We start from the raw sequence: 72,089 nt of genomic DNA, 5'->3' as shown, positions 1-72,089 counted from the left end.
AAACAAGTATTTAGTCAGCCACCAATTGTGCAAGTTCCCCGATTTGTGCAAGTTCTCTTCTCATCATAGGTACACTTCAACTATGACAGACAAAATGAGAAAAAAAAATCCAGAAAAATCGCATTGTAGGATTTTTAATGAATTTATTTGCAAAATATGGTGGAAAATAAGTATTTGGTCACCTACAAACAAGCAAGATTTCTGGCTCTCACAGACCTGTAACTTCTTCTATAAGAGGCTCCTAGAGGACCCAGGCTCTGAGGGGTGGCCAGTCCTATTCTGGCTGTGCCGGTTGGAGATACGAGTACACGACAATTAAGGCCAGATTGTTCTTCAAGATGTTCAAACGTTTATAGATGACCAGCAGGGTCAAATAATAATCACAGTGGTAGAGGGTGGTCAGTACCTCAGGAGTAAATGTCAGTTGGCTTTTCATAGCCGAGCATTCAGAGGTCGAGACAGTAGATGCGGTAGAGAGAGAGTCGAAAACAGCAAGTTCGGGACAGGGTAGCACGTCCGGTGAAACAGGTCAAGGTTCTATAGCCCGCAGTCAGAACAGTTGAAACTGGAGTACCAGCACGACCAGGTGGACTGGGGGTAGCCAGGCCAGATAGTCCTGAGGCATGATCCTAGGTTTTAGGTCCTCCGGGAGGAGAGGGAGAGAATTCGAGGGAGCATACTTACATTCACACAGGACACCAGATAAGACAGGAGAATTACACCAGATATAACAGACTGACCCTAGCCCTCCGGGGACTGAGCTTAATCTGTGTCTGGGAAACTGGCCTTTAAGCAAACTAGTTTAACAATCTCATCTATCAAACCCCATCCAGAGGGCACGTTCACTGAAACCACACTGGTCAATCAGTCACTTATCATTAGAACCGCAGGGCCTTGAGGGACCTGCCCTTCAAGCTGCCATTCTGACTGGTGTAATTAATATATTTAATATATGCTATTGCAAAATATTCATTTGTGTTCATGAAGGTGTCAAGTAACAGAATTTATTTTAGTTAAAAAAAGAATAATAAAATAGCATTTTCATTCGTTTGTAACTGTAGGCTATAGGTGAAAACAAACTGGTCAATGAATTTTATTTGGACTTTTGTTCCAACTAGGAAACAGAAACCATATATCTTAGAACACTAAAATGTTATTTGTATTTTAAAATAGTGTACAAAACAGCAAAACACACGGTCAAGTGTTGAAAACAGTAGCCTAAACATCGTTTTAAGCGCCAAGTGTGCTTGATAAATAGTGAAAATCAGCACAAAAGCAACAATGGCATCATATTTAAAATGAGTGTCGATATGACAGCAGTCAAATATTGTCAGCTTGTGCTTACGATGTCTGCATGGGACTACGCTGTCTGCATGGGACTGCGCTGTCTGCATGGGACTGCGCTGTCTGCATGGGACTGCGCTGTCTGCATGGGACTGCGCTGTCTGCATGGGACTGCGCTGTCTGCATGGGACTGCGCTGTCTGCATGGGACTGCGCTGTCTGCATGGGACTGCGCTGTCTGCATGGGACTGCGCTGTCTGCATGGGACTGCGCTGTCTGCATGGGACTGCGCTGTCTGCATGGGACTACGCTGTCTGCATGGGACTACGCTGTCTGCATGGGACTACGCTGTCTGCATGGGACTACGCTGTCTGCATGGGACTACGCTGTCTGCATGGGACTACGCTGTCTGCATGGGACTACGCTGTCTGCATGGGACTACGCTGTCTGCATGGGACTACGCTGTCTGCATGGGACTACAATGTCTGCATGGGACTACAATGTCTGCATGGGACTACAATGTCTGCATGGGACTACAATGTCTGCATGGGACTACAATGTCTGCATGGGACTACAATGTCTGCATGGGACTACAATGTCTGCATGGGACTACGATGTCTGCATGGGACTACGATGTCTGCATGGGACGGATTTCTTCATCCCGCTCCTAACCGCTCCTGCAGTTTTTCATACCACACTACCAACTCCCACCCGCTACTGGAAGAGCTGGTCCCAAACCAAACCGCAGTCCTGCAGTGTTATTTTAGACGAATGTGATACAGCTCACTTGTCAGCTATGGTCCCAGCAATTTTGCGCCCTATAGGCAATATCAAATGTGCTAAAATAACTTGAGAAATAGGTGGCCCATTTTACATTAGGCTTTCTGTATTAGTGGACTATATCAGCCGATATACTAGATGTAGTTTGGGAAGCAGAGTTGGAGTCTTGCCCTTTCTCTTTATAGCCTACGTTTTAAGAGTGTGAAGATTTTCATTATTTATATTTTTTCTCCCCAATTTCATGGTATCCAATTGGTAGTAGTTACAGTCTTGTCTCATCGCTGCAACTCCCGTACGGACTCGTCCTCCGAAACACAACCCAACCAAGCCGCACTGCTTCTTGACACAATGCCCATCCATCCCGGAAGCCAGCAGGAAGAAACACTGTCCACCTGGCAACCTGGTCAGCATGCACTGCGCCCAGCCCCCCACAGGAGTCGCTAGTGCGCGATGAGACAAGGATACCGGCCAAGCCCTCCCTAACCCGGACGACACTGGGCCAATTGTGTCGCAGCCGGCTTGGACTCGGACCCAGAATCTCTGGTGGCACCCGGGAGGCCCATAGGAGTGCGACGATTTTCTGCCAGAGCAATATGGATGATCAATAATTATATCTAGGCAATGTAGTGAACTATAGCCTAATCATATTAAGGAAGTACATTTCCTTGGAAAGAACTGCCCTGTGCTTCTCCGCCCATACTTAGGCTATAGCCTACTCTATTTATTTGAGGCCACACAAGCTCCTGATCTCGAAGGTATGGAATCTGAACTAGAAGCGGCAAGAAAGATGACTGCTACACTTGCCACGTTTTGCAAAAGGACATAGCCTGACTTTTTAGGATGACGATTTGCAGGCAGAGACTAACAAAGGGGTAATCAGTACTTAATGAAACGGGTGCCACGCCCGCTCACCCTAGTAGCCAGCCTATGCACCCGTCGTTCGACTCACGTTATTCCATTATCAATATTTATTTAGGCACTGTAGTAAACTACAGTCTAATCATATTTCAATTAATGTCATATTGAAGTTAACTGCCACGTGATTCTCCATCCAGGTAGGCAGCCTCCTCTATTTCAACACCTACCAGGCACACAACTCGCACACCCAACTTGGAGAGAAGTAGGCTCCTGAAGTTGCCCGAGTGTGTGAATAATGCGACAAAAAAAGTGCTATTAAACCCTTTACAAAGATCTGTGAAGTTCATATGGATTTTTACAAATGATCTTTATAAGACAGGGTCCTGAAAAAGGGACGTTTCTTTTTTTGCTGAGTTTAAATACGAAAAAAGGCCAGTTCAAACCACCATTGGGAATTGTGTTCCCTCAGGACAAAATGCAAAACTTGTGTTGCTTTCAAGACATTAGAATGAACCCTTCTCTCAGAGGGCCCTGGCTCCTATACCATCCCTGTCACGATGCCCTGAACGAAGCTGTGGAGACTGATACTGCACCGAGGAGGCAGCAACAGATTGGTATGGCTTAGCATGGTACATTTCTCAGTCTGACTGCAGGCTGCCTAGCGAACTGCGTGGAGCCGTGGCAGCTATCTAGTCGGCACCATTCCCTGAAGGACACGTGTGCATAATAGACGGAGCCTACTCATGGAAGGAACGGGACAGCATGGTGTCCCCTCAGCTACCTTTGCATGTGGAGGTTTGTCCATCTTGACTGAGTGATTGGTGTATGGGGCAGAGACTCTCTGGCTACTGTTAGCTACGGTTTAAGGGAGGGGTTGGGGAGTTGTGTTTAGGACCACATCATCACTCAGAGGCCTGTTCGCTTTGGTTGCCAACCCAGAAAGCAGTGGGCTCCTGATGAAGTGGTACGCACACAGGTGGAGACTGAGAAACTAGAGAGAGCATGACGCTGGCCCTCTCACTCATCCCGTATCCATACAGTCTGAGCCACGGGCTGTCGATTGGACAACGAATGGAAAACAAACTGAATCGATAGCCTGTGCTGGCTAATTATAGGGGTTGGTGGGGTGGATGAACAACATCAGTCTCACACTGGCACCACTGAGGGTCTGATCTGTATAGCTGCAAGGAAAGGCCACAGGACAGGGCAGCAACCGCAGTCTGGTAAAGAGCCATCCAAGGGCACCATAGTAAGGTCTACTACAGTTCCAAGCGGATCTCAGGAAATAGATAGAAAAGTATATTTGTATATATGACATTACCAGTTGGCACAGGTCCTAATATTGGGTTAGGGTTACTCTGCCACACAACATTGGGGGAAAAGTTCTAATGTCCAAGTTAAATAAAAGTCCAGAAAGACACACCTCATTTTGTGGCCTTTAACTCTTTTGTGGGCCAGCAGGTGTGTTTTAGCGTCTGCTCATTCCAGTTTCATCAGAGCAGAATAATAAAATGGGCCTTGAGGAGGAAATGTGGGTACTGTGTGCACTAGGCCCTCCAACCATCCAATGGGTCAATGGCCCCACTTCACTTCACTTCCCTTTCCCCACTACAGCCCAAACCCCAGCCCCTTCTCCTTGGAAAGGTGTTGCTCCTCTTCCTATGTTGGCAGGGCCAACCCTCATCTTTCACCAGCCACCCATTTGGATTTCTCCTCCGAGGCGATTATTAGCAGCCTCTGAAATTCAAGTCCACCGAGGGTTCCTCTAACAGCCACCGCTTTACCCCCCTACCTCCCATCATGCAGTGGGACACAAGGACTGAGACCTTTAAGGGGGTAGGGACTCTGCACCTCAGCTCAAACTAATGCAGAGTCCTTTGTGAAGTTAGTAACACACTCTGAAATGAAGCTAGTTATATCACCAAGACACGTGCTGTGGTGTGTAGCACCCACTATGACAAGGTGTCAAGAACTCATAGGGAATCAGATTAATTAGCTATAATTGTGCGTTTCACAACAAAAATAGTTTCAATGGCTACTCGATGAAGGGAAGTCCCATACACTCACAGGGCACCTCCATCAATATAGACACAAGACTGATTTTATAATACCTAATGAATATAGGGCATAAAAAGTGTTTTACTAATGCTTTTCACTGCATACAGCTTTCAAAGTGAGAATATTATTATTAATTGATATCCCCGACATCCACAACCAGAGAATGCACTAATGTGGAAATAACTTTGGAGAAGGATGTGCACGTTTCAATAGGGAGACAATGGGTTTTTCTTTTACCTTTTGAAGACTGGTAGGATTCAGTTGTGTCTTGTCAATGATTTTAATGGCAACCTGTCAAGAAAGAGTAAAGGAAAACAATTAATCCTGTAGCAACCACTCCTAAAGACTCAAGAATTGGCAAGCCTGTAAACGGGCCACCCAATGTAAACGTGTTTCTCAGAATGCACAGTTGCAATTTTAGAGTGTGTAAAGCATTGCCTCTAGGAGAACTGTGAGGGCTGGTGGGGGTCGCAACACAATTTGCTTCAGTTCCTCTAGTTTGTTGCTTAATTAAGTTTAGTTTACAGCATTTAAAGCACAGTGTATCTAGTTCAATTTCCCTATTACTCTCAGGCCATTAACTTGCATTTTGTTTGTTTCACCGATGAACAAAATGCAATTACATTGACTATTGTTATGATTAGTGCAGTGCGTTGCCCCTGGACTATTCAGGTGCAGGAAGGGTGAGGCGACTGGTATTAGCAAAGCCCACAAACGAACTTTGTGAAAATAACTTCCTCCATAAAGTACAAACAATTCTACTTTACTGTATTATTTTCTAGACATACAAATTAGATAATGCACTATCAATAATGACAGGTGCCTCGGGAGTCTGATGGGGTCTCACCTCTCTGCCCGTGAGGATGTGGCGTGCCAGCTTGACCTTGGCGAAGTTTCCCTTGCCGATGGTCTTGAGCAGCCGATAGTTTCCGACGTGCGGCTGCTCGTCGGCACACGAGGCGATAGAGTTCCGGCAGCGGGAGCCCGAGCGCCCGGGTCGCGTGGTCACCTCATTGCGCGCATCAGCGTGCGAGGTGTGCTGTGGACAGAAGATAAGTCTCTCAGAGGTCATTTGAAGTCACGTGTCAAAGGACATCGACTAGAGGGGGACATTGATCTTTGCGCAGACAGGCAGCAGCAAAGCAGCTTAGAACATGACACAATCAAAAGCCAAAAGCTAGAAAAGGTCAAATGTTCCTTGCCTAGAGGGCATCGGTCAGAGCAGAACTTCTCAGTAGGCATTCAAACAATCACTATGGGTAGAGCCGTGGTCTAGTGGTAACACTTCCCGGCACGTGTCACATCTGGGTCGTTTCATGTCATTTCAGCAAGCAATGACACCCACCATCTCAGATTGTTCTGACATAGATTCTGTAGTTCGAAACTGATAACATAATCATTCTGGAAACATTACTTTGTTTAAATATAATTTGATCTCTTGAGAAATTAATCTAATTGACGGCACCCAAATTGCCCAGTTTAATTGATAGGATTCATATACTACTTAATTATAGTACCTGACATCCGATTTGGACTAAACTTTATTCTAACAACGAACAAGACTTGAGGAATCCAAAGATGTGGTAAAAAGCCATCCACGGACCCTCCCTCACCCCCCACCAACAAGTATTTCATCATACATGTATGACACATAGGATGGAGCTGCGGCTCAGAGTACTGTTCCTTCTTCTTATGTAATGTATTCTTCGAAAAACAAATGAGTTAATGGAATTGTCACGCCATGGTCATTTCATGACATAACAGTTGAAAAGAACAGAGAACAGTCGAAGTTGGACCTGTTTGAACTGACCTTTGACAGAAAAGACAAAGGACTTTGCAGCAGCACGGTGTGTTCGCAGAGGGTCCAACGTTTGCGCTGCGTAGGGATGTTGTCCCCCCCCCCGGATTTAAAATGGTTGGGATTATGTACCATCTTACATCCTGATATTACCAGGTTCTGACCACTAGATGGTAAGGTTCTTGCTGTTAGGTGATCGTTTCTTTACTTGTTAAACTCGGAGCGGTTGTTTTGGGCCTGGTACCGGGTTCTGACCACTAGATGGTAAGGTTCTTGCTGTTAGGTGATCGTTTTTTTACTTGTTAAACTCGGAGCAGTTGTTTTGGGCCTGGTACCGGGTTTGCGGAGCTTACATATCCACTACGTCAATGTCGCTCAGACAATAGAAAGTGACATCCTTCAAAAGCTACAGAACTTATCTTTTTGGAAATTGCACTCAAATCCTACTGCTAGCGAAATCATGAGAATGCTCCCACCACCACACAGGTCATAAATCATGCACTATGGTGATATTTATAGAGTATACAATTTAGATGTTTTTTTTCTCCTGTTGACATATCATCATTGGAAAGGATTGCAAAGGATACAAACATACAGGCATTAGCACGAGTCGACATAAGGGTAAGAAAGTACTGTTGAGTAAATCATATCAGCACTACCTGGTAATGAGGGTAGAGTTTGCTAAATGTTTGAACATTGAAAAGTCATTAGTATTAAAGTATGAGCAAAGCAGTCGAGTGAGCATGTGGCTGCACGCACACAAACTTGACATTGAGAAACCTTCCCACGGTATAATACCTCACCTAGAGAAACCTTCCCACGGTATAATACCTCACCTAGAGAAACCTTCCCACGGTATAATACCTCACCTAGAGAAACCTTCCCACGGTATAATACCTCACCTAGAGAAACCTTTAGCCTCACTACTGATATTTTATTGTTGAGACTAGTCAGGTTCGAGGAAAAGGTGAACGGAGAAAAGTACAGTGAGATCCTTGACAAAAACCTGCTCCAGAGCACCCAGGACCTCTGACTGGGGAGAAGGTTCACCTTCCAACAGAACAACATCCCTAAGCACACAGCAAAGACAACACAGGAGTCTCTGACTGTCCTTGAGTGGCCCAGCAAGAGCCCGGACTTGAACCCGATCAAACATCTCGAGAGACCTGAAAAGAGCTGTCCAGCAACACTCCCCATCCAACCTAAATCAAATTAAATTGTATTAGTCACATGCGCCGAATACAACAGGTGTAGACCTTAGTGAAATGCTTACTTACGAGCCCCTAACCATGTACATGTAGGTATAGTTATTAAAGTGACTATGGAAAGACTATGGAAAGATAAGAGAGTAGCAGCAGTGTAAAGGAAGGGGGGCATTTACAAATAGTCTGGGTAGCCATTTGATTAGATGTTCAGGAGTCTTATGGGTTGGGGTAGAAGTGGTTGAAACGCCTCTTGGACCTAGACTTGGCGCTCTGGTACTGCTTGCCGTGCGGTAGCAGAGAGAGCAGTCTATGATCCAGAAGTCAGCCCTATTTGGTAAAAGACTAAGTCCATATTACGGCAAGAACAACTCAAACAAGCAGAGAAATTGACAGTCCATCATTACCTCAATACATGAAGGTCAGTCAATATGGAACATTTTCAAGAACTCTGCACATCAAGTGCAGTACCAAAAACAATCAAGCGCTATGATGAAACTGGCTCTTACGACGAGGACCGATACAGGAAAGGAAGACCCAGAGTTACCTCTGCTGCAGGGGATACGTTCATTAGAGTTACCAGCCTCAGAAATTGCAGCCCAAATAAATGTGTGACAGGGTTCAAGTAACAGACATCAACCTCAACTGTTCAGAGGAGACTGCGTGATGCAGGCCTTCATGGTCAAATTGCTGCAAAGAAACCACTACTAATGGACACCAATAAGAAGAGACTTGCTAGGGCCAAGAAACACAAGCAATTGACATTAGACCGGTGGAAATCTGTTCTTGGTCTGATAAGTTCAAATTTTACATTTTTGGTTCCAACTGCCGTGTCTTTGTGAGAAGCAGATTATCTCCACGTGTATGGTTCCCACTGTGAAGCATGGAGGAGGAGGAGGTGTGATGGTGATTTTCTGGTGACACTGTCAGTGATTTATTTAGAATTCAAGGCACACTTAACCAGCGTGGCTAACACAGCATTCTGCAGAGATACGACATAGACCCAACACACCTCCAGGCTATGTAAGGGCTATTTTACCAAGAAGGAGAGTGATGGAGTGATGCATGAGATGACCTGGCCTCAAGCCAATTGAGATGAGTTGGACCACAGAGTGAAGGAAAAGAGTGAAGGAAAAGCAGCCAACAAGTGCTCGGCATATGTGGGAACTCAAACACTGTTGGAAAAGCATTCCAGTTGAAGCTGGTTGAGAGAATGCCAAGAGTGTGCAAAGCTGTCTAAGCAAAGAGGGATTTGTTTAACACTTTTTTGCTTACTACATGATTCAATGTGTTATTTCATAGTTTTGACATCTTCAGTATTATTCTACAATGTAGAAAATAGTACAAATAAAGAAAAACCCTTGAATGGAGTAGGTGTCCAATCTTTTGACTGGTACCGTATGTAAATGTGATACCAGTTTTTTTTTATACATTTGCTAATCTGTTTTGCTTTGTCATTATGGGGGTCGTTATTGTGTGTACATTGACGAGGAAAAAAAACATGTTTTATCCATTTTAGAATAAGGCTGTAATGTAACAAAATGTGGAAGAAGTCAAGGGGTCAGAATACTTTCAATGCACTGTACATCATCTACAGCATAATTATTAACTTGACCATGCTTAAAGATATGCAATGTGTGATTTGTTACCCATCCACCAATTACTGCCCTTCAATATCAAATCAAATGTATTTGTCACATACACATGGTTAGCAGATGTTAATGCGAGTGTAGCGAAATGCTTGGGTTTCTAGTTCCGACAATGCAGTAATAACCAACAAGTAATCTAACTACCAATTCCTAAACTACTGTCTTATACACAGTGTAAGGGGATAAAGAATATGTACATATATGAATGAGTGATGGTACAGAGCAAGGCTTTCAAAAAGCTCCCTGGTTGTTGTAGTGGATTCTGTGCTTGAAATGTAATACTTGCCTGAGGGACCTTACAGATGTATGTATAGGGAACAGATGAAGGTGTACCCATTAAAATAAAATCATGTCAACCCCTATTTTTTCACGTAAAGTCCATATAACTTGTGATTTAAGCCAAATTTTGCAAGCTAGCATTATTATTATTTTTTAAATGATCTTCACTTAATCACTAGTTAAACTACACATGGTTGATGATATTACTAGGTTTACTAGCTTGTTCTGCGTTGCATGTAATCAATGCGGTGCCTGTTAATTTATCATCAAATCACAGCCTACTTCAACTTCGCTAAACGGGTGATGATTTAACCTCTCTTGGGTAGGGAGCAGTATTTTCACATCCGGATGAAAAGCGTGCCCAAAGTAAACTGCCTGTTACTCAGGCCCAGAAGCTAGATTATGCATACAATTGGTAGATATGGATGGAAACTCTAAAGTTTCTAAAACTGTTAAAATTATGTCTGTGAGTATAACAGAACTGATATGGCAGACGAAACACCGAGGACAAACCATCCCCCCAAAAATGTCAGCATATCACTGTTTTCAATGACTGTCAGTTTATTAAGGCTATCACTTTTATTGGCTTTCACAATGGCTATTAGTTTTATTAAGGTGAAATCCTCCCAGATTGCAGTTCCTATGGCTACCACTAGATGTCAGTGTTTAGAAAGAGTTGCAGGCTGTTTTTTTTTTAAATGAGCCAAAAATGGTATTTTTTCTAGGTGACTCCCATTTTGGCTGTAGTGTTTCCAAGCGAGTGAAGAGAGTGCGTTCTTTGGTATTCATCTCTGGTAAAGACGATAACAATTCTCTGTCTTAAATTTGATTGTTTATTTACGTATTAGGGTACCTAAGGTTTGATTATAAACGCTGTTTGACTTGTTTGGAAAAGTTTATTAGTAACGTTTGGTATTCATTTTGTATGCATTTTGATGGTGGGAAACTGGGTGGATTATTGACTGAAGCACAACAGCTAAACTGAGTTTACGGATATAAAAAGGACATTATCGAACAAAATGACAATTTGTGATGTATCTGGGACCTTTTGGAATGCCAACAGAAGAAGATCAAAGGTAAGGCATTTATTATATCGCTATTTCTGACTTTCGTGGCGCACCTGCCTGGTTGAAATATGTTTTTCATGCTTTTGTATGCAGGGTGCTGTCCTCAGATAATCGTAAACTTTTGAAATCTGCAGCTGGATTAACAAGAAGTTATGCTTTATTTTGATGTATTAGACTTGTGATTTTATGAAAGTTAAATATTTATAATTCGCTCTACAATTTAAAGCCTTTTTGAAATCTGACACCGCAGCTGGATTAACAAGAAGTTATGCTTTATTTTGATGTATTAGACTTGTGATTTTATGAAAGTTAAATATTTATAATTCTGTAGTTTGAATTTTCCACTGAAAGAATAAACTTTTTGTTTTCGAAATTAGAGTTTCCGTATTTGACCATATTAATGGCCAAATGCTCATATGTGTGTTTATTATACTATAATTAAGTACTTGATTTGATAGAGCAGTCTGACTGAGTGGTGGTAGGCAGCAGCAGGCTCGTAAGCATTCATTCAAACAGCACTTTACTGCGTTTGCCAGCAGCTCTTAGCAATGCTTGAAGCACAGTGCTGTTTATGACTTCAAGCCTGTCAACTCCCGAGATTAGGCTGGCAATACTAAAGTGCCTACAAGAACATCAAATAGTCAAAAGGTATATGAAATACAAATAGTATAGAGAGAAATAGTCCTATTATAAACTACAACCTAAAACTTCTTACCTGGGAATATTGAAGACTCATGTTAAACGGAACCACCAGCTTTCATATGTTCTCATGTTCTGAGCAAGGAACTTAAATATTAGCTTTTTTCATGGCACATATTGCACTTTTACTTTCTTTCAACACGGTTTTTGCATTATTTAAACCAATTTGAACACGTTTCATTATTTATTTGAGACTAAATTATTTTATTTATGTATTATATTAAGTTAAAATAAGTGTTCATTCAGTATTGTTGTAATTGTCATAATTACAAATACATACAGATATATACACAGTTGAAGCAGGAAGTTTACATACACCTTAGCCAAATACATTTAAACTCAGTTTTTCACAAATCCTGATATTTAATTCAACTATAAATTTCCTGTTTTAGGTCAGTTAGGATCATCACTTTTTACACCACTGTGGAATGTCAGAATAATAGTAGAGAGAATGATTTCAGCTTTTATTTCTTTCATCACATTCCCAGTGGGTCAGAAGTTTACATACACTCAATTAGTATTTGGTAGCATTGCCTTTAAATTATTTAAATTGGCTCAAACGTTTTGGGTAGCCTTCCCCAAGCTTCCCACATTAAATTGGATGGATTTTGGCCCATTCCTCCTGACAGATGGTGTAACTGAGTCAGGTTTGTAGGCCTCCTTGCTCACACACGCTTTTTCAGTTCTGCCCACAATTTCTTTGGGAATGAGGTCAGGGCTTTGGTCACGGCCACTCCAATACCTTGACTTTGTTGTCCTTAAGCCATTTTGCCACAACTTTGGAAGCATGCTTGGGGTCATTATCCATTTGAAATAATCTGTCTGCAAACAACTGTTGGAAAATGACTTGTGTCCTGCACAAAGTAGATGTCCTAAAAGACTTGCCAAAACTATAGTTTGTGGAGTGGTTGAAAAACGAGTTTTATTGACTCCAACCTAAAGTGTATGTAAACTTCCATCTTCAACTGTATATATATATATACATACATATATACATACACACACACATAAATAAAATAGCAGATTAATCGGTGTCAATCAACCTCTAGCTGTGACGCAGGTCCTCTTTGTCAAATTGGGCACTGCTGTCCTTTCCTGCCCATCATGTCAGATGGGCTAATCAAAACCAAGCAACTTTCTCAATCTCACCCCAATGGGGTCCTGCAGGGTAAAAAAATGTATACCCTCATATTTATGTAACTAAACATTGTATTAACATGTGGTTACATGGGAAATGTCATTATTTTGTTTGGTGACAGACTTACAATGAACAGGGGTCACCTTAAAGCATTAAGAAATATCTTGCTGCGTTTTGTAAATGCAGATCTAAAAATGCTTCATATTGTCATTTCTGCTCAGCATCAAACTAATGCTGTGCTTCGGTTGCTCTTCTCCACTGGGATGTGGAACGGGAATCCTATTAGCAGACAGCCTCTGACATGTAGCTACTTGTCTCTGGTAAAACGCAAGATGAACTTTAAAACGAAACATTTGGAAATGTAGCTGGCTACATTCTTTGTATAATAAACATTAGAAATATGATGGCCATGCATCGTTTTTGGCAACAAAAACTTATTTCATTGTAAGCTCACTTAGTTGTGTGGCTAGCCAGCCAAATAGCGTTGCACTTTGTTGTCACGTGATGAAAATGAAGCTATTTTCTGCTGAATGTGTTGCACCAGTGTATCTTCTGTGAAGAAAGACTATAGTTGTGTAACGGATGTGAAACGATAGCTTAGTTAGCGGTGGTGCGCACTAAATAGTGTTTCAATCGGTGACGTCACTTGCTCTGAGACCTTGAAGTAGTAGTCTATTGAAGCAAAACAATTGTAGACTTTCAATACGAAATGCAGCTCTGCTTTTTGAAAATGCAGATTTCTGAACTCTAACGTGACCCCTGATTAGTTTAAATTCATTGGTTTCAGTAGCTAGGTTTATACAAATATTGTAAAATCTGCATTTTTTTTTAAAAAGCAGGTAAAATAGTTTGCATGATGAAAATATTGCATTTTCAACTCTACAGAATGGCTGTGTCACAAAAATTGTTGCGATAAATGGCATACTTTCCCGATCTGGTTTTGGCACATGCGCTAGACAACAGTTCACTGATAAAGTGGACAGGGAATGTTATTTGATGTGTTTATGGATGATAAAAAAAATAATAATTCAATTATAGTCAAGCGCCGATCCTTATGTCACCAGCATCATTCATTCAAATGACACCCTCAATATTCATCACCGTGCACATAACTTATTTCATAGCGTATTGTGGTTATTACATCTGCCTATAAACTCTGCATACTTTTTCTTATGCATGAAATGGTTTTGGATGAAAACCGGTTTACTGTTGAATGAGAAATCATAAGATGACGCCAAAACGCTTCAGCCTCAGTCTACATTTAAAAGACACACACAAAGAGCGTCGTTGTAACATTGTGGCAACATTGACACACTGCTGGGATGTTACTGCTGTGAAAACAACCCCTTGGTCTGTGGTTTCTCCTTTTCAGTCACAACACGTTCTATTTGTCTATGACCAAGTGTTTCATAAGACAGTGTCTGTTCAAAAAACACAAACAAAACACTTCATGGAGGGGTAATATTTTTTGCTATTTTTTTAGTTCTGTGCCTACAACTACTGTGTTGAACCCGTTTTCCCCCTCCTCACAGATTAGGCCCATTTTAAATGCTAATGACACCAGCAACCAAGTAGCTTACCCTCTATCAGGGTTTCTGTCAGAAAAATATAGGAGATGTGAGAAATTTTGCCTGCGCAACTTGATTAGGGGGTCCACCCTACAGTGCATGTCATTTAGATTCTGGTCATTTATCTTAACAGAACATGTCATTTCATCCTCGACGTACATGTCTTTACCACACACTTTGAAGATGTTAGAATAACTGTCCACATTAATTTTTCCTCAGCCATCAAGACGAGCAACAAAAAGCTACATTGCTAGCCTATGCATAGGCGGAGAGTGAGTTTCAAGTTTGAGGAAACATTTTCACCATAAACCTTTATAGTAAAACATGCCATGTATCATCGCATTTGCAGACTTTAGTAAAATAGCCTACTATTTGTATTATGATGAGTAGATTGGATAATCATAATTTAAGCCAATAATATATCTCAATCACTGTTAGCAAAAACAAGATTGTTCTTATGCATGGCTGAGCGTGTATAGCGTAGAGGCCTGGGATATAGGCTATATCAGATACGTTTATTCATTCTTTGCACAGGAAAAAAAATGTCATAATTCTACTCCTTTATAGGAATGGGGACATGATCAGACTTTCTTTTGTAATACGTCAAATTACAGGTGGGCCTACTCTGTTGAGAATGACAAACAGATCAATGAAAACGACCTTGACCATGTAACAGGCCTAAGAGAAGGGGAGACACCACTGGAATATGACGGCCATCTAAACTGGAGGAGGAAAAACGAAACTGAAGTGGCACAACAATGATAAAGAATGAATATGACCGATGCTCTCCACTGGTGACAATAAGATAGACCTACTGTTTTTCGTTCCAATAAGTTGATCAGTTTGATAACTAAAAGACAGATGAGTATTTTCATTGTCTTCTCTTTACCGCCATTTGCTTTGCAAACCGTTTTTCCCACGATTGCATTTTTTAAATATATTGTGACATGCCTGGCTGGGCCTCTAAATATCACTGACAGTCGTAACTCAACAATAATCTATTTGGTATTTGCAGGGCATGCTTCATTTCCTTCCAACTGTAGGCAATGACATTTAAAACAACCCACTCTTCTCCCCCCTCGGGGAAGCTAAATGATCCTCTGTGGCCAAATCATGCTTTAGTAGACTTTTTATTATTTTATTTATTCCTGTAAAGACAAGAGTAGCCCAAATTAGGCTATATCATTTTGTCAATTTAATTCAATTTACTTAGCTTCCCCTAGCCTTATGGACGCGTCGCCTATGATGTCAAACACCCCCCCATAGAATAGGTTTCACTTTGTTATACTAATGGTCAGCTTGTTGAGAAAGAAATAACAGACAGACTCCGGAACAGTTGTTGGATGATAGATCCCAAACTCATGCAACCTGTAGGCCTGGGCTACATCGTTATTTTTTTAAAGCAATGAACCCGATGCAACAAATAAGAACGTTTAGCTTAAATATGTTGATCAAATATGAATTTAACATTATTAGCGCAACAATGCGCAGAGTGCAGTTGGCTATCAGACAATAAAAGAAAGTTGAAAACCAATAGAACATGAGCGAAATAGGCTACTGGTTTCAATGGCATATGAAAGGAAGTCTTTACAAAATCATTTCCTCTACGGATATGGTCAGATTTTGCCTAGGCTACATTGAAGCAAGGTAAAACATTCCTCACAATATGTAGTAAATTGTTCAAGTTTCAAACAATTAAGTAGCTATAGGTTTTCAAAATGCATACAGCCTCCAGCTCATTGCAAAGTGGTGTGTGATGCACTGATGAAACCTGCCTTACTTATGCATTTGAATTGTGAAGGGGAAGCGCACTTAAATTAGCCAGTAAAGAAATAAAAATAGCCTTTTTTTAAGTGGCCCACAAAAAATATTTAACACACGATTTAATTTAGAATTGTTGCAAGATGATTGGGCTTATCAAAGCGCTTTCTAACAGAGTTTCCCTTCGAGGCTCTGTTATCTGTGATACTTAACGAATAAATACACACACGCAGCAATTTAATTACACATAATTATACAAATTAACCCATATACACCGATAAGCATGACCGGTCAGATTGAATTCCTTCAACTTGTTTTTCCATCAATTAATAGGCTAAAAAGCATTATTTCGCAATGGATTCAATTGTATTTAATCGGTTTACAAAAAATATAAAAATACCGGCTAACAGAAATCCTGTCCTCTATATACCCAAGTTCTGACAGCTCTGAGCAAACTGGGACACGCTCAAAACTCAAACTGAAAGAACATTGATTCTCCTAACCTTTCAAAAGATCATACAAAAGGCAATTGTGAAATATAATCCCACAACGTGCAGTACAGTGAGACTGAGGAGGAGGCTGTATGCCACCGTGACAATTTGGCTCTATGGAATAGGCCCTAAGAATCAGAGCATCTTCATATCTAGGGCCATATAGCGATGTGAACTCCGTATTGGGATAGGTAGGCTACAGCATGTAGCCTGTGTGGTCCAACAGTTAATGCTGTGGACCCTGTCATGTACAGCCTAGGCTACCAGAGTTCAAATTACAACCCACTGCCCTCCGGATTCACTCGGTCTCCTAATTTTCCTATCTTAACAAAATAAATCCAACCCAGACAAAACAAATCATTTAAAAAGAGATAGTTACAGACGATCCTCTTTGATGGCATCAGAAGGCCCATCTGTGGTTTCTCATTCTGCTAAACCACTTGCAGTTTAATGCCTTTCAAAGTCATGCACACAGACAATGAATCAACGTTGTGCCCCAAAATAACAGACCAAGGTAGCAACCGTAGTGTCAAAGGCTTGGTCAGGGATGGAGTCGTTTGGTGTCAAGCAATGGCTCCATTGTGAAAGTCTCTCCCATGTATGGTGTCAAGGGTCGGATGTAGCCTAATTACAGTATGTGCTGTGTGAGCAAGGGGGCTCATTTTAAACACAGCACCGGTTGTTCAACTCAAACTTGAATGTGCCATCGGTATGGGTAGCCGAATACAGGTTTTCGAAATTGCAGGTCTCTCTTAATAGGACGCACAGACATGTCTGATTTGCGCACAGAATTCGAAAGTCTCCAAATACCTCAACCTTGGCTTACAGTAAAAACTATGAACCCTGATCAATTTAAAATAGCCCGATTGATACTTTTGCATATTCACTAACCTAAACGTTATCTTAACTGCCATCTTGACGAGATATTCTCGCTCACGCCAATTGTCATTAAAGATTTCCTTAAAATTCAAAGAGTTCGCCCAATTTGACTTTGTGACAAAACACACAAATGTAGTATGGATAATCATTGTAGCATCTAAATCGTTGTGAAATAGATTTCCCATAACCCAAAATATTGTATTTTCAGCTGGTTTACACAACAAAAAAAGTACAAGACACAATAACGAAATTTAAGAATGGGATGCATAGAAATAGCGCACATTGAACAGATCTACAGCTTCGTAGACTTGCTGACAATGATGACAGATCTATAACTCTATTTCTATGTAGATCTGGTCAGGTTACCCAAAAAAGTTTCACGTTGCAGCTTTAACTAAAATGGGTGACTTCTGGAAGAGAATAGATACTTACTATGGCGACACGGTGCCCTTTTACCGAGTGTGAGCCCTTCATCCTCGCTGTATGGCATCAGAGAGTGCTCGTCCGGTTTTGTGCTGGTGGCAGGTTATTGATCCAAATTGCGCTCAGTGATGCTCAGACAAGTGTGAACACATTGTGGGCACCTGTCGCTCAATTCAAACGTGTTGGGCAGACAGAGCCCAAACTACTTTATAGTTTTTTCAAATTGCCAGCGTCTTGAAGCTAAAATTGAGATCATGTATACGCTGCCAATGACCATACACAAAGTAACGGAGAGGAATATCAATACAGCGAATTTAGGAAAACTATGAATTTGAGGTAAGTGCATGGGGACCTCCACTATTATAGTGTATGGTCTATTTTATAGTGTATATCATCATCGCTTCATTTCCACCGCCATATATTCATGCGGTCCGGTGACCGCTCCATCATTGAAACAGAGTGCCTGGGTTGGCGGCCTAGAAACGGCATATTACCTGTAATGCTGCCTCGTGTATATATAACAACTCGATTGTGGTGGGGCAAGGTCCAATCTTTACATGACAAAGACGCCTGCTCTGTTATTAGTTGGCACGGTATTATGAGGTACAGTGCCTTCAGAAAGTATTCAGACCCCTGGACTTATTCCACATTTTGTTGTTACACATCATGGATTCAATTGATTTCTCACCCATCTACATGTAATACCCCATATTGACAAAGTGAAAACACGTTTAGAGGCCGTTTCCTCTGACACATTGGTGCGGCTGGCTTCTGGGTTAAGTGTGCGGGTGTTAAGTAGCGCGGTTTGGCGGGTCATGTTTCGGAGGACGCATGACTCGACCTTCGCCTCTCCTGAATCTGTTCGGGAATTCCAGCGATGAGGCAAGATCGAAATTGGGGAGGAAAAAGGGGTAAAATACAAACAAACATATTCCACTTTGACATTATGGGGTATTGTGTGTAGGCAAATGACAAAACAAATCTCAATTTTAAACATTTTCAATTCAGGCTGAAAAGCAGCAAAACGTGGAATAAGTCAAGGGGTGTGAATACTTTCTGAAGTCACTGTACCCCAGCATACCGTGCCAACCAATAAAAACAGAGGCATCTTTGTAATGTCACATTTGGACCTTGCCCCACCACAATAGAATGTATCGATAGGAGGCAGCATGACAGGTAATATATAGTATCTAGGCCGCCAACCCATGCTCTCTGTTGCAATGCCTTCAATGACGGAGCTGTCAGTGCCGGTCATCCGAGCGCATGACGTTGAGAATTAACAGACGAAACTGAACACGATCACCGGTTGAATCTCTAAACATTACGAATTGCAAGAAATTGGCCAGAAAATAGCCCAAAGGCTTTGCATTTATTGGTGTGTAAAAATACAGACACAAATATATAACACACTAGGGATGCACGATATATCGGTAAGCATATCGGAATGAAACGATATTAGCTAAAAAATGCCAACATTGGTCCGATGTCTAGTTTAAGGCGGATGTGCAAAACCAATGTCAAAGCTGATGTGCATACCTATATAAAAAGTAGGTAGATGACGTGTTTCTACACTGCATTCCTAACCTAGCCCACAATGTCTGCTGTGTGGATCGAGCAGTCAACAAGTCAAGCAGTCTTTTTGAAAGAGTAAGAACATTTCAGCGAGACAACTCAAAAAGGCTAAATCCAGTCATGCCAAGATAATGGAGTTCATTGCCCTTGACAATCAACCGTTCTGTCGTGGGTGATGTCTTTCGTGACTGGTCGAGCACCGGTACACATTACCAAGTAGGCGCTATTTTTCCAGATGCTGCCCTACCAGAGTTACACATTGTTGTTGAAACGAACATCCATGAGCTACTTGCTATGGGCGTAACTGCGATTAGCTTCACGACTGACATTGGGATCAGTGATGTCAGCCCCATGAGCATGACAAGTCTGATAGCACAGTGGGTCGCCAAGGATTTCATACTGAGGAAAGCAGTATTGCATGCTCATTACTGTGCTGGTTGTCATACCGCTGCTGCCATTTCAATGGGATTTGAGAACATGTTTGAAGCACGAACACTCTTAGCTCCATTCAAACAACTGACTAGAGAAATGAGCTCAACTGCATTTGCAGCAGACGTGATACCCTGTCATGGTAATGAAACGCCTGCTCAACAAAAATGCCAACACAGACTGTTGGGTTAACATGGAAATGTACTAGAGGCTGTGATCAAGCGATTCGGTGGCATTCTCTCTGAGCCTCTACGGTGTCTCCACCATGGTCGACGCTAGGTACAACGACCGCTACTTCAATGCAGACTAGAAACAGGGTTTACGTGAAATGTTACCGACACAGCTGGACAAGTTGGAAACGGACACAGTGACAGTGCGCACCGAGGAAGAAAGGCCACGGACAGACAGAGCTGAAACATCACTGCTTGACATGTATGATGAAATCCTGGTTGAGACTGAACAAATGAACAACGAAACAGCACAACAAGTAAGTGAAAGAAATAGGTTTTGATTACGTTTTACTGGTAATGGGGACTTTCGTAAATGACAACAAAATCACTTTTTGTCAGTGCGTTCCAACTATTTAACTGTACTAGAATGCTTAAAAGGCCATAAAAATGTTAAATATTGGTATTGGTTTTTTTGGCAAGGAAAATAATCAGTCAAAAATGTATTATCGGTGCAACCCTAATAAACTAAGCAAAAAAAAGAAACGTCCTCATTGTCAAATGAGTTTATTTTCAGCAAACTTAACAAGCGTAAATATTTGTATGAACATAAGATTTAATAACAGAAAAACTGAAGAAGTTCCACAGACATGTGACTAACAGAAATTGAATAATGTGTCCCTGAACAAAGGGGGGGGGGTGTAACAGTCAGTATCTGTTGTGGCCACCAGCTGCATTAAGTACTGCACTGCATCTCCTCCTCATGGACTGCACCAGATTTGCCAGTTCTTGCTGTGAGATGTTTCCCCACTCTTCCACCAAGGCACCTGCAAGTTCCTGGACATTTCTGGGGGGATTGGCCCTAGCCCTCACCCTCCGATCCAACAGGTCCCAGACGTGCTCAATGGGATTGAGATCCGGGCTCTTCGCTGGCCATGGCAGAACACTGACATTCCTGTCTTGCAGGAAATCACGCACAGAACGAGCAGTATGGCTGGTGGCATTGTCATGCTGGAGGGTCATGTCAGGATGAGCCTGCAGGAAGGGGACCACATAAGGGAGGAGGAGGTCTTCCCTCTAACGCACAGCGTTGAGATTGCCTGCAATGACAACAAGCTCAGTCCAATGATTCTGTGACACACTGCCATAGACCATGACGGACCCTCCATCTCCAAATCGATCCCGCTTCAGAGTACAGGCCTCAGTATAATGCTCATTCCTTCGACGATAAACGTGAATCCGACCATCAACCCTGGTGAGACAAAACCACCACTCGTCAGTGAAGAGTACTTTTTGCCAGTCCAGTCTGGTCCAGCAACGGTGGGTTTGTGCCCATAGGCAACGTTGTTGCCGGTGATGTCAAGTGAGGACCTGCCTTACAACAGGCCTACAAGCCCTCAGTCCAGCCTCTCTCAGCCTATTGTGGACAGTCTGAGCACTGATGGAGGAATTGTGCGTTCCTGGTGTAACTCGGGCAGTTGTTGTTGCCATCCTGTACCTGTCCCGCAGGTGTGATGTTCGGATGTACCGATCCTGTGCAGGTGTTGTTACACTTGGTCTGCCACTGTGAGGACGATCAGCTGTTCGTACTGTCTCCCAGTAGCTGTCTTAGGCGTTTCACAGTACGGACATTGCAATTTATTGCGCTGGCCACAGTATGGACATTGCAATTTATTGCTCTGGCCACATCTACAATCCACAGGCCTCCTTGCAGCATGCCTAAGGCATGTTCACCCAGATGAGCAGGGACCCTGGGCATCTTTCTTTTGGTGTTTTTCAGTCAGTAGAAAGGCCTCTTTAGTGTCCTAAGTTTTCATAACTATGACCTTAATTGCCTACAGTCTGTAAGCTGTTAGTGTCTTAACGACCGTTCCACAGGTGCATGTTCATTAATTGTTAATGGTTCACTGAACAAACATGGGAAACCGTGTTTAACCTCTTGGTGACAAGGGGGCAGTATTGAGTAGCTTGGATTAATAAGGTGCCCAGAGTAAACTGCCCGCTACTCTGTCCCAGATGCTAATATATGCATATTATTAGTAGTATTGGATAGAAAACACTGAAGTTTCTAAAACTGTTTGAATGAGGTATGTGAATATAACATAACTCATATGGCAGGTGAAAACCTGAGACAAATGAGGTTTGTAGTTTCATTTAACCAGTTATGCATTAGGGGGCGCTATTAAAAATGTTGGATGAAAAACGTTCCCGTTTTAAACCAGATATTTTGTCACGAAAAGATGCTCGACTATGCATATAACAGCTTTGGAAAGAAAACACTGACGTTTCCAAAACTGCAAAGATATTGTCTGTGAGTGCCACAGAACTGATGTTACAGGCAAAACCCAGATAAAAATCCAACCAGGAAGTGCCGCATTTTTTGAAACCGCCACATGCCAATGACTCCTTATATGGCTGTGAATGAGCTACAAATGAGCTTACGCTTTCCACGTATTCCCCAAGGTGTCTACAGCATTGTGACGTCTTTTTAGGGAGACTAGTCAGGTTCAAGGGAAAGATGAGCGGAACAAAGTACAGATATTCCCTTCAAGAAGACCTGCTCCAGAGCGCTCAGGATCTCAGACTGGGTCAAAGGTTCACTTTCCAACAGGACAATGACCCTAAGTACACAGCCAAGACAACCAGGAGTGGCTTCGGGACAAAGTCTCTGAATATCCTTGAGCGGCCAAGCCAGAGCCTGGACATGAACCAGATCGAACATCTCTGGAGAGACTTGAAAATAGCTGTGCAGCAAAGCTCCCCATCCAAACTGACAGCGCTTGAGAGGATCTGCAGAGAAGAATGGGAGAAACTCCCCAAATACAGGTGTGCCAAGCTTGAAGCATCATACCATAGATTCAAAGCTGTAAAGGTGATTCAAAGTACTGAGTGAAAGGTCTGAATACTTAAGCACGTGTTATCAGTTTATTTGTAATAAATCTAAACCTGTTTTTGCTTTATGGGGTATTGTGTGTTTTTTTATGTACGTTTATTTAACTAGGCAAGTCAGTTAAGATTTTTTTATTTTGCAATGACGTCCTGGCCAAATCCTAACCCGGATGACGCCGGGCCTATTGTGTGCCGCCCTATGAGACTCACAATCACGGCCGGCTGTGATACAGCCCGGGATCGAACCAGGTTTTGAAGTGAAGCCTCTAGCACTGACATTCAGGGTGTAGATTGATGGAGGGGGAAACGGTTTAATCCATTTTAGAATAAGGCTGTAACATAACAAAATGTGGAAAAAGTCAAGGGGTCTGAATACTTTCCCAAAGGCACTGTATGTATTTCTCTGTAAGCACACATACATATTCATGTGCATCTTGCATAAACTGCGTGCCAAGTAGTCTTACTTACAGAGCTTTCTGTCCTGACTAATTACCAGTCTGGAAAATGTGTCACGGTCCGAAATCAATTATGTAGTAATAGGCCTAATGTGAATGTAAAGTTTGGGCCACATATAGTCTACGCGCTCTGCGTCCGTCTGACATTCGGATACAAAGCTTAGTTATGCACTATTGTGGATGGTTACTTTGTATCACAGTTTGGGTACAAGGCCATTTTAAACCAATAGCCTAACATAATTCTTAAAAGTTGACCAACACCGATTTGAGAGCTGAAAATGGTAAAGAACTAACCGTTATTCAACTGAACAAATACTTACATTTTCAGTGTCACGTTCATTGACAGTAGGTAGTGGCGTTCTGGTTGACATTTGAATAATTCCTTGATCCCCGAAGTGGTTCTGCGTCTGCTTTTTGCTTTTGCTGCAGCTTAGTCTAACGACAGTACAGCAAGTCTGGAACTGATATTTAAGATCATGGATTCGTTCACCCACATTAACGCAACGCCACAGCCAAGTTCCAGCAAAACATACGCCGGAAGATGTCTAGAACACCGATTCATTAAATAAATGATCGAACCGCATTACTGTACAGAATACACCAGTGGGACAGATTGCGACAAAGGCAATTCCCCCAAAAAAGTTGTCCAAAAACAAACCATAACCCCGAGCTCCAAAATATAACAATCCGTTTTTCGGGAACGACTCTATTGTAAAAGCTCAATAAACGTTGTTCTGATAGTTCACAGGTCCTCAACCAATTCACAGAACGTCCAGACAATGAATAGGGGACGAAGGAGTTCACGTAAAACCGGTCTCAGAATTTGTAGGCAATTTTTGAAGGCTTGGGTTCCTGTAGATTTTCGGCTTCTGACACGCACTGCTCCGGTTACCGATGGGGCTGGTACCCCGAAAGACTCAAATTCGGTTAAAGACCTCCCTCTCATCCCAAAAGTAAGGTTGGTTTGTTTGATGGGTAGATCCAAGATGGCCGCCAACTAAGTGGAGAGAGGCAAGCCAAACCCAATGTGTTTGAGAGGAAGTGAGGAAAGAGGGGCTTTAAAGCTTATTGGCGCTTCGGCTGAGGTCAGCGCGTTTGTTGTTGCTAGGGTGATTACTGGATAAAAAATATCTACCTGCTGCACAAGACATGAAATACCCTGCCTACTGTACTCCATCCCATGCATGCATTGTCAGTGAATCAACTGAAAGCACAGATTGACTTGGCTGTTTTGTTTTTAATTTTGTGTGCTGCTCCATCTCTCATGATTCTGAACACCCAAATCTATCCATCTATATTGTGACCACAGTCATTCAGTCTCACATGCTTCCTCACACACACACACACACACACGTTTACAGTTTAAAGCTTGCTGTGAACAAAAAAGGATACATGCATTGCCACACTTAATTCTGAAATGGATTTGAAAGAAAATAAACTAACAATAAGGACGAACAATTGGTGTGTGTGTGTGTGTGTGTGTGTGTGTGTGTGTGTGTGTGTGTGTGTGTGTGTGTGTGTGTGTGTGTGTGTGTGTGTGTGTGTGTGTGTGTGTGTGTGTGTGTGTGTGTGTGTGTGTGTGTGTGTGTGTGTGTGTGTGTGACAGAATGACTGTGGTTACAATATAGATGGAACTCTCAGATTATTATTGTATTAGGGGAACCCTGGCACTCAAAATAGTGCCCACACACAGCGTCCTGTCTTGTGTTTCTCACATGCGAGGAAGGATGAGCCGCACCTCTAGCAATGCACTTCCTGTGTGGCCAACATGCACCGTCAAAGGGTCTATTCACATAGAGAGAGAAAATGGAAAGTGACAGAGAGAAATGGGTGAGAGACGGAGAGAGGAAATGGAGAGTGACAGAGAGACAGAGAGATAAATGGGGAGAGACAGAGAGAGAAATGGAGAGTGTCAGAGAGAAATTGGGAGAGACAGAGAGAGAAATGGAGAGTGACAAACACAAAAACACCCTACAGAGCCCCAGGACAACAGCACAATTAGACCCAACCAAATCATGAGAAAACAAAAAGATAATTACTTAACACATTGGAAAGAATTAACAAAAAAACAGAGCAAACTAGAATGCTATTTGGCCCTACACAGAGAGTACACAGCGGCAGAATACCTGACCACTGTGACTGACCCAAAATTAAGGAAAGCTTTGACTATGTACAGACTCAGTGAGCATAGCCTTGCTATTGAGAAAGGCCGCCGTAGGCAGACATGGCTCTCAAGAGAAGACAGGCTATGTGCTCACTGCCCACAAAATGAGGTGGAAACTGAGCTGCACTTCCTAACCTCCTGCCCAATGTATGACCATAGAGATACATATTTCCCCCAGATCACACAGATCCACAAAGAATTCGAAAACAAATTCAATTTTGAAAAACTCCCATATCTATTGGGTGAAATTCCACAGTGTGCCATCACAGCAGCAAGATTTGTGACCTGTTGCCACGAGAAAAGGGCAACCAGTGAAGAACAAACACCATTGTAAATACAACCCATATTTATGCTTATTTATTTTATCTTGTGTCCTTTAATATTTGTACATATATATATATATATATATATATATATATATATATCCTGATTTTTTTTCGGCCACGTAATTTCGGGATTATATTGACATTTGTAATGTCTTTACTGTTTTGAAACTGTTGTATGTGTAATGTTTACTGTTAATTTTTGTTGTTTTTCACTTTATATATTCACTTTGTATGTTGTCTACCTCACTTGCTTTGGCAATGTTAACACATGTTTCCCATGCCAATAAAGCCCTTGAATTGAATTGAATTGAATTGAGTGACAGAGAGAGAAAATGGAGAGTGACAGAGAGAGAAAATGGAGAGTGACAGAGAGAGTGACAGAGAGAGAAAATGGAGAGTGACAGAGAGAAAATGGAGAGTGACAGAGAGAAAATGGAGTGACAGAGAGAAAATGGAGAGTGACACAGAGAAAATGGAGAGTGACAGAGAGAGAACATGGAGAGTGACAGAGAGAGAAAATGGAGAGTGACAGAGAGAGAAAATGGAGTGACAGAGAGAGAAAATGGAGAGTGACAGAGAGAGAAAATGGAGTGACAGAGAGAGAAAATGGAGAGTGACAGAGAGAGAAAATGGAGAGTGACAGAGAGAAAATGGAGTGACAGATATTTTCTCTTTCTTCATGTGAGAATAACAGCTGTCTTCTTCTCTCACCATGAGATGGACTCTGGGGCAACGAGGGAATACGCAACCAGCAGAGAAGAGCCTGGGAGTTCACTCACGTCACACTGACCTCACCTCAATAGCAAAAAAGTGTCTTTGCACAAGTCCAGGGTGATCACACAGACCCGTACATACACTCACGTACACACATCTTACTCTTTAAACATCACAAAAACACTTCCCACAGTTTCAGGAACATCTGACAGCAAAACACACTCATCACGTTGCATCATAGTGACTCAATAAATCGCACCGACTCTGGTCCTGCAGCTCACGTAACTAGAACATTCAGGGTTAGGGTTGTATAAAAAAAAAATTAACTACTAAGATTAGTCCGATCCAAGTTATACTGAACAGAAATATAAACCCAACATGAAACAATTTCAAAGCTTTTACTGAGTTACAGTTCATAGAAGGAAATCAGTCAAGTGAAATAATAAATTCATTAGGCTCTAATCTATGAATTTCACATGACTGGGCAGGGGTGCAGCCATTGGTGAACCTGGGAGGGCAGGCCCATCCACTGGGGAGCCAGGACCCACCCTCCCTCACCTCAGACAATCCCACAGGTGAAGTAGCCGGATGTGGAGGTCCTGGGCTGGCGTGGTTACATGTGGTCTTCAGTTGTGAGTCCGATTGAACGTACTGCCAAATTCCCTAACGTTGAAGGCAGCTTATGGTGGAGAAATTAACATTCAATTCTCTGGCAACAGCTCTGTTGGAAATTCCTGTAGTCTACATGCCAAATTCACATTCCCTCAAGACTTGAGACATCTGTGGCATTGTGATAAAACTGTGGCTTTTATTGTCCCCAGCACAAGGTACAACTGAGTAATGATCATGCTGTTTAATCAGCTTCTTGATATGCAACACCTGTCAGGTGTATGGATTATTTTGGCAAAGGAGAAATGATCACTAATGGGGATGTAAACAAATGTGTTCACAAACTGAGAGAATTAAGCTTTTTGTGCATATGGAACATTTCTGGTATTTTTTATTTTAGCTCATGAAACATGGGACCAGCACTTTACCTGTTGCGTTCATATTTTTTGTTCAATGTAAATTTTATTCCAAATCAAATCAAACTTTATTGGTCACATACATATTTTTAGCAGATGTTATTGCGTATGTAGCGAAATATGTGTCCCTAGCTCCAACAGTGTAGTAGTATAGGACAATAATTAATAATTCAAAACGATACACACAAATCTAAAAGTTTTAAAAAAAATGAATTTAGAAATATATAAATATTAGGACAAGCAATGTCAGTGGCATTGACTAAAATACAGTAGAATAGAATACAGTAAATACATATGAGATGAGTAAAGCAGGATGTAAACATTATTAAAGTGACTAATGTTCCATTGTTAAAGTGGCCAGTGTTTTCAAGTCTATTGGGCAGCAGCCTCTAAGATGTAGGGTTGAGTAACCGGATGGTAGCCGGCAAGTGATGGCTATTTAACAGTCGTCTGGCCTTGAGATCGCTGTTTTTCGGTCTCTCTGGCCCAGCTTTGATGCACCTGTACTGATCTCGCCTTCTGGATGATAGCGGGGTGAACAGGCCGTGGCTCAGGTGGTTGATGTTCTTAACAATCTTTTTGGCCTTCTTGTGACATCAGGTGCTGTAGGTCTCCTGGAGGGCAGGTCATTTGCCCCCGGTGATGCGTTGGGCAGACCGCACCACCCTCTGGAAAGCCCTGAGGTGGTGGGTGGAGCAGGTGCCATACCAGGCGGTGATACAGCCCAACGGGATGTGAATTGTGCACCTATAAAGGTTTGTGAGGGTCTTGGGCCAAGCCAAATTTCTTCAGCCTCCTGAGGTTGAAGAGGCACTGCCTTCAACACACTGTGGGAGGACCATTTCAGATTGTCAGTGACGTGTACACAGAGGAACTTGAAGCGTTCCACCTTCTCCACTGCGGTCCTGTCGATGTGGATAGGGGCGTGCTCCCACTGCTGTTTCCTGAAGTCCACGACTCAGCACCACATTTATTGAGGGAGAGGTTATTTTCTTGGCACCACTCTGCCAGGGCCCTCACCTTATCCCTGTAGGCTGTCTCGTCATTGTTGTTGTTTCGTCTGCAAACTTGATGATTGAGTTGGAGGCGTGTGTGGCCACTCAGTCATGGGTGAACAGGGAGTACAGGAAGGGGCTGAGCACGCACCATTGTGGGGCCTCTGTGTTGAGGATCAGTGAATTGGAGGTGTTGTTTCCAACCTTCACCACCTGGGGGCGGCCCATCAGGAAGTCCAGGACACAGTTGCACAGGGCCCCCGAGTTTAATTATGAGCTTGGAGGGTACTATGGTGTTGAAGGCTGAGCCACAGTCAATGAACCGAATTCTTACGTAGGTATTACTCTTGTCCAGGTGAGATAGGGCAGTGTGCAGTGCGATGGCGATTGCATCGTCTGTTGATCTATTGGGGTGGTCTAGGGTGTCAGGTAAGGTAAGAGGTGATATGATCCTTATCCTTAGCCTCTCAAAGCACTTTCACACAGCATTTTCACAGGTGTTATTTTTGTACAGGTGGGAAAGGGCAGTGTGGAGTGCAATTCAGATTGCGTCATTGGTGGATCCGTTGGGGCAGTATGCGAATTGGGGTGGGTCTAGGGTATCCAGGAGGATGCTGTTGATGTGAGCCATGACCAGCCTTTCAAAACACTTCATGGCGACCGACTTTAGTGCTACGGGGCGGTAATCATTTAGGTAGGTTACCTTCGCTCCCTTGGGCACAGGGACTATGGTGGTCTGATTGAAACATGTAGGTATTACAGACTCGGTCAGGGAGAGGTTGGAAATATCACCGAAGATATTTGCCAGTTGGTCCGCGCATGCTTTGAGTACACGCCCTGGTTATCCTTCTGGCCCCGCAGCTTTGTGAATGTTGACCTGTTTAAAGGTCTTGTTGTACGAAGGTTGTACAAATCTCCAGGTGGTGGGAACGGGCCATCTCCAGATTGTCGAGAATGTTGATTTATGCTGACTGGCCTTGACTTCGTGCTGATAACGAGAGGGCCCTCTGCTTGTGAAATGGAACGTTTGGAAAACGCTGACGTCATTTTCAGTTTATAACCTGTGGAAATGTGTGTAAGAATTTAGTACTCTCTGGAATTAAACACTCTAACCTGACTTTTAAGACTGGTCTCAATCTACTTCATACATAATTAATGAACTTACACCTCATTAATGAATTAGAAACGAGTGCGAATTTGGTTTTGGCTGTAAAACAATAAGGAATTTAGAAATTCCTCTATCAAAAAACAATAGTACGCAAGTATAAACACCATGGGACCATGCAGCCGTCATACCACTCTGGAAGGAGATGTGTTCTGTCTCCTAGAGATGAATGTACTTTGGTGCAAAAAGTGCAAATCAATCTCAGAACAACAGCAAAGGACCTTGTGAAGATGGAGGAAACAGGTAAAAATGTATCTATATCGACAGTAAAACAAGTCCTATATAGACATAACCTGAAAGGCCGCTCAGCAAGGAAGAAGCCACTGCTCCAAAACCGCCATAAAAAAGCCAGACTACAGTTTGCAACTTTACATTGGGACAAAGGTCGTACTTTTTGTAGAAACGTCCTCTGGTCTGATGAAACAAAAATAGAACTATTTGCCATTATGACCATAGTTATGTTAGGAGGATAAAGGGGGAGGCTTGCAAGCCGAAGAACACCATCCCAACCGTGAAGCACGAGGGTGGCAACTTCATGTTGTGGGGGTGCTTTGCTGCAGGAGGGACTGGTGCACTTCACAAAATAGTTGACTTCATGAGGAGGAAAGTTACGTGGATATATTGAAGCAACATCTCAAGACATCAGTCCTGAAATTAAAGCTTGGTCGCAAATGGACAAAATTAAACTTGTGGCCAAAATTTAACTTATTGTGGGAAGCTTGTGGAAGGCTACCCAAAATGTTTGACCCAAGTTAAACAATTTAAAGGCAATGCTACCAAATACTAATTGAGTGTATGTAAACTTCTGAACCACTGGGAATGTAATGGGAATGTAATGAAAGAAATAAAAGCTGAAATAAATCACTCTTTACTATTACTATTACACAATCTTAAAATAAAGTGGTGATCCTAACAGACCTAAGACAGGGAATATTTACTAGGATTAAATGTCAGGAATTGTGAAAAACGGAGTTTAAATGTATTTGGCTAAGGTGTGTGTGTGAACTTTTGACTTCAACTGTGTGTGTATATACACTGCTCAAAAACATAAAGGGAACACTAAAATAACACATCCTAGATCTGAATGAATAAAATATTCTTATTAAATACTTTTTTCTTTATATAGTTGAATGTGCCGACAACAAAATCACACAAAAATTATCAATGGAAATCAAATTTATCAACCCATGGAGGTCTGGATTTGGAGTCACACTCAAAATTAAAGTGGAAAACCACACTACAGGCTGATCCAATTTTGATTTCATGTCCTTAAAACAAGTCAAAATGAGGCTCAGTAGTGTGTGTGGCCTCCACGTGCCTGTATAACCTCCCTACAATGCCTGGGCATGCTCCTGATGAGGTGGCGGATGGTCCCCTGAGGGATCTCCTCCCAGACCTGGACTAAAGCATCTGCCAACTCCTGGACAGTCTGTGGTGCAACGTAGCGTTGGTGGATGGAGCGAGACATGATGTCCGAGATGTGCTCAATTGGATTCAGGTCTGGGGAACGGGCGGGCCAGTCCATAGCATCAATGCCTTCCTCTTGCAGGAACTGCTGACACACTCCAGCCACATGAGGTCTAGCATTGTCTTGCATTAAGAGGAACCCAGCATATGGTCTCACAAGGGGTCTGAGGATCTCATCTCGGTACCTAATGGCAGTCAGGCTACCTCTGGCGAGCACATGGAGGGTTGTGCGGCCCCCCAAAGAAATGCCACCCCACACCATGACTGACCCACCGCCAAACCGGTCATGTTGGAGGATGTTGCAGGCAGCAGAATGTTCTCCACGACGTCTCCAGACTCCGCCACATCTGTCACATGTGCTCAGTGTGAACCTGCTGTCATCTGTGAAGAGCACAGGGCGCCAGTGGCGAATTTGCCAATCTTGGTGTTCTCTGGCAAATGCCAAACGTCCTGCACGGTGTTGGGCTGTAAGCACAACCCCCACCTGTGGACATCGGGCCCTCATACCACCCTCATGGAGTCTGTTTCTGACCGTTTGAGTAGACACATGCACATTTGTGACCTGCTGGAGGTCATTTTGCAGGGATCTGGCAGTGCTCCTCCTGCTCCTACTTGCACAAAGGCGGAGGTAGCGGTCCTGCTGCTGGGTTGTTGCCCTCCTACGACCTGCTCCACGTCTCCTGATGTACTGGTCTGTCTCCTGGTAGTGCCCCCATGCTCTGGACACTACGCTGACAGACACAGCAAACCTTCTTGCCACAGCTCACATTGATGTGCCATCCTGGATGAGCTGCACTACCTGAGCCACTTGTGTGGATTGTAGACTCCGTCTCATGCTACCACGAGAGTGAAAGCACCGCCAGCATTCAAAAGTGACCAAAACATCAGCCAGGAAGCATAGGAACTGAGAAGTGGTCTGTGGTCCCCACCTGCAGAACCACTCCTTTATTGGGGGTGTCTTGCTAATTGCCTATAATTTCCACCTGTTGTCTATTCCATTTACACAACAGCATGTGAAATTTATTGTCAATCAGTGTTGCTTCCTAAGTGGACAGTTTGATTTCACAGAAGTGTGATTGACTTGGAGTTACATTGTGTTGTTTAAGTGTTCCCTTTATTTTTTTGAGCAGTATATATATATATATATCTTAATATTAGTTGATCTACCCCCTAAATAAATATATTTAAAAAATGTAATAAAAGCATTGTTGATGTCCAAATGCATGGCTAAGGCATGTCTAATAATACTGGTACTAAATACTTCTACAGAGTTTAAGTATGCATAAACCCTGATATGGAATACACTTAAGGTGTTTATTAACAACTTAAATGACAGCTACAGTATTATTCAACTTAGTCTGCTTCTACGTAACTGCTTGCTTGCTAACCCGGTCTGCTAACTGCTAGCTTGTTTAGCCCCGGCCTACTAACTGTTAGCAACGGACCGCTAACTGTCTGAATCGCCGTGGACCCATATGTTCACTTGGCTACGCATGCCTCTAATATCAATATGCCTGGTCCATTACTGTCCTGGTTAGTGATTACTGTCTTATTTCACTGTAGAGCCTCTAGCCCTGCTCAATATGCCTTAACCAACCATGTTGTTCCACCTCCTACATATGCGATGACATCACCTGGTTTAAACATCTCGAGACTATCTCTCTCTCATCATTACTCAATGCCTAGGTTTACCTCCAATGTACTCACATCCTACCTTACCTTTGTCTGTACACTATGCCTTGAATCTATGTCATCGTGCCCAGAAACCTGCTCCTTTTACTCTCTGTTCCGAACGTGCTAGACGGCCAGTTCATATAGTCTTTAGCCGTACCCTTATCCTACTTCTCCTCTGGTCCTCTGGTGATGCTCCACTCCCACTCCCCAGGTGCTCTCATTTGTTGACTTCTGTAAACGTAAAAGCCTTGGTTTTATGCATGTTAACATTAGAAGCCGACTCCCTGAGTTTGTTTTACTCACTGCTTTAGCACACTCTGCTAACCCAGATGTCTTAGCCGTGTCTGAATCCTGGCTTAGGAAAACCACCAAAAACCTTAATCTCAATTGCTAACTAGAACATTTTCCGCTAAAATAGAACTGCCAAAGGGGGCTGTGTTGCAATCTACTGCAAAGATAGCCAAGAGTTCTGTATTACTATCCAAGTCTGTACCCAAACAATTCGAGCTTCTACTTCTAAAAATTCACATTTCCAGAAACAAGCCTCTCACTGTTGCCGCTTGCTATAGACCTCCCTCTGCCCCCAGCTGTGCCCTCGATACCATATGTGAATTGATTGCCCCCAATCTATCTTCTGAGCTCGTGCTACTAGGTGACCTAAACTGGGACATGCTACAGGTACAACTCCAAATCCGTAAACACGGGCACCCTCACAGAAGTCATTCTAACTAACTCGCCCTCCAAATACCCCTCTGCTGTTTTCAATCAAGATCTCAGTGATCACTGCCTCATTGCCTGCATCCGTAATGGGTCTGCGACCAAACGACCACCCCTCATCACTGTCAAACGCTCCCTAAAACACTGCTGCGAGCAGGCCTTCCTAATTGACCTGGCCGGGGTATCCTGGAATGACATTGACCTCATCATGTCAGTAGATGAAGCCTGGCTATTCTTTAAAAGTGCCTTCCTCACCATCTTAAATGAGCATGCCCCATTCAAAAAATGTAGAACTAGGAATAGATATAGTCATTGGTTCACTCCAGACCTGTCTGCCCTTGACCAGCACAAAAACATCCTGTGGCGTTCTGCATTAGCATCGAATAGCCCCCGTGATATGCAACATTTCAGGGAAGTTAGGAACAAATATACACAGGCAGTTAGCTTTCCTAAGGCTAGCCTTTTCAAACAGAAATTTGCATCCTGTAGTAGTACTAACTCAAAAAAAGGTCTGGGACACTGTAAAGTCCATGGAGAATAAGAACACCTCCTCCCAGCTGCACAATGTTCTGAGGCTAGGAAACACCATCACCACCGATAAATCCACTATAATTGAGAATTTCAATAAGCATTTCTAAGGTCTTCGAAAGCCAAGTTAACAAACAGATTACCGACCATTTCGAATCCCACCGTACCTTCTCCACTATGCAATCTGGTTTCAGAGCTGGTCATGGGTGCACCTCAGCCACGCTCAAGGTCCTAAACGACATCATAACCGCCATCGATAAGAGACATTACTGTGCAGCCGTATTCATCGACCTGGCCAAGGCTTTCGACTCTGTCAATCACCACATTCTTATTGGCAGACTCGACAGCCTTGGTTTCTCAAATGATTGCCTCGTCTGGTTCACACCAACTACTTATCTGATAGAGTTCAGTGTGTCACATCGGAGGGCCTGTTGTCCGGACCTCTAGCAGTCTCTATGGGGTGCCACAGGGTTCAATCCTCGGGCCGACTCTCTTCTCTGTATACATCAATGATGTTGCACTTGCTGCTGGCGATTCTCTGGTACACATCTACGCAGACGACACCATTCTCTATACATCTGGCCCCTCTTTGGACACTGTATTAACTAACCTCCAGACGAGCTTCAATGTCATACAACTCTCCTTCCTTGGCCTCCAACTGCTCTTAAATCCAGGGAAAACTAAATGCATGCTATTCAACCAATCCCTGCCCGCACCTGCTCGCCCGTCCAGCATCACTACTCTGGACGGCTCTGACTTAGAATACGTGGACAACTACAGTGTAAACCCTCCTTCCAGACTCACATTAAGCATCTCTAATCCAAAGGTAAATCTAGAATTGGCTTCCTATATTGCAACAAAGCATCCTTCACTCATGCTGCCATACATACCCTCGTAAAACTGCCCATCCTACCGATCCTCGACTTCGGTGATGTCATCTATAAAATAGCCTCCAACACTCAACAAACTGGATGCAGTCTATTACAGTGCCATCCGTTTTGTCACCAAAGCCCCATACTCGTCGCCAAACCCACTGGCTACAGGTTATCGACAAGTCTCTGCTAGGTAAAGCCCTGCCCTATCTCAGCTCACTGGTCACCATAGCAGCAACCACTCGTAGCACACGCTCCAGCAGGTATATCTCACTGGTCTCACTCGTCTTTCCTTCCAGTTCTCTGCTGCCAATGACTGGAACGAACTGCAAAAATCTCTGAAATTGGAGACTCATATCTCCCTCACTAGCTTTAAGCACCAGCTGTTAGGGCAGCTTACGGATCACTGCACCTGTACATAGCCCATCTGTAAACAGCCCATGTATCTACCTACCTCATCCCCATACAGTATTTATTTATTTATCTTGCTCATTTGCACCCCAGTATCTCTACTTGCACATTCATCTTCTGCACATCTACCATTCCAGTATTTAATTGCTATATTGTAATTACTTCGCCACCATGGCCCATTTATTGCCTTAACTCCCTTATCTTACCTCATTTACACTCACTGTATATAGACATTTTGTTTTCTTTTGTTCCGCTGTATTATTGACTCGTTAATTGTTTATTCCATGTGTAACTCTGTCGTATGTGTCGAATTTCTATGCTTTATCTTGGCCAGGTCGCAGTTGTAAATGAGAACTTGTTCTCAACTAGCCTACCTGGTTAAATAAAGGTAAAATTAAACAAATAAAGTCTGACGGTGACATGTTTTAACATTCAGTTCCCTATTTGCACTCAGGCATCGATTTATTAATTATTTTGACTTCTCATTCTTATTTTCGTAGGATTGTGTAATGTCTATTTTCCTAAGTTGAATACACTACATGAGTTGAGCACTGCCCTGCTATTCATTTACATCTTTGCTTGTGGTTGCTGGATTCAAGTTGAAACTGTCGGTAATAGCGCCCTCTACTGTTTTCGTGGGAATAGGACTACTTGTATGAGCTTCTTGAAATCAATTCATTCCCGATCTTGTGAATGTAGTTGAAAACTGCTGAGTCCATAGTACTAAACTTGTCATTCTCGGCCTGCTAAATTGGTGTGGTCACTCACTTATAATCTCTTTATTCTCGTAAAACACTAACTCCAAGTCCAGACAATGTAGGAACAAAGGACTGTACCTAATGATAAGGTATTTTTTGATTTGTTATACATTTGCAAATACGTTTAAAAACGTGTTTTCATTTTCTCATTATGGGGTATTTTGTGTAGATTGATGAGAAAAACAAATTTAATCCATTGTAAAATACAGTTGTAATGTAACAATGTGGTACAAGGGAAGGGGACTGAATAGTTTCTGAATGCACTGTGCCTATAGAGTCTACACATTGTGTTAAAGTGGGTTTAAAATTCATTTGTAATTTTTTGTTAACCATCTACACAAAAAAAAAATGTAAAGATGAAAAACAAGACACTAATATTCAACAAGTATTCACCCCAAGTTAATACGTGATAGAAACATTTTTGGCTGCGATTACAGCCGTCTCTTCTTGGGAGCTTTGCACACCTGTATTGTGCAATATTTGCCCATTATTCTTTTCAAAATTCTTCAAGCTCTGTCTAGATGTTGGGGTTCATGGCTAAAGAGCAATTTAAGTCTTGCCATAGATTTAAGCAGATTTAAGTAAAAACTAGAACTAGACAAAAGGAAGATTCACTGTCTTCTTGGAAATCAACTCGTGTAGATTTGGCTTTGTGTTGTAGGTTATTGTCCTGCTGAAAAGTGAATTCCTCCCCCAGTGTCTGGTGTAAAGCAGACTGAAGCAGGTTTTCCTCTAGGATTTTGCCTGTGCTTATCTACATCTAGTTTATTTTCATCCTGAAAAACTCCCAATAGTTGATGTAGATCAATGACAAAAATGACAATTAAATCTATTTCAATCCCACTTCGTAACACAAAATGTGGAAAAAGTTCCAAGTGGGTGTAGACTTTCAATGGCAACCGTACATCCTGCTGTAGTTTCCTGTTAATCACAGATTATATGAACTCACTGCTGTCTAGTGGATTTAGAACCTGCAGCCAAATCCCAAATGACCCCAAAGTCAGTTGGAAATCCATACAGGAGTTGCTTGTTGCACATTTTACACCATTGTCATTTTAGCGTGACATATCTATTCTCACATTAACATTTTTGGGATATTCCTAGGTAGACTGACTACTAGCCTCAGCTTTAGTAGAGATCATAACATTACCATTTGTAGGCGAAAATGGCATCCATTTTACTCCACTATGAAAAACAATCATATTGGTGTAATACCTACAGGCATTGCAGAGGAAACCACACTAGAGTCCAATTCATTGTCAGCTTCCGTTTCGTCCCTGTATTCAGTACGTTAGTATCGGATCTGCCTTGGGAGTTTTTGGTAACATTATTAACCATGAAAACACCTGAAACTGTTTTCCTATAGAAACAACACAATTAAATAAGGCAAACATTATTTAATGATTGGAGAGGAAAATATTTCAGGGAGAAAACAAATGCAGCATTTTGTATTTAGTCTCTAGTATCAACCAAAAAAATAACAACTCTTCATCCATATACAAACACAACATTTCATCACTTCATCTAGCGCAAAGGAAATAGATTCATCTCGCAAAGCTGGATGGTAGCCAAAGCAGCAGGTGGGGTGAGGGTCGACCAGGACCAAAGGCATGCTGTTATTATTTTCATCATAATCGCTTGCAAAACATGTCAGCGGAGGCTTGTTAAGTTTTGCTTTTAGATGGCGTCGATGTCAAAGTCGTCCTCTTCCTCTGCAGGCTTCTCTGGTTTCACAGTCTCCACTTTCAGCTCGCTGACAGAGGCTGAGTAGACCACCTGGGAGGAAAGAAGAGAGGGGGAGGGGGGGGTGTTAATTGGGTGAAATTAAAAGACACTGCGGTGCCACTTGTTTTTCACCAGGCACTTCATTAGGATGGATAAGTATTCTGTACACTCGAGTCAATACTTTGTTGAAGCACGTTTGGCAGTGATTACAGCTGTGAGTTTTTCTGGGTAAGTCTCAGAGCTTTCCACACCTGGATTGTGCAACATTTCACCATAATTATTTTCAGAATTCTTCAAGGTCGGTCAAATTGGTTGTTGATCACTGCAAGACAGCCATTTTCAAGTCTTCCCATAGATTTTCACCCAGATTTAAGTCAAACCTTTAACTCAGCCACTCAGGAACATTCACGGTCTTCTTGGTAACCAACTCCAGTGTAGATTTGGCCTTGTGTTTTAGGTTATTGTCCTGCTGAAAGGTGAATTAATCTCCCAGTGTCTGGTGTAAAGCAGACTGAACCAGGTTTTCCTCTAGGATTTCCCATTTCCATAACATGACAGTCACCACTATGCTTGAAAATATGGAGTGGTACTCAGTAGTGTGTTGTATTGGATTTGACTCAAACATAACACCGTATTCAGCTCAAAAAGTTTATTGCTTTGCCGACAACAGAATGAATGTTTGCTTTAAAAAAATATAATCTGTACAGGCAACCTTTTCACTGTCAATTAGGTTAGTATTGTGGAATAACTACAATGTACAATGTTGATCCAGCCTCAGTTCTCCCATTACAGCCATTAAACTCTGTATCTGTTGTAAAGTCACCATTGACTTCATGTTGAAATCCCTGAGCGGTTTCCTTCCTCTTCAACAATTGAGTTAGGAAGGACGCCTGTCTCTTTGTAGTAACTGGGTGTATTGATACACCATCCAAAGTGTATTTAACTTCACCATGCTCAAAGGGATATTCAATGTCTGCTTTAAAAATTAAAAATTAAATTCACCCATCTACCAATAGGTGCCCTCCTTTGTGAGACATTGGAAAACCTCCCTGGTCTGTGGTTGAATCGGTGTTAGAAATTCACTGCTCGACTGAAGGACCTTATAATTGTGTGGGGTACAGAGATGTGGTAGTCATTAAAAAATCATGTTAAAACCTCTTTGGGATAGGGGGCAGCATTTTCACTTTGGGATAAATAGCGTGCCCGATTTCAACTTCCTGCTACTCATGCCAAGAATATAAGATATGCATATTATTAGTAGATTTGGATAGAAAACACTGAAGTTTGTAAAACGGTTTGAATAATTTCTGTGAGTATAACAGAACTTATGTAGCAGGCAAAACCCGAGGACTAACCGTTCAGATTTTTTTTTCTTTTAGGTCTCCGTCTGTTCAGTGAGTTCTCGTTGGCAAACAATATTTCTTAGGAACTTGTTTTAAGTTCCTACCACTTCCACTGGATGTCACCAGCCTTTGGAATTTGGTTGAGGTTATTCATTTGTGCAATGAACAAGTAGGCCATCCAGGAACTGGGTAACACTGAGAGTGCACAAGACGTGAAAAGTAGCATGGTTTGTCGTCTTCCTGTATTGAACACAAATAGACCCGTCTACAATTTGATCAATTATTAACGTTTAAAAATACCTAGTTGTATTACAAAAGTAGTTTGAAATATTTTGGCAAAGTCTATAGGCAGCTTTTGAAATATTTTGTAGTGACATTGCGCATTTTGGAAGCTGTTTTTTTCTGGATCAAACGCGCTTTATAAATTGACATTTGGATATATATGGACGGAATTAATCGAACAAAAGGATCAATTGTGATGTTTATGGGACATATTGGAGTGCCAACAAAAGAAGCTCGTCAAAGGAAAGGCATGTTTTATATTTTATTTATGCGTTTTGTGTAGCACCTGCGGGGTTGAAATATGTTACCCTCTTTGTTTACTATTGTGCCATCATCAGATAATAGCTTCTTATGCTTTCGCCGAAAAGCCTTTTAAAAATCTGACATGTTGGCTGGATTCACGAGTGTAGCTTTAATTGAGTATCTTACATGTGTGATTTAATCTAAGTTTGATTTTTTTTTTTTTTTTTTTGCCCAAGTGGGACACAAACGTCCCCTATACCATAAGAAGTTTTAAACACCATTATTGCAAGTCCATGCAACTTGTGACTTGTTCAGCACACTTTTGCTTCTGAACTTATTCAGGATTGCCATAAAGAGGTTGAATACTTATTGATGAAAGACATTCAAGCTTTTCCTTTTTTATTACATTTGTAAAAATTTAAAACAGTATTCCATTTTGACATTATGGGGTATTGTGAGTAGGCCAGTGACAAAATCTAAATGTAATCCATTTTAAATTCAGGCTGTAACAATAGATATGTCAAGGGGTGTGAATAGTTTCTGAAGGCACGGGATCTGAATAGGTCCATGGTAAGAGGAAACCTTGCGACAGTGGCAATTTTCGTGTCAGTGCCATAATACCAAACCTGTGTCTATATATGCACCTGACGGGAATGAATGTTTATAGGTAAAATCAGAGGCAGCGATAAGTCATTACCTCCACATTATCTTCATCTTCCTCCTCGTCCGCCCCGCTGCCCTCGCTCTCCTCCTCCGCTTCCTTCAGCCACTTGACGAACGGCGCTGCCTTGGCGTGGATCTCTTTGGCCAGCTCCTTGGACACGTATTTCTTGGACACCTGACAAGACATGATTTCACAGGTTCTAGTGTAGGTTACAGTCTCCTCTTAATATGTAAAATATCTTGGACGGGTCTCTTGCAAAATAAGTGACCTTCATTACACTGACCTGGAGAAATACAGAGTTGAAAACAAGAAAAAAATATCCCACCATCCCTGTTGACAGTCATCCCCTTTACCTTCTCAGCCCAGGCCAGGATGACGTCCTCCTCCAGTAGGTCGGCGTCGTACAGGTCTTTGAGGACAAGGGGCACGCGGGGCAAAAGCTGGGACTGATGCAGCTTCACCAGACACTCAAAGCCACCCAGCAGGTACTTCTGGGCCTTCTTGTTGTTGTGGGTAAACTGGACACCAGAGAAATGTTTTAAATTGACGGTGCGGATGGAGTTTGAGCAAAATCCAACAGGATTATAGCCATTTCTATTGCCACAATCAATTTTGTTGAGGTTACAGTGGGGAGAACAAGTATTTGATAACCTGCAAAATGTTTCCTACTTAAAGCATGTAGAGGTCTGTAATTTTTATCATAGGTACACTTCAACTGTGAGAGACGGAATCTAAAACAAAAATCCAGAAAATCACATTGTATGATTTAAGTAATTAATTTTCATTTTATTGCATGACATAAGTATTTAATCACCTACCAACCAGTAAGAATTCCGGCTCTCACAGAGAGAAGAAGGCCTTCTGTTCTCCACTCATTACCTGTATAAAAGACACCTGTCCACACACTCAATCAAACAGACTCCAACCGCTCCACAATGGCCAAGGCCAGAGAGCTATGTAAGGACATCAGGGATAAAATTGTAGACCTGCACAAGGCTGGGATGGGCTACAGGACAATCGGCAAACCGCTTGGTGAGAAGGCAACAACTGTTGGCACAATTATTAGAAAATGGAAGAAGTTCAAGATGACGGTCAATCACTCTCGGTCTGGGGCTCCATGCAAGATCTCACCTCGTGGGGCATCAATGATCATGAGGATGGTGAGGGATCAGCCAAGAACTACACCGCAGGACCTGGTCAATGACCTGAAGAGAGCTGGGACCACAGGCTTAAAGAAAACCATTAGTAACGGGGCCATGTATCGTGAGTTCTTGGCCAACAACCTCCTTCCCTCAGTAAGACCATTGAAGATGGGTCGTGGCTGGAAGATGAGTCTTCCAGCATGACAACGACCCGAAACACACAGCCAGGGCAACTAAGGAGTGGCTCCGTAAGAAGCATCTCAAGGTCCTGGAGTGGCCTAGCCAGTCTCCAGACCTAAACCCAATAGAAATTCTTTGGAGGGAGCTGAAAGTCCGTATTTCCCAGCGACAGCCTTGAAACCTGAAGGATCTGGAGAAGGTCTGTATGGAGGAGTGGGCAAAAATCCCTGCTGCAGTGTTTGCAAACCTGGTCAAGAACTACAGGACACGTATGATCTCTGTAATTGCAAACAAAAGGTTTGTGTACCAAATATTAAGTTCTGCTTTTCTGATGTATCAAATACTTATGTCATGCAATAAAATGCAAATTAATTACTTAAAAATCAATACAATACGACTTTCTGGATTTTTGTTTTAGATTCCGTCTCTCACAGTTGAAGTGTACCTATGATAAAAATTAGACCTCTACATGCTTTGTAAGTAGGAAAACCTGCAAAATCGGCAGTGTATCAAATACTTGGTCTCCCCACTATGTCCGTACACATTGCTAGTGTTAAGATTACTAAGCATATCTCCGTCAACTAGTGGTGTGACACTGCTTGATGTCTTATGCGTTATGGAACCCACAGTTCAAACACCAACTATAGAAACCATAATGCTGAAGTCCATCAAATGGCATCAGGGCACAGACCTCATGCCCAACAACTGATGTGACGGCACTGACCTAATGCAAATTTCAGACCAAATGGCACACAAGTAATGTGACAGCACTGACCTAATGCCCAGTTTGCCTTAACAGAGGTCCTTGTAAGCTCAGTTGGAAGAGCTCTTGCAATGACAAGATTGTGGGTTCGATTCCCAGTACCACCCATACATAAACATTTTTATTTTTCTAAATGCACACCTGACTGTCAGTCGATTTGGATAAAAGCATCTGCCATATAGCATATATTTATTGTATTAACAGGTGAGGAAGACATTTCAGTTGAATGCAATCAGTTGTACAACTGACTAGGTTTTCCCCCCTTTCCCTAACAACTAGAGTAGCAGCCCTGACCCTCACACTCGAGAGCTGCAAGACCTGCAGCTCCGACAGAGCTTGCGGAGCGTTCTGCATTTTTCACGCACAAACAACTTCAGGATTAAAATATTTTAGTCCCGCAAAATATTTCAAACGGTCATCTTTGTTTTGAATGCGTTACCTATTGTATTAAAAGTACCTGTCACACTATTCATGAACTATCAAAGGATAATTCTGCTTCAAGTTCAGTAACCTCCCTCAACTCTAGTGTTGTGTGCATGCGAGATCAAATGTGCATATTAAATATCCTGTGTTCCATGCTACAGGCATGGGCGGAAAAGCATCATTTCCATGGTAATTAAAAAGGTATACCTAACGATTTGAGCAGCACTTAATCTACAGAGTCAGACAAACTTTTGGATACCATTTTAATGTCCGTGTCCACTATGAAGGAACATAGAGGAAGTTTAGAGCGCAAATACCAAATAAACTTAGCAAAATAAGAAACAGCCCTTTATCAGGACCGTGTCTTTCAAAGATAATTTGTAAAAATACAAAATCCTTCACAGACATTCATTGTAAAGGGTTTAAACACTGTTTCCCATGCTTGTTCAATGAACCATAAACAATTAATGAACATGCCCCTGTGGAACGGTCGTTAAGACACTAACAGTTTACAGACGGTATGCAATTAAGTTCACAGTTATGAAAACCTTAGGACACTAAAGGGGCCTGTCTACTGACTGAAAAACAAAAGAAAGATGCCGAGGGTCCCTGCTCATCTGCGTGAACGTGCCTTGGGCATGCTGCAAGGAGGCATGAGGACTGCAGATGTGGCAAGGGCAGTAAATTGCAATGTCTGTACTGTGAGACGCCTAAGACAGAGCTACAGTGAGACAGGACAGACAGCTGATCGTCCTCGCAGTTTCAGACAACACCTGCACAGGATCGGTACATCCGAACATCACACCTGCGGGACAGGTAAAGGATGGCATCAACAACTGCCCGTGTTACACCAGGAACGCACCATCCCTCCAGTGCTCAGACTGTCCGCAATAGGCTGAGAGAGGCTGGACTGAGGGCTTTTAGGCCTGCTGTAAGGCAGGTCCTCACCAGACATCACCGGCAACAAAGTCACCTATGGGCACAAACCCACCGTCATTGACCAGACAGGACTGGCAAAAAGTGCTCTTCACTGACGAGTCGTGGTTTTGTCTCACCAGGGGTAATGGTCGGATTCACGTTTATCGTCGAAGGAATGAGCGTTACACTGAGGCCTGTACTCTGGAGCGGGATCAATTTGGAGGTGGGGGGTCCGTCATAGTCTGGGGCGGTGTGTCACAGCATCATCGGACTGAGCTTGTTGTCATTGCAGGCAATCTCAACTCTGTGCGTTACAGGGTAGACATCCTCCTCCCACATGTGGTCCCCTTCCTGCAGGCTCATCCTGACATGACCCTCCAGCATGACAATGCCACCAGCCATACTGCTCGTTCTGTGCGTGATTTCCTGCAAGACAGGAATGTCAGTGTTCTGCCATGATCAGCGAAGAGCCCGGATCTCAATCCCATTGAGCACGTCTGGGACCTGTTGGATCGGAGAGTGCGGGCTAGGGCCATTCCCCACCAGAAATGTCTGGGACCTGTTGGATCAGAGGGCGAGGGCTAGGGCCATTCCCCACAGAAATGTCTGGGACCTGTCGGATTAGAGGGCGAAGGCCATTCCCCACAGAAATGTCCAAGGACTTGCAGGTGTCTTGGTGGAAGAGTAGGGTAACATCTCACAGCAAGAACTGGCAAATCTGGTGCAGTCGATGAGGAGGAGACGCACTGCAGTGCTTAATGCGGCTGATCTCCACACCAGATACGGACTTACTTTTGATTTTGTTCCCCCCCCCCGGTTCAGGGACACATTATTCAATTTCTGTTAGTCATGTCTGTGGAACGTGTTCAGTTCATGTCTCAGTTGATGAATCTTATGTTCATACATATATTTACACGTTACGTGTGCTGAAAATAAACACTTTTAGTTTAGCATTTGCGCAACGACTAAGTATCTACGAGCATGCTAGTCGGAGACTCACTCTGAGGAAGTGACGTTTGTACTTCTTGATCTGGTCGCGTATGTTCTCATCCATCAGCAGCTCAGTCAGGATCAGTGGGGCCGTGTCCTTCACGTCCAGACGCTCCGCCTCCGCCAGGATCTCTTTGTCAGAGGAGTCGACGGCATCGTCCTCCTTCTTATGCTGTGGAGGGACAAAGTGAGCCACTCAGAGACATCTCACAAACAGTTATGAGGACATCTTGAGGCAGCTTTCCACTCACTAATGTTCTTTATTGATCCTTATACAACTGATATATACACAGTAACAGTCAAGTTAGGACTTACCTACTCATTCCAGGATTTTTCTATATTTTTCTATATTTCTATATTTCTATTTTTCTATATTTTTACATTGTAGAATAATAGTGAAGACATCACAACTATGAAATAACACATATGGAATCATGTAGTAACCAAAATAGTGTTTTCAAAATAGATGTTATATTTGACATTCTTCAAAAGTAGCCACCCCATCTGGTTTGGGCTTAGTGGGACTATCATTTGTTTTTCAACAGGACACTGACCCAACACACCTCCAGGCTGTGTAAGGGCTATTTGACCAAGGAGAGCGCTGCATCAGATGACCTGGCCTCCACAATCACCCTACCTCAAGCCAATTGAGATGGTTTGGGATGAGTTGGACCGCAAAGGGAAGGAAAAGCAGCCAATAAGTGCTCAGCATATGGGAACTTCTTCAAGCATTCCAGGTGAAGCTGATTGAGAGAGTACCGAGTGTGTGCAAATCTGGTGTCCAAACTTTTGACTGGTACTGTACATATACTTTTTTAGACTAAAAAAAGAAATATTGTTTTTACATTGTCATCTAACAGAGACACTCATCCAGAGCAACCAGGGTCAAGCACTCCGCCCAAGGGCACATCAACATATCTCCCGCTAACTCAAATCGGGCCCTGAACCAGCAACCTCCCCACACAGTTCCCCCAAGAGCTGCTCTCAACCAACCTGTGAACTCCCCTCCCCCACAAAGTCTTGAATCTCACATAATTTTATATATCAATTCATAACACCCTGGAATGGAATTGTGCAATGGAGTTGGTACATTAAAAAATCTCTCCAGCTATTTTGAAATCTCTATGGTACTGCTGTCAACATCCTGGTCCTCAAATTACAAACTGGTATACTTTCCTAGTTATTCCATTTTTGTTCCTCCGCAAGTTTTGATCCTTTATATTGGGAAGACAGACCAGTTCCCTACCTCCTCCCAATGCCACCTGTCACCTCCATTTTTGGGGTAATGCCCTGTTTCACTGCCAAAAATAAAACCATCTAGTGTTCAGCGAAATAACACAATGTCAAATACAGGTAGCCTAGTACAATAATTAACATCCAATCACATTAACCATTACACTCTTGTGCAGACATTTAGAAACAGGACAATTAGGAAAAATAAGCCACAGGAGTTTGAGCGAAAGTAAAGACATTGTTCGAGTAGTACGACATGTATAAAAGCAACAAATACCATTAATAAGAAGGGGCTAGAAGAGTCTTATGGTGAGCTACTGAGTGGCTAGGACAGGCAAGCCCCATACTATTGTGGAGGACTTCATTCTTCCTCCTGCAGCGGATATGGCTGAGACAATGTTGTGGGAAAAGGCCCAAAAAACTATACAAACAATGCCTTCATCAAACAACACTGTTAAACGACATCAGTGATATGGCAGGATATTTTTTTTAAACAAATTACTGCTTCGCATACAAGCCAGTGAATTATATGTGTTACAGCTGGATGAGTTCGACAAGGCGGGCCTGGCACAGCTCCTGGTATATGTACGTTACATTTATGGGGGGGTCAAATAAGGAAGATATCCTTTTCTGCAAACCAGGACAACGTGAGAGATTATTTTTTAAGTACTGGACAGCTTTGTGACATCAAATAGACTTGGTGGTCAAGATGTGTCGGTATATGTACTGATGGAGCAAAAGCCATGACAGGGAGACTGGACTGGTAACGTGCGTGCAAGCAGTTGCTCCCGAGGCCACTTGGGTACACTGCAGCATCCACTGAGAGGCTCTTGCTGCAAAGGGAATGCCTAACAGCTTGAAAGATGTTTTGACACTACAGCGAACATGGTTAACTTTGTTAAAGCAAGGCCCATGATCTCCAGTGTATTTTCTGCATTATGATATGAGCAGCGATCATGAAACGCTTTCACAACAACCAGCGCACTTCTGTTTATCAAGGGGAAAGGTATTAAACCATTTAAAAAAACATTGAGCTTAAAGGTTTTTTTTACTGACCGTAATTTTCACTTGTCTGACCGCTTGCATGATGACGAGTTTCTCACACGACTAGCCTATCTGGGTGATGTTTTTTCTCGCCTGAATGACCTGAATCTAAGATTACAGGGACTCTGCGCAACTATATTCAATGTGCGGGACAAAATTGAGGCTATGATTAAGAAGTTATTTTCTGTCTGCATTAACAAGGACAACACAACACATCATTATATAATTTGTGTGCAAATGAACTCGAGCTTACGGACAATGTCAAAAGTTATATAGCGAAGCACCAGAGTGAGTTGGGTGCGCAATTACGCGGGTACTTTCCCAAAACGGACAAACAACTGGATTTGTTATCCCTTTCATGTGCTGCCTCCAGTCCACTTACCGATAGCTGACCAAGAGAGCCTCATCGAAATTGCAACAAGCGGTTCTGGATAATGCAACAAGCGGTTCATTTAAAAAAAAAATCAGGAGCCACTGCCAGATTTCTGGATTGGGCTGCGCTCAGTTTCTTGCCTTGGCAAATTGTGCTGTTAAGACACTGATGTCGTTTGCAACCACGTACCTATGTGAGTGGATTCTTGGCCCTCACTAGCATAAACTAAATAGAGGCACAGAGTGTGTATTGGGAAATGATTTAACTTCTTGGATATAGGGGGCGCTATTTTAATTTTTGGATGAAAAACTTTCCCGTTTTAAACAAAGATATTGTGTCACGAAAAGATGCTCGACTATGCATATAATTGACAGCTTTGGAAAGAAAACACTGACGTTTCCAAAACTGCAAAGATATTGTCTGAGTGCCACAGAACTGATGTTACAGAAAAAACCCAGATAAAAATCCAATCAGGAAGTGCCGCATTTTTTGAAACCGCCTCATGCCAATGACTACTTATATGGCTGTGAATGGGCCTACGCTTTCTGTCGCTTCCCCAAGGTGTCGACAGCATTATGACGTATTTGTAGGCATATCATTGGAAGATTGACCATAAGAGAGTACATCTACCAGGTGGTCGCTTGGTGTCCTCCGTCGCAATTATTGCGTAATCTCCAGCTGCAGTATTTTTCCGTTTGCTTCTGATGAGAAGCCAACTGCCACCACTGATAGATTATCGAATAGATATGTGAAAAACACCTTGAGGGTTGATTCTAAACAACGTTTGCCATGTTTCTGTCGATATTATGGAGCTAATTTGGAAAAAAGTTTGGCGTTGTAAGTGACTGCTTTTTCCAGTCTTTTTCTTAGCCAAACGTGAACAAAACGGAGCTATTTCGTCTACACAAATAATCTTTTTGGAAAAAATTAACATCTGCAATCTAACTAAGAGTCTCGTCATTGAAAACATCCGAAGTTCTTCAAAGGTAAATGATTTTATTTGAATGCTTTTCTTGTTTTTGTGAAAATGTTGCCTGCTGAATGCTAGGCTTAATGCTATGCTAGGCTATCAATACTCTTACACAAATGCTTGTGTAGCTTTGCTTGAAAAGTATATTTTGAAAATCTGAGATGACAGTGTTGTTAACAAAAGGCTAAGCTTGTGTTTGAATATATTTATTTCATTTCATTTGCGATTTTCATGAATAGGAAACGTTGCGTTATGGTAATGAGCTTGAGTTATGTGCATCCTTTCAAGCTCACCCTGCTCATTAACCTCTTATGCAAGGGGGCAGTATTTTCACGTCCGGTTGAAAAGTGTGCCCAAAGTAAACTGCCTGTTACTCAGACCCAGAAGCTAGAATATGCATATAATTAGTAGATTTGCATAGAAAACTCTAAAGTTTCCAAAACTGTTAAAATAATGTCTGAGTATAACAGAACTCATATGGCAGGCAAAAACCTGAGAAAAATCCAACCAGGAAGTGGGAAATTGAGGTTTGTAGCTTTTCTAGTGATTACCTATCCAATATACAGTGTAAATGGGGTCAGATTGCACTTCCTAAGGCTTCTAGATGTCAACAGTTTTTAGAATGTTTCAGGCTTCTATTGTGAAGGGGGAGCAAATAAGAGCTGTTTCAACCAGGGGTCTGGCAGAAAGCCTTTAGTTTAGTCACTCGCGCGGCCTTGAGCACAAGCTCCGTTCCCTTTCATTTCTAATGACAAAGGAATTGTCTGGTTGGATTATTGAAGATTTATGATAAAACATCCTAAAGATTGATTATATACATTGTTTGACATGTTTCTACGAACTGTAATGGAACTTTGGCTTTTCGTTTGGACTAAGTGCCTGCGCCTTGTGCATTTGGATTACTGGCCAAAACTCGAACAAAAAGGAGGTATTTGGACAAATTATGGACTTTACTGAACAAAACAAACATTTATTGTGGAACTGGGATTCCTGGGAGTGCATTCCGCCTTTTGTTGACTCCACAACATGGCGGGTATCTGTATGGCTTGTTTTGGTGGCTGAGCGCTGTACTCAAGATTATTGCACGGTGTGCTTTCGGCGTAAAGATTTTTTGAAATCTGACACAGCGTTTGCATAAAGGAGATGTTTCTTTAAAACTATGTAAAACACTTGTATTTTCATCAATGTTTATGATGAGTATTTCTGTAAATTGATGTGTCTCTCCGCAAAATCACTGGATGTTTTGGAGGCAAACCATTACTGAACATAACGCGCCAATGTAAACTGAGATTTTTGGATATAAATACGAACTTTATCAAACAAAACATACATGTATTGTGTAACATGAAGTCCTATGAGTGCCAGCTGATGAAGATCAAAGGTACGTGATTCATTATATCTCCATTTATGCTTTTTGTGACTCTTCTCTTTGGCTGGAAAATGGCTGTGTTTTTTTTGTGACTAGGCGCTAACCTAACAATCGCATGACATGCTTTCGTCGTAAAGCCTTTTGAAATCGGACACTGTGGTTGGATTAACAAGTTTATCTTTAAAATGGTGTATAATACTTGTATGTTTGAGGAATTGTAATTATGAGATTTCTGTTTGAATTTGGCGCCCTGCAATTTCACTGGCTGTTGTCAAAAATCGATCCCGTTAACGGGATTTGAGCCAGATGAAGTTTTAATCTGGGTTTAGTTATTCACCATTTTGATGAACCAATAAAGTTTTATAATGTAAGATGACTAAATAAAAAGAGAAATTATAGATCATTATATTATTTGTGCCTTAGTCCTATAAGAACTCACTTCTCACGTGATTCTTATAGGACTAATTCTTATGTTTAATAAACGTATAGTGTGTGTGTGTGTGTGTGTGTGTGTGTGTGTGTGTGTGTGTGTGTGTGTGTGTGTGTGTGTGTGTGTGTGTGGCAGGCTTACAATGATGGCAAAAAAATTAAAAAACATTCGAGTGTGCTGACCCTGGTGCTAGAGGGGGGACGCAGCTGGAGGTTGAATGTTTGAAGGGGCACGGGACTATAACAATTTTGGGAACCACTGCTGTAGTCAACTGGTTGTAAATTCCATTTTACAATACAATTTACACTGAACTGAAATTTAAAAATGAAAGTGTTCTTCCCAATTTATGAGCTGAAATGAAAGATCCCAGAAATATTCCATACGGACAAAATTTGGTGCACAAACTAGTTTACATCCTTGTTAGTGAGCATTTCTCCCGTGTCAAGATAATCCATTGTCACAACACAATGCCACAGATGTCTCAAGTTGTGGAAGTGTGCAATTGGCATGCTGACTGCAGGAATGTCCAACAGAGCTGTTGCCAGAGAATGTAATGTTAATAAGCCGCCTCCAACACCATTTTAGAGAATTTGGCAATACAGTCAACAGGCCTCACAACCGCAAACCACGCCAACCCAGGACCTCCACATCCGGCTTCTTCACCTGTGAGATAGGGGAAGGGGTGGGGGAGGTGCATAGGGGTATTTCTGTCTGTAATAAAGCCCTTTTGGGGGGGAAAACATTCTGATTGGCTGGGCCTGGCTCCACAGTGGGTGGGTCTAAGTCCTTCCATAAAAAATATTACGTTTTTTAATTCTGGGATATGAAATTGAAGTTCTAACCAGTTCTGCAATGCTTGATTGAAAAAGGTTTAATTTTCAATTAATCGAAAATGTGACCTTGCAGAAAGGCCATTTTCAAAAACAAGGATTAAGATTTTCTTAGTTATCTACTTGAGAACCATTTCGGGTTCAAGTAAAACGTTTGTATAAGTGAAGCTTTTACAGTGGTGTATGAATGCTTTATATGGCCTGGTTTAGCATCCCAGATCGAGTGAAAGTTTTTGCCCATATAATTTGAAAAACGGAATCGGCAGTAGGCACCGCCATAGGTACTTTTTTATTTAACCTGGCTTTTGAAGACTTTAGAAAGGCAGGGTAGAATAGATATAAGTCTGTAACAGCTTGGATCTAGAGTGTCTCCTCCTTTGAAGAGGGGGATGACCGTGGAAGCTTTCCAATCTATGGGAATCTCAGACGATACGAAAGAGATGTAACAGGCTAGTAATAAGGGTTGCAACAATTTCAGCAGATCATTTTAGAAAGAGAGGGTCCAGAATGTCTAGCCCGGCTGATTTGTAGGGGTCCAGATTTTGTAGCGCTTTCAGAACATCGGCCATCTGGATTTGGGTGGAGGAGAAGTGGGGGAGGTGCAGGGCTGTTGATCGGGGTAGGGGTAGCCAGATGGAAAGCATGGCCAGCCGTAGAAAAATGCTTATTGAAATTCTCAAATATAGTGGATATATCGGTGGTAACAATGTTTCCTAGCCTCAGTGCAGTGGGCAGCTGGGAGGAGGTGCCCTTATTCTCCATGGACTTTAGTGTCCCAGAACTTTGAATTTGTGCTACAGGATGAAAATTTCCGTTCGAAAAAGCTTTCCTAACTGCCTGTGTATATATTTGTTCCCAACTTCCCTGAAAAGATGCATATCACGGGGGCTGTTCGATGCGAATGCAGAACACCACAGAATGTTTTTGTGCTGGTCAAGGGCAGACAGGTCTGGAGTGAACCAAGGGCAATATCTGTTCCTGGTTCTAAATTTTTTGAATGGGGCATGCTTATTTAAGATGGTGAGGAAGGCACTTTTAGAGAATAACCAAGCATCCTCTACTGACGGGATGAGGTCAATATCCTTCCAGGATACCCGGGCCAGGACGATTAGAAAGGCCTGCTCGCTGAAGTGTTTTAGGGAGCGTTTGACAGTGATGAGGGGTGGCCATTTGACCGCAGACCCATTATGAGTAAACTGATGACAGTTAAAATCAGATACATTTTTCCATAAAGAGACAGGAATAAATCTCTCCATGTTTGCAGGATCCAGTCCATTTTTACTAGTATTCTATTGAAATTCATTGTGGAGAGCTCATCTATATAAACTGCTCAAAAAAATAAAAGGGAACACAAAAATAACACATCCTAGATCTGAATGAATGAAATATTCTTATTAAATACTTTTTTCTTTACATAGTTGAATGTGCTGACAACAAAATCACAAAAATTATCAATGGAAATCAAATTTATCAACCCATGGAGGTCTGGATTTGGAGTCACACTCAAAATTAAAGTGGAAAACCACACTACAGGCTGATCCAACTTTGATGCAATGTCCTTAAAACAAGTCAAAATGAGGCTCAGTAGTGTGTGTGGCCTCCACGTGCCTGTATGACCTCCCTACAATGCCTGGGCATGCTCCTGATGAGGTGGCGGATGGTCTCCTGAGGGATCTCCTCCCAGACCTGGACTAAAGCATCCAACAACTCCTGGACAGTCTGTGGTGCAACGTGGCGTTGGTGGATGGAGCGAGACATGTCCCAGATGTGCTCAATTGCATTCAGGTCTGGGGAACGGGCGGGGCAGTCCATAGCATCAATGCCTTCCTCTTGCAGGATCTGCTGACACACTCCAGCTACATGAGGTCTAGCATTGTCTTGCATTAGGAGGAACCCAGGGCCAACCCCCCAAGAATATGGTCTCACAAGGGGTCTGAGGATCTCATCTCTGCACCTAATGGCAGTCAGGCTACATCTGGCGAGCACATGGAGGGCTGTGCGGCACCACAAAGAAATGCCACCCCACACCATGACTGACCCACCGCCAAACCAGTCATGCTGGAGGATGTTGCAGGCAGCAGAACGTTCTCCACGGCGACTCCAGATTCTGTCACGTCTGTCACATGTGCTCAGTGTGAACCTGCTTTCATCTGTGAAGAGCACAGGGCGCCAGTGGCGAATTTGCCAATCTTGGTGTTCTCTGGCAAATGCCAAACGTCCTGCACAGTGTTGGGCTATAAGCACAACCTTCACCTGTGGACGTCAGGCCCTCATACCACCCTCATGAGTCTGTTTCTGACCGTTTGAGCAGACACATGCACATTTGTGGCCTGCTGGAGGTCATTTTGTCAGGCTCTGGCAGTGCTCCCCCTTGCACAAAGGTGGAGGTAGCATTCCTGCTGCTGGGTTGTTGCCCTCCTACGGCCTCCTCCACGTTTCCTGGTCTGTCTCCTGGTAGCGCCTCCATGCTCTGGACACTACACTGACAGACACAGCAAACCTTCTTGCCACAGCTCGCATTGATGTGCTGCACTACCTGAGCTACTTGTGTGGGTTGTAGACTCCGTCTCATGCTACCACTAGAGTGAAAGCACCGCCAGCATTCAAAAGTGACCAAAACATCAGCCAGGAAGCGTAGGATCTGAGAAGTGGTCTGTGGTAACCACCTGCAGAACCACTCCTTTATTGGGGGTGTCTTGCTAATTGCCTATCATTTCCACCTGTTGTCTATTCCATTTGCACAACAGCATGTGAAATTTACTGTCAATCAGTGTTGCTTCCTAAGTGGACAGTTTGATTTCACAGAAGTGTGATTGACTTGGAGTTACATTGTGTTGTTTAAGTGTTCCTTTATTTGTTTGAGCAGTGTATTTTGTGATAGGTATACCAAGTATGTCTACTTCACCATCAGCCCACTTTATTGGTCAACTGCAGGGTAATGTAAAAGTTTTATATATGTTTTTATCCAATACGTAATATGGTACACTTATAAATTAGGTTTTCGTCCAGAGAGGCCAGAAAAGTTACCTTGATCTTCAATGAGAAATTGCAGGGACCTTGCTTGCGGACTTCTTTTAAAACTCGTCGACTTTTGTTTTTAAACATTGGATTTCTGATCCTGTTATTTGATCCGATTTTAATAGCTAGCATTTCAATGGCCGTAATGAATAGATAGTGACAGCGTGTAATTTTAAATGAAGAGACCTGCTCAAAAGGCAGCAGCAACGTAATTACATACCACACTGCCTTTGAGCTCTGTTTAGTGCGTGTTCATTTCCTTGTGGAGTCTAGCAAACCCATTTAGATACATCTATGAATTATTTCATTAATTTATGCACGTGAGAGCAATAAGCAAGGCAACAGGACCCAGGCAAAATAGGCTTTAGTTTAGAGAATATAGGTGACAACCCTAAAGTCACCACTTTTTTTTTTACCCCTTACTTTACCAGGTAAGTTGATAGATTTATTTACAGTAACAACCTGGGGAATGGTTACAGGGAAGAGGGGGGGGGTGAATGAGCCAATTGTAACCACTGTGACCTTTGTAAAAGGAACCTGTATGAAGCGAGTCTGAACTAGGGAGGTGCAGGTTGTTTCTGTGCAGGGCTCCAGTCTTCACACGTAACTGAGCAATAAGCTAGTGTGTTATGGCAAACCAGAAATAGGGTCATTCCTGGACAGGGCCCGGAGTCTGACCTTGACAAAGTTGTAGAAGAGGTTGACCCTCTCCTCCAAGGGCTTCTCCAGGTCCTCACTGAGGGTCAGGTTCTTAGCGTGCGTGCTGATCTCCTCCATCCTGCGCTGCTGGGCCTCCTCAGTAGTCTCCTCCGCCCAGTCCTCATCATCGTCGTCTCGGTCCTAGAGCATATCCATTAGATTTGAGTTATACAGCGCTATTGAAAATAACACGGATCAGTGTTACACAGTGAAACTAATCCAATGAGGCTGTATGCTACAGAGAAAAAAGACCAATGGGATAGAATGGAGACTGGGGTTGGGTTTCATCTACTCTTGTTCAATCCCCTTCATGGCTCTGAGACAATTGGTTAAGTGTAATAAACAGCTCTACCTAGATCGTGCTATATTGCTTTCACCTATCCAGTTATATCAGATCTATGAAGGAGAGTGAGCAAAGGCAGAGGGATGGGAATAAAATCATGTTCCATAATGTTGTCATGACTGTCCTGTAAGGATCACAATGGGTGAGATCAGCCTGGCAATAACCAGACCCTCTCCCACCCCTTAGGTAAATATATGTAATAGGTAAAGACCTTAAGAGTTTAATTCGGCAGATCTTAACTCTTTAAAACTACTTATTCCGTGGTGCCCCAAATCCTAATGAGTTAAATGTGACATGATTCATTTAAAAATCGGGTAACAATTAAACATGGTGGATTAAATAAATAGTCAGATTAATGAAAGTCACGGCAACGTCAACGGTTAGGCAACTAGGCCTTGCAAGACAAGTCTCCAGGTCAAGGTCTGTCAAGCGCAACCTTCACGCCAGTCAAGCTAAATTGAGTGCACCTGAAGTTTACAACAACGTATTTGCCAAGCTCTGGCTGGCACTGGGAGATGAAGTGCTTGTACTAACCACAGCATCGGGGGCATCTATGTCATTGTGGTTTGCGGCTTCGCCATCACTGGAGCCGTTCTCCTTGTCCTTCTTCTTGCTCTTCTTCTCCTTCTTCTTGGCAGACCCAGTGTCCTCTGTTTGCAGAAAGTGAGATGACGTCAGTCAGAATAGAAGCTATCATTACAATCTTTCCTCCATTCCTTGTGTTTCTCAGGAATTTACCCAGCAGGAGAAGCAGGGTTTTTTAGTGTAGTACATTCAATACACCCAGGAAGCCTTCAATTACTTCTGGCAGTGTTAAAAACCACTGGGAGAGCAGATGACACAGCAGATTCTGCCCTCAGAATAGTCCAATGCTCACTGCTGCTCATCTTTGACCTATGACAATGACTCAAATTCACCCTGTACATTGACACCCTTAATAGACCACTTAACGTGACTCACTGAATGCCTTAAGTTGCTTGTGTCTAGCAACAAAAGAATGGCTGTGTTCACGTGTGCATTAAAAATCAAGGCTATAGTGTGTCTGTGGTTCTCTTTAAACAAAAGCCACATTGAACAACCTTAAACTGAACAAACCTGTACAGTATATTCTGACATTTCCGGACTTTGCAAGAAAACACTAGCATATTAAATGAATGGAATTTCCAGAATGTCCATGCTGGAATGCATGTCTGACTAAGCAGTTTTCCTGAAGGAAATAAAAGGCTTCTGTCCAGCTGCATTTGAACACATACTTTACAATTCACTGCTTTTCTCAGGCATTCCCAGAGCATGCATAAACCCTGTTTGTTCCTGGTCTGGCGCACCTGGTGGATTCCTGAGGATGAACGTGCAGAGCTTGTGTCGCGTGTCCAGCATGCCTCTATAGCCGCAGGCCTTGCAGGAGTTCCCAATGGTTTGTTTCTTGGCATTGATGTGCTGGAGAACAGGGATACATAAAAATGACAGTAACATTTTCAGTACAGCCTTAGGGCTAAAGCTTAAGTTATACCCTTTGCAGTAGGCAAAGGAGGAACTACAGTAAGATATGCAAAATGGCAATCCTGTCTAGTTGCATCGCAAAAGTACGCAGACGTGTGCAGCCCCAAAATTATAAAAACAAGTATGCAGGATTGCCATTTTGAGTAGCTAATTGCGTTCTTGCAGCTTTAAAAATGCCTTTGTGACCATAAATTTCTCTCCTAAACATTACGGGCCAGCTGCATGGACCTAGATTAAGCACAGGCCAGGACTAAAAAGTAGACTCAGAGTCTTGGCTTAATCAATATGTAACAATTTTTAAAAAAAGGTGTAGGTCCCATATTTCATGAGTTGAAATGGGAAGATCCCAGAAATGTTCCATACACACAAAAAGCTTACTTCACAAATGTGTTTACATCACTGTGAGAAATTCTCCTTTGCCACATTAAACCATTCACCTGACAGGTGTGGCATATCAAGAAGCTGACTAAACTGCATGATCATTCAGGGCCCAAAATGAACAACCGCCACCTGCAGGTAGATTTTGGCTGGTAAGAGGTCCAGTTCACCAGCCACATTGGCGGTGGAAAAAAGTCCAGTATGATCATATTTATAGTCAAATAAATGCTGCAGTAGCTATTTAAGTATTTCTGCCATTTTTCATAGCTGGTAAATTAAAAGCACAAAGTCAAAAATCTATGAATTATATAAAATCGCCTATCCCACCTTGAGCTACAACACTGCCTGGTTGGGGGTTGTGCGCACTTGAAGAGCAGAGTAAGATATACATTTTTTGAAGCACAGACATAAAAGTTAATCTTATTTACTTTAAACAAAAGTTGGTAACACGACTTGACACCCAGTGTCAAAATACATTGTGCTGCTGTCATAACCTGTCAATATTGTCATGACATTTAGTTAGACCTGTTGTGACTTCAGTTACCTGATGTGGAATAGAGTTCCATGTAGTCATGGCTCTATGTAGTACTGTGCACCTCCCATAGTCTGTTCTGGACTTGGGGACTGTGAAGGGACCTCCTGTAGCATGTCTTGTGGGGTATGCGTGGGTGTCAGAGCTGTGTGCTAGTAGTTTAAACAAACATCTCGGGTGTATTCAGCTTGTCAACACCCCTTACAAAAACAAGTAATGAAAAAGTAAAATCTCTCTTCCACTTTGAGCCATGAGAGATATGACATGCATGCATAATATTAGCTCTCTGTGTACATCCAAGGGCCATCCATGCTACCCTGTTCTGAGCCAACTGCAATTTTCCCAAGTTCCTCTTCGTGGCACCTGACCACACGACTGAACAGTAGTCCAGGTGTGACAAAACCAGGTCCTGTAGGACCTGCCTTGTTGAGTGTTGTTAAGAAGGTAGAAACTAGGGCCGGTAGGACCTGCCTTGTTGAGTGTTAAGGCGGCAGAGCAGCGCTTTATTACGGACACACTTCTCCCCATCTTAGCTACTACTGTATCAATGTGCTTTGACCATGACAGTTTACAACCCAGGGTTACTCAAAGCAGTTTAGTCATCTCAACTTGCTCAATTATCACATCATTCATTACGAGATGTTGATGTTTAGGGTTTATGTGAATGGTTTGTCACAATGCTTTTTGAAACATTTAGGACCAACTTATTGCTTGCTACCCATTCTGAAACTAACTGCAGCTCGTAAGTGTTGCAGTCATTTCAGTCACTGTATTAGCTAAATGTGTAGAGTGTTGAGTCATCCACATACATAGACACTCTGGCCTTACTCCAAGGCAGTGTCATGTCGTTAGTAAAAGATTGCAAAAAGCAAAGGGCCTAAACAGTTACCCTGGGGAATTCCTGATTCTAGCTGGATTATGTTTGAGATGCTGCCATTAAAGAACACCCTCTGTGTAGGTGGTGTAATGCCATAACACATACATTTTTTTCAGCAGCAGACTATGATCGATGTCAAAAGCTGCACTGAAGTCGAACAAGACAGCCCCCACAATCATTTTATCATCAATTTCTCTTAGCCAGTCAGTCATTTGTGTAAGTGCCGTGCTTGTTGAGTGTCCTTCCCTATGAGTGCAGAAAGTCTGTTGTCAATTTGTCTACTATGAAATAGCATTGTATCTAGTCAAACACAATTCTTTCTAGAGGTTTACTAAGGGTTTGTAACAGGCTGATTGGTCAACTATGAGACAGTCAAGGGAGCTTTACTATTCTTGGGTAGTGGAATTACTTTAGCTTCCCTCCCGGTCTGAGGGCACACACTTTCTAGTAGGCTTAGATTGAAGATGTGGCAAATGGGAGTGGCAATATCATCTGCTATTATCCTCAGTAATTTTCCATCCAGATTGTCAGACCCCGGTGGCTTGCCATTGTTGAAAGACAATTTTTTCACATCTTTCACTTCACACAATTCATAAGTAGAATTGTCTTTCATAATTTGGTCAGATAAACACTAAACACCACAGCCAAGTATGTTGCTGGCATGTCATCCCTTAGTTTGCTTATCGTGCCAAACGAAAACATCTTTAAAGTAAATTATCAGTGGGTTTTGTGATAAATGAGCCACCTGGATTCAATGAATGATGGAGCCAAGTTGGCTTTCCCCCCCTCAAATGTCATTTAAGGTGCTCCAAAGCCTTTATAGTAGTTTATTTAGCTTAGTAACATTTCTTAATTTGCAGTACTTGTTTGCCATACCTTCTCTCTCAACCATACCATTTCCCAATTCATCAAAGGTGATTTGACAGTTTAGTCATTGTCATAATGGGTTTGTGCTTATTAGTAACTGGAATAAGCAATTTCATAAAATGTGTCAAGCACAGCATCTAGCTGCTCATCATGACACACCCAACGTGCATCTACCACAATGCTCTGTTGCTGATGAATGAACGAGCAGACTGCAGAAGCAGGACAAGGACCCTCTGACTGAAGGTAATGTACAGTGCATTCGGAAAATATTCAGATCCCTTGACTTTTTCCACATTACAGCATTATTCTCAAATGTATTAAATAAAGTTACCTCAATCTACATACAATAAAGCAAAAACAGGTTTAGAAATGTATGAAAATGAAATAAAACACCTTATTTACATACAGTACCAGTTTGGACACTACTCATTTTTTTTTTTTTTTTTTTCTTCATTGGAGAATAGTGAAGACGTCAAAACTATAAAAGTAACACACCGAATCATGTAGTAACCCCCCCAAAAAGTGTTAACCAAAATACTCTAAAGTAGTCACCTGGAATGCATTTCAATTAACAGGTGAGCCTTGTTAAAAGTACATGTGGAATTTCTTTCCTCCTTAATGCATTGAGCCAATCAGTTGTGTCGTGACCTGGTAGAGGTGGTTTACAGAAAATGACCCTATTTGGTGAAAGACCAAGTCCATATTATAGCAAGAACAGCTCAAATAAGCAAAGAGAAATGACAAGTCCATCATTACTTTATGACATGAAGGTCAGTCAACACGGAAAATTAAGAACTTTTAAAGTCTCAAGTGCAGTCGCAAAAACCATCAAGCACTATGATGAAACTGGCTCTGTTGAGGACCGCCACAGGAAAGGAAGAGCTACCTCTGCTACAGAGGATAAGTTCATTAGAGTTACCAGCCTCAAATTGCAGCCCAAATAAATGCTTCAGAGTTCAATAACCGACACATCAACAACTGTTCAGAGACCACATGAAATCAGGCCTTCATGGATAAATTGCTCCTGCTGCAAAAAAACAAGGACACCAAGATGAGACTTACTTGGGCCAAGAAACACACGCAACAAACATTAGACCAGTGGAAATCTGTCCCTTTGGTCTGATGAGTGCAAATTTGACATTTTATTCCAACCAGTGTCTAGAGATATAAATATCTATATCTCAAACTGAAATCACAACAGGTGTAAATATGGGTCAAAACCAGTGGCGCAGCGGTCTAAGGCACTGCATCTCAGTGCGAGAGGCATGACTATAGTACCTGGTTCCAATCCAGGCTCTAGCACAACCGGCAGTGATTGGGAGTCCCATAGGGCGGCGCACAATTGGCCCTGCGTTGTCCAGGTTTGTCAGTCATTGTAAATAAGAATTGGTTCTTAACTGACTTCCCCACTTAAAAAGGTAAAAAATAAATGTGTAACTCCAAAGTCATCGGCCCGATGAAGTGAGACTGTTTGGTTCACAAGCTAGGTTGTTTTGATGTTTGAGTTTCAACTGCTAGGGAGAAGACAACACTTCTATTAGTCAGACTCAATGCAAACATGACAAGTTGAGTTACCACGGTAACCTCCCGCACCTGGTGGCAATTGAACATTTGTCTAAGTTCATTTGTTCAGACTCAAGTCACAATATATTTTTTATAATATGCCACGTTATTTCTAACTAGTAATACATATGACCAAAAGTACAAGACACCTGTAGGCTGTAGCGTTAAAATTCCCCTTTAATTAAGGGGCCAGAACCATGAAAAACAGCACCAGACCATTAAATCCTCCACCAAACTTTACAGTATGCTTTTGGGCCAGTAGCGTTCTTCTTGCATCCACCAAATCCAGATTCGTACGTCGGACTGCTGAGCGTGATTAATCTCTCCAGAGAACGTGGTTCCACTGCTCCAGTCCAATGGCGGTGAGCTTCACGCCATTCCAGCCAATGCTTGGCATTGCGCATCTTGATCTTAAGCTTGTGTGCGGCTGCTCAACCATGGAAACCCATTTCATGAAGCTCCAGATGAACAGTTCCTGTTCGTACTTTGCGTCCAGAGGATGTTTGGAACTCAGTAGTGAGTGTGGCAACCAAGAACAAATGATTGAAGCGCTACGCACCAGTTCGATCCTGTTCTGTGCGCTTGTGGCCTTCCACCTCACGGCTGAATCGTTGTTGCTCCTCAACTTCACAATAACAGCACTTACAGTTCACTGGGGAAGCTCCAGCAGGGCAGAAATGGACAAACTCACTTGCTGGAAAGGTAGCATCATATGACAGTGCCACATTGAAAGGCACTGAGCTCTTCAGTACAGGCCAGTCTACTTCCAATGTTTGTCTATAGAGATTGCATGGCTGTGTGCTCAATTTTAAAAACGGTGTACATTTACTTTAGAAACATCAAATAGAATTCAAATATTTACAAATTTCCTTTTTTTGGGGGGGGTTGGATTAAACAGTATAAAATCAGGGGTATCAAACACATTCTAAGGAGGGCCTAGTGTCTGCAATTTAAGATAACCAGGTGAGTTCTTTACTAATTAGTGACCTTAATTCAGCAATCAAGTACAAGGGAGGAACGAATCCACGCAGACACTCGGCCCTCTGGAATGAGTTTGACATGTGGTATAAGTGGAGAAAGCCCCACTGAAAAATCACTTTCATTTGTGGTGCCACCCTAGGGTCATGACCTACTCAGAACTTTCATTATTACAATGAAAGTCGAAAATATATTTTCTCCATGTCACCCAGCCCCATTAGTGGGTATTATGGTTGTAGAAGACATTTAGCCTAAAACTTCAAGCCTTAAATTCATTAGATTATTGCTGACTGCTAGAAATGCAGTGTAATTGACCTTTACATTTTACAACAAAGCTTAGAGAAAACAAAATCAAAATATCGTAAAAATCGCCCATAATTTTGAAAAAAATATAATTTTTGGCCATATCGTCCAGCTTTACCTCTAACCCTGGCAATGTGACTGGTAAACTCAAGGGCACTTGCAACAGCTGCCTGGTAATGTGATGCAATCATTTCCATGGTAATGTCAAATCTTCATTCAAATGATGTGGCCCATGCAATGGAAAGTATATTTTCTAATGTCAGTTGAATCAACAAATATTGATGGGTACAGTTCCTGCCATTTCTATAGCAACACATGCAGTCAGGAGCAAGGAAAATGGGCATCAAATGTATCATTTCCCCCCCGAAAAGGTTACTATGGAAAACGGTCATTTGGCTGGCCAATTACTATCATCCAAATTCCATGACAGTCACAGCCCTAGTCGACAGCAAAACAATATTTTCCTTGCCACAAAAGCGACACCAATAATATTTAAATTTATAGCATCCTTAAGCATTCTAATACAGTTAAATAAACTCAGCAAAAAAGGAAACGTCCGCTCACTGTCAACTGCGTTTATTTTTCAGCAAACTTAACATGTGTAAATATTTATATGAACATAAGATTCAACAACTGAGACATACTGAACAAGTTCCACAGACGTGACTAACAGAACTGGACTAATGTTTCCCTGAACAAAGAGAGGGGAGGGTCAAAAATCAAAGGTAAGTCCGTATCTGGTGTGGCCACCAGCTGCATTAAGTACGGCAGTGCATCTCCCTGTGGACTGCACCATATTTGCCAGTACTTGCTGTGAGATGATACCCCACTCTTCTACCAAAGCACCTGTAAGTTTCTGGACATTCCTGGGGGGAATGGCCCAAGCCCTCACCCTCCGATCCAACAGGTCCCAGACGTGCTCAATGAGATTGAGATCCAGGCTCTTCACTGGCCACGGCAGAACACTGACATTCCTGTCTTGCAGGAAATCGCACACAGAATGAGCAGTATGGCTGGTGGCATTGTCATGCTTGAAGGTCATGTCAGGATGAGCCTGCAGAAAGGGTACCACATGTGGGAGGAGGAAGTCTTCCCTGTAATGCACAGCGTTGAGATTGCAGGCAATGACAACAAACTCAGTCCGGTGATGCTGTGACACACCGCCCCAGACCATGACAGACCCTCCACCTCGATCACACTCCAGAGTACAGGCCTCAGTGTAACGCTCATTCCTTCGACGATAAATGCAAATCCGACCATCACCCCTAGTGAGATAAAACCGGGACTCGTCAAAGAGCATTTTTTGCCAGTCCTGTCTGGTCCAGCGATGGTGGGTTTGTGCCCATAGGCGACATTGTTGCCGGTGTTGTCTGGTGAGGACCTGCCTTACAACAGGCCTAAAAGCCCCCAGTCCAGCCTCTCTCAGCCTATTGCGGACAGTCTGAGCACTGGAGGGATGGTGCATTCCTGGTGTAACTCGGGCTGTCGTCGTCGTCATGCTGTACCTGTCCCGCAGGTGTGATGTTTGGATGTACCGATCCTGTGCAGGTGTTGTCTGCCACTGCGAGGACGATCAGCTGTCCGACCTTTCTCCCGGTTGTGCAGTCTTCGGCATCTCACAGTACGGACATTGCAATTCATTGCCCTGGCCACATCTGCAGTCCTCATGCCTCCTTGCAGCATGCCCAAGGCACGTTCACACAGATGAGAAGGGACCCTGGGCATCTTTCTTTTGGTGTTTTTCAGAGTCAGTAGAAAGAACTCTTTAGTGTCCTAAGTTTTCACAACTGACCTTAATTGCCTACTGTCTGTAAGCTGTTAGTGTCTTAACGACCGTTCCACAGGTGCATGTTCATTAATTGAACAAGCATAGGAAACCGCATTTAAACCCTTTACAATGATAATTTGTGAAGTTATTTGGATTTCTACTAATTATCTTTGACAGACAGGGTCCTGAAAAAGGGACGTTTCTTTTTTTGCTTAGTTTACTTGCACACACACCCAAAAAGTCCCCATTACCAGAACATCAAAACCTATTTATTTCACTTACTGTGCTGTTTTGTTGTTCAGTGTCAACCAGGATTTCATCATACATGTTAAGCAGTGAATTTTCAGCTCTGCCTCTCCTCGGTGCGCACTGTCACTGTGTCCGTTTCCATCTTGTCCAGCTGTGTCTAACATGTCACGTAAACCCTGTTTCTTGTCTGCATCGAAGAAGCGGTCATTGTACCTAGCATTGAGCATGGTGGAGACACAGTAGAGGCTCAGAGAGAATGCCACCAAATCGCTTTTCCAAGTTAACCCAACAGTCTGTGTTGGCATTTTTTGTTGAGCAGGCGTTTCAATGCCATGACAGGTTATCACATCTGCTGCAAACGCAGTTGAGCTTATTTCTCCAGTCAGTTGTTTGAATGGAGCTAGGAGTGTTCGTGCTTCAAACATGTTCTCAAATCCCATTGAAATGGCAGCAGTGGTATGAGAACCAGCACAGTAATGAGCATGCAATACGGCTTTCCTCTGAAATCCTTGTCGACCCACTGTGCTGTCAGACTCAATGCTCATGGGACTGACGTCGCCGGTCCAAATGTGTACAGGTGCTTGACCAGTCGGCGAAAGCCAACAACCACGACAGAACGGTTGTTAAGGGCAATTATCTTAGCATTAATTGATTTCACTTTTGAGTTGTCTCGCTGAAATATTCTTCCCCTTTCAAATGACTGATCGACTTGTTGACTGCTCGATCCACACAGCAGACACTGTGGGCTAGGTTAGGAATGCTGTGTTGCACGTGCAGCGTCATTCGACATCTACCTACATTATAGGTATGTACATCAGCTTTGACATCGGTTTTGCACATCAGTGTTAAACTAGACAAATCGGGCCAATGCAGGCATTTTTTTTATAGCTAATATCGGGCGATTCCAATGTACTTACCAATATATTGTGCATCCCTAGACATAACTAAACACAGTTTGGGCCGGTCCCAGTTATCCAATGAAAGCTGTGGAATGAGTCACTGTGCACATTTCATTCCATCCAATTATTCGTAACGGCACGGCCCATCGGTGAAAAACAGAATCCCTCTGGCTACACGGACCGATGACAGTGCTGACATTATTAGAATAGAAACCTGCCCTGTCAATGAAAACATGGCATAAACAGAGGGGTAGAGAGTTCACCCCTCCCTTCCTTACTGTACAGACAACAGAGGATGCCAAGCCCAGGAGACAAGGCTGTTTCGATGGAAAACTGAGCTAATGCCAAATGGAACCTCAATCATGTGACCCTGCTGCTATGTGACCCTCCTGCTGCAAACAGTGTATTTATTATTTAAAACAAAGGAGGCCAGTCGGTACTGGTTGGATATAGGAAATAAGTCAAAATCCAAAATGGATGGATAGTGAAGAGCTGGCATTCCCAGCCCTTTCAAGTGATAACCGACCCACCTTCTGCTTTCAATTAGACCTTTCCCAGAATCTGAGAAATGGTGGAAGGGGGAAAGGAAAAGCTTTCCTGACTATTGACTATTTACCAGGTCGGTTTCGGGATTGTCACACTCGGGACACAGAACAAACTTCCGGATGAATCCGTCCAGCATGTCCTGCAGCTTGTTCGCCTCGTGGGACCCATTGACGATGAAGCGGTCATTTTTGGCATCAAACTGGGTCTGGGCACCCAACTCACAACCAAAAAATTTGGTGGGATCTGGACAGGGAGAACGAGAAAGACATACGTTTGAGTTTCTCTGTTTAAAGCCTTCCTATCCTCATCATAGGTTTTGGAGTGTGGGTTACATTTTCTTCTGATATTCATAGCCAATAGGCTATTCACCTTTCCTAAAGCTAAAAGGGGGTCCATCACATCAAGATGATTCCTGCTCCCATTCTATCAGTATTGTGGAACAGGCTATATGCCACAATCCAAAATTAATGCAAAAGCCACTTTGATCCACTTGGAGTTGGGGCATTCACTTTGAGCCCAATCTACAGAACTAATGTGGACTCATCTTGTCAAACTACTTGAGGCCTGAAAACATCCAACAAACTATGATTTGGGTGTTAAGTCCTCTTTCATAATTTATTTACAGATGACTGGGCACAATGGAGAGGCCAGTGAAAGAGTGCAATTTACAAGTACTGACAAATATTCCAAACTGCTCACAATCACAACCTTGTGAAATGATGCCAATTTAGTGGGTCATACCAGCGCAAACAGGCACTGAGCTGGGGAAGGAGGTATACTCACACGTGGGAGGCCTATTCAGAGACTTGGCAACGTCGGTCATGTTGACTATGACAGTCTTTATCCCATTCCCCTTGCCTTCCACCTGGAGGATGTGGGGGGGAAGGGGGAGAGACTACATGTTTCAAACTGTTTCACAGTGGTCACATTCTAACAGAGTAAATACCTATCCACTCAATGTGCCAATTAAGCTGCTCATGTGCGAGACGAGTGCACAAAGGCAGAGGGGGTCCACTTTCATTTAAGTACAACATTTGAGAAAAATCACATTAAATCTAAGCATCTTTGAGTGGAAAGTAAGTTTTGTAAAGTCTTTCAGAGGGAACATTTATTTCCGTGTTGTTTCAAGAACAAGGTTTCTCCTCGGGCTATACATGGCCTTCCCTTGAGCAATTAAATGGATTGGTTACGTCTCCAGCATAGTGATTTCAAAGCATTTCAGTGCTCTATAAGGAAGAGACAAGGGACTGAAGCTCTGACCATTGGGACATCCCTCGGCCCCCGACATTAGTTGAGCTCTGGACACTGAACAACCCCTCATGACAACCATCACACTGTTCAAGGTAAACGTCACCCCGCTCCTCCGTTCTCTCCACTGGCTTCCAGTTGAAGCTCGCATCCGCTACAAGACCATGGTGCTTGCCTACGGAGCTGTGAGGGGAACGGCACCTCAGTACCTCCAGGCTCTGATCAGGCCCTACACCCAAACAAGGGCACTGCGTTCATCCACCTCTGGCCTGCTCGCCTCCCTACCACTGAGGAAGTACAGCTCCCGCTCAGCCCAGTCAAAACTGTTCGCTGCTCTGGCCCCCCAATGGTGGAACAAACTCCCTCACGACGCCAGGACAGCGGAGTCAATCACCACCTTCAGGAGACACCTGAAACCCCACCTCTTTAAGGAATACCTAGGATAGGATAAGTATTTCCTCTCACCCCCCTTTAAGATTTAGATGCACTATTGTAAAGTGACTGTTCCACTGGATGTCATAAGGTGAATGCACCAATTTGTAAGTCGCTCTGGATAAGAGCGTCTGCTAAATGACTTAAATGTAAATGATGTAATGTAAAGGTTCCCCATAACCACAGGTCTAGGATCAGATCCTGAGCCCCAAATATGAAGGAGATGACAGTGACTCCAGACCACCACAACCTGTACTCACCTTGGCGATTATACGGGGCATCTTGTAACGGTAGAACTGGTCCAACACGCTGCGGTTGACGTTAACAGACATGATGGCTTGCCACGGGCTCTATCAGTACGACAGGAAGATCTTGGACTGAAAATTTTTTGGTATCCTCTGTCTGGCGAAGAGGGGATGACATAAACGACTGGAAGCGGGTTCGGGCTCGGACATGAAAAAGGTCTTGCCACTGAGGCTGCAAGTGCCGCGCTTGTAGGCTAAGTTCCCTGCACACAGGTTCCAACAGCTGCGCAACAGCTCTGAGAAGAGAGGGGAAGACTGAAATCCATGGAAGGCATAACAGCAAAGAATAAATGTTAGTATAAAGTATGATTGGACGGTGCTTTCTAGTGTCAGACTGGCACAAGACACGAGTCCCTAGGCCCTATGGGCTTCTCAACCTTGCATACAGTCACTTGTCACCTGCCAAATGGCAGTACCCATGTATTTACATTTGTTGTATCCCATTATACTGAAAGAGTCATCACTTAATTCCTAAACTTTAGCTGTACGAATAGGCCTAATTGTCAAATCAGACCAATTATCATTAAAGTCCCTTGGCAGGTTGACAGTCACCACAATGTACAAGATCACATTTGCAGAGTAATAACAAGTCCACATACAGTGGTGTAATATGGTCAGGTATGCCATTGCAGCTTCCTACCTATGCAACACTAAACAGGTGGAAAATACACATGACAATTCCAGAAACATGTGGAACATAAATCATCCAAAAGCACAGCGGACTAAAATAATTGAAGACAACCAGCACATATTAATTTCCCCATTGCTATGAAAACATTCATTGTCAATATAGCGAACACATCAACTATAAAATCAACGCACATGCAATGAAGCTGATAGATGGGTTAGACAGAAAAGCACACCAGGCCTCAATTGTGCAATGTGCTGCAGAGTGCGTCATACAGTGAAGCAGTCCGGGGGGGGGACGCCATCTTTGGTCCACATAGGAGGCGCATTCACTATACAAACAGGTTTGAAATCAATTAAATGACGTACTGATACAGAGCAGTAGGGATTCAAGAATAAGTGAGGTTAAAATACCTTTCCCATCCGTCGCTCCTTTCGTCCGGGTACTCACCGTTTTCGCAAAACAAAGACATAAACACACCGCTGGTCGCCCAGGCAGAGACGCAATAATGTGTTGTGTGGAGGAGCAGTAAGGTTGTGGTGGAGACCGAGCCGCACTGCAACCGTGCCGAAAGAGTAGTCCGACTTACGATGGGGGGGTAGAGCCCACAAACAAAACTCGAGACGCCCAAAAATGGGGTATCTGTAACGAACAACAAACAATTACTATATGTACTGTGGTAATAATAGCTAGCATCGGCACATTAGCAACGACTATACATAGAAAAGCTGACAATAGTATTAACGTTAGCTACCTAAAAAGGATTCAAGTTGATCCGCTCTGTTACGTTTGAATATTTGCTGGTGAATAATAGAAATGGATAATCTAGCTGGCCAACTTGCTTGGACTCACCTCCAGAACGCTCTCACATAGGTGCCTGCAACGCCACTATAATGTGCTGTCAATCTCCACGACCTCCGACACTTTTCCCGACCATTTGGATCACGTCATCAAATCAGCGACCTTTAGCAGCACTAAGCGACATGAACATGTTCGACTAAAATATACCATATCCTGTCGTTTCCGAGGCAAATCAGCCAAGTAGACCTGGCTGGTTGCCTACTTGGCAGGCCAAACAATCAGAATTTGGGTTTAATACTTTTTATGGAAAAGTTTGATCTTACTGATATATGGAGAGAGAGGTTTCCGGCCAACAGATCATTCACTTTGAGTAACAAAAAAGGTTCCAGACAGTCCAGAATAGACTTTTGGCTTATATCCAGATGTATTGATAGTGAGTGTTACTACAAATATGTGTACTACTCCCCTTACAGGCCATAGGACCATTTACATTGATATCAAAATATTTACCCCTGATACTAAATTTGGTAGAGCATCCTACTGGAAGCTAAATAGCTTGTTATTAAATAATGATATAGTTCAATTTGAGGTTAAATATCTGCTTTCACACTTTTGGGAAAGGGCCTGTGAAGAAAATTCTTATTACAAGAACTGGGAGCTCTTTAAATTTGAGGTGTCCAAATACCTTAGAAAATATGGTAGTAATCTTGCTAAGACCAGAAGAGCGGAGGAGAAAAAGGTGATCATTCACATAACTTCCCTTTCTCAGAGATCCCCAGCCGGCCTCTCAGGGGAGGAGAAGATGGAACTGATTGAGTTAAAAAATAAACTGGATAATATATATAGAATAAAAGCAGAAGGAGCCTTTATTAGATCTAGGAAAAATGGATTGAGGAGGGAGAACAAGAGTTCATCCTATTTCTTTAGCGATGAGAAATCTCACTCTACAAATAACACTATCCATAAGTTAAACATTGATGGTGTTATTACAGATGACCAAAAATGAATAGCTAAATACTCTAGCAATATTTACAGAAAATTGTATAGCTCTATGTACTGTCAGGAATCCACAGATATGTTCTTTAACTCACTGAATGTTCACTCTATCAGTGATATAGAATCTAAACAGTGATTATAGAGTATATAAAAATACATCTAAAGAACAATAAATCACCAGGTGTTGATGGAATTACATCAGAATTGTACAAATTATGTATTTTTTAGAGAGTATTAAAAACAATGTTCTCCCTCCTACAAAGAGTCAGGGGTTAATAACACTGATACCTAAGCCTAAAAAGAAGTGCTGTGCATCGATAAGTGGCGTCCAATTTGTCTTCTTAATAATGACTATAAGATATTAGCCTTACTACTTGCAAAAAAATAATTAAAGAAGTCCTGGATGCAAGCATTGATGAAACACATGTCTGTTCCTCATGAAGCCAGACTATTTCTAACAATGCCAGACTAGTATTAGACATACTTGACTACTCAGACCTAATAACTGAGGATAGCTTCATTATTTTTATATTTTTATAAAGCATTTGACACAGTAGAGCATCCGTTCCTTTTGTCCGGGTACTCACCGAAATTTGCACTTAATGTTAGCTTGGTGGCTATTCGTTTTACCAATCTATGGCACAATGCTATTTGCAATAATATAACAATATGTCTACTTTAGGTCTACCACCTTTGTGGTGCAAATGACTGTTTTTATTTGCAACTAGTACGAACGTTTCATTTTGTGAGAACCCGGTTCATATGAACATATAAAAGTTTAATATTCTTCATATAGTCACTGTGATAGTAAAATGTTCATTTCTATATTTTCTATTAATGCCAGGGTTGTCCGTTATATTTGGAAAAGGAAATCTTAATTTTTGTATTGTAAGGGTAAGAGTGCCGACTTTTATAATATTCAAGAAACTCATGCCTGTTCCACGTTTTGGAAGTGGCAAAGGGGAATATTTGGCTTTCATTTGGTACCAATCGGTCAGCAGGTGTCGCTATTTTAAAAAGCAACTTTAAAGGTCATATACTGAGACATGAAGCAGATAATGCAGGGAAATGGATTATGCTATTGGTAGATGTCATCCATATTCAATTCATTGTTGTAAATACTTATGCTTCCAATAACAAGTCAAAAAGCTGTATTTTATTTAGAGACATTGAAAGGAAAATAAGTACAATTACGTATACATTTCCATTGGCCAAAGTAATATGGGGTGCAGATTTTAATATAGTATTACATGATGATCTAGATAGATGGCCTCCTAAGGATAGCAATTATGTTTGTGAGATAAGGAATATGTCTAAGGTTAGGTGTTCTAGATATTTGGAGACATAAGAACCCAGATAAGACCACAAGTCTGGTTCATTCTTTGGAGCAATTTCCTGACGCCTGAAGGTACCACGTTCATCTGTACACACAATAGTACGCAAGTATAAACACCATGTGCCCACGCAGCCGTCATACCGCTCAGGAAGGAGACACGTTCTGTCTCCTAGAGATGAACATACTTTTGTGCGAAAAGTGCAAATCAATGTCAAAACAACAGCAAAGGACCTTGTGAAGATGCTGGAGGAAACAGGTACAAAAGTATCTATATCCACAGTAAAACGAGTCCTATATCGACATAACCTGAAAGGCCGCGCAGCAGGAAGAAGCCACTGCTCCAAAACAGCCACAAAAAAGCCAGGATACGGTTTGCAACTGCACATGGGGACAAAGATTGTATTTTTTGGAGAAATGTCCTCTGGTCTGATGAAACAAAAATGGAACTGTTTGGCCATAATGACCATCATTATGTTTGGAGGAAAAGGGAGAGGCTTGCATGCCAAAGAACACTATCCCAACCGTGAAGCATGGGGTTGGCAGCATCATGTTGTGGGGGTGTTTTGCTGCAGGAGGGACTGATGCACTTTGCAAAATAGATGGATATATTGTAGATATATTGAAGCAACATCAAGACCTC

General features: G+C 42.5%; 1 protein-coding gene and 1 pseudogene across 5 annotated transcripts; both read right to left on the bottom strand.

Annotated features, from left to right (window-relative positions):
• The window catches only part of LOC123994934, a 144,416-nt pseudogene extending 119,981 nt beyond the window's left edge, over positions 1-24,435 (bottom strand).
• A 13,208-nt stretch (positions 24,436-37,643) lies between these two features.
• On the bottom strand, positions 37,644-69,329 carry LOC123994933 (eukaryotic translation initiation factor 5-like). Of its 5 annotated transcripts, none has more exons than XM_046298057.1 (12): positions 69,169-69,329; positions 68,730-68,958; positions 67,644-67,943; positions 66,487-66,568; positions 65,774-65,946; positions 56,569-56,680; positions 55,778-55,893; positions 54,880-55,041; positions 44,945-45,106; positions 40,872-41,036; positions 40,552-40,692; positions 37,644-38,037 (listed from the first exon to the last, which is right to left on the bottom strand). In XM_046298057.1, exons 3-12 carry the CDS (start codon positions 67,713-67,715, stop codon positions 37,939-37,941), a joined length of 1,284 nt encoding a protein of 427 aa, XP_046154013.1. In that variant the 5' UTR covers positions 67,716-67,943; positions 68,730-68,958; positions 69,169-69,329; the 3' UTR covers positions 37,644-37,938. The 5 variants fall into 5 exon arrangements, with proteins under 5 accessions (XP_046154013.1, XP_046154012.1, XP_046154016.1 ...); XM_046298056.1 differs by having other exon boundaries at positions 67,644-67,924; XM_046298060.1 differs by having other exon boundaries at positions 68,767-68,958.
• Positions 69,330-72,089: the final 2,760 nt, after the last annotated feature.

The sequence above is a fragment of the Oncorhynchus gorbuscha genome, linkage group LG14 (assembly GCF_021184085.1).
Source record: "Oncorhynchus gorbuscha isolate QuinsamMale2020 ecotype Even-year linkage group LG14, OgorEven_v1.0, whole genome shotgun sequence".
Taxonomy (NCBI): Eukaryota; Metazoa; Chordata; class Actinopteri; order Salmoniformes; family Salmonidae; genus Oncorhynchus; species Oncorhynchus gorbuscha.
This window is presented reverse-complemented; position numbering and strand designations above follow the sequence as displayed.

Excerpts from the sequence above, each read along its gene's own strand:
- LOC123994933 (XM_046298057.1), bottom strand. The coding sequence starts at position 67,715 with ATGTCTGTTAACGTCAACCGCAGCGTGTTGGACCAGTTCTACCGTTAC. Across the intron at positions 65,947-66,486 it reads TCTGAATAGGCCTCCCACGT|ATCCCACCAAATTTTTTGGT; the intron begins GTGAGTATACCT and ends CTCCCTGTCCAG. Across the intron at positions 40,693-40,871 it reads TCCTGGCCTGGGCTGAGAAG|GTGTCCAAGAAATACGTGTC; the intron begins GTAAAGGGGATG and ends ATGTCTTGTCAG.